Genomic DNA, 71,047 nt, shown 5'->3' with positions numbered 1-71,047 from the left:
TTGTATATCGGTCTGTCCATCTCTCTTTATGTATGTACGTAGGTACACACACACACACACACACACACAAATGTATTTCTTCATAAGGGCATAAATCCAAACAAAACACTTCCTGGTATGCTTTACGTGTGTGTGTGTGTGTGTGTGTGTGTGTATCTTATTCCATCTTTGGGTTATTCCACAGATCTGGGAAGGAAGGTATTTAGTTTTCCCTGCAATTTGTTCACACACAAATATATTTCCTCATATATTGCGGGTCTGTCATCTTTTCAGCTCCAATATTTGTTTTTTGGACTGCCTTAAAGGTTTGCAGGGATCTTTGGAAACCTTCCCTATTTAGACTAAAACCCGGCTAGTCCTCAACCTACGACCGTAACGGAGCCCGATATTTCAGTTGCCAAGTGAAACATCGCTGGAGTGAATTTGGCCCCTTTATTGCCACTGTTGTTAGGCAATTCACTGCAATTGTTAAGTGAATCTCGTCATCAGAAGGGGATCACGTGACACCCCCCCCCTCCCCAGGATGAGGTGACCGTTGTAAAGATGAGACTGTTCCCAAGCATTTGAATTTTGATCCCGGGAGCCTGGAGATGCTGCAACGGTCGTTAAGGGTGAACAACTGTCCTAAGTCAAGTGCCATTGTAACTTGGAACCTTCACTAAATGAATGTTGTAAATAAAGGACTAGCAATATCCCTCAAGTTCCAGAAATAAAGCCACATTAGTTTTAGATGTGATTTCGTAGAAATTGTCCCACCTTTGATCCTTTTCGCCAAATTCCCACTGACTAAATTTGCACTCAGCTCAGGCTTCAACTTTGCCATCTACACCAGAAGCCAAATTCGTAAATAATCTATCATGGCTGGCTGAGGAATTTGGGTTGTTGAAGTTTCTGCTTGAGCAGGAGGCTGGACTAGAAGACCTCCAATGCTCTGTTCTGTTCCGTTCTATTCTATTTCCAATTCTTATTCTATTCTTCCATATCCTATTTATGTTCTAATCTTTTCAATTATATTCCATATTCCATTCTATTCTATTCAATACAATGCTATACAATAGCAGAGTTGGAAGGGATCTTGGAGGTCTTCTAGTCCAACCCCCTGCCTAGGCAGGAAACCCTATACCGTTTCAGACAAATGGCTATCCAACATCTTCTTAAAGTCTTCCAGTGTTGGGGCATTCACAACGTCTAGAGGCAATTTCTGTTCCACTGATGAATTGTTCTCACTGCCAGGAAGTTTCTCCTCAGTTCTAAGTTGCTTCTCTCCTTGATTAGTTTCCACCCATTGCTTCTTGTTCTACCCTCAGGTGCCTTGGAGAATAGTTTGACTCCCTCTTCTTTGTGGCAACCCCTGAGATATTGGAACAATGCTATCATGTCTCCCCTAGTCCTTCTTTCTCTTAAGCTAAACATACCCAGTTCCTGCAACCGTTCTTCATATGTTTTAGTCTCCAGTCCCCTAATCCTCTTTGTTGCTCTTCTCTGCACCCTTTCTAGAGTCTCTGCATCTTTTCTACATCGTGGTGACCAGAACTGGATGCCGTATTCCAAGTGTGGCCTTACCAAGGCATTATAAAGTGGTATTAACACTTCACATGATCTTGATTCTATCCCTCTGTTGATGCAGCCTAGAACTGTGTTGGCTTTTTTTGCAGCTGCTATTCTATTTTTTGTTCTAGTCTATTCTATTCCACTCCACTCCATTCCATTCCATATTCTGTTCTGTTCTAATCTTTTCAATTCTATTCCATATTCTATTCTTTCTATTCTATATTCTCCACTCCTCTCCTATTCCATAAGTCTTCAAGTTGCCAAGTTTAGAGACCCTGCATTTGGACTAATTTATCTTGGTAGATTGAAGATGGATATGATAGCAGATAGATAGATTGATGAATGGATGGATGGATGGATGTGATAGAAGATAGATAGATAGATAGATGATAGATAGATAGATAGATAGATAGATAGATAGATAGATAGATAGATGATAGATAGAAGATGGGTGTGATAGATAGTAGATAGATAACAAATAGATGATTGATAGATAATTATCTTTTTGTGAACACATTGGCGCACATTATTAAACAATGAAATTCTGATACTCACTCAAAAGTTGATATATTTGTATATGTGTGTGTGTGCGTACATACGCATATCACAGTCTTTCTGAATATATATGAAGGGGGGGGGGAAGAGTGAGTGTTAACCAGGCTAATTGAAGATGCTGAAAATATATTAATAGAGATGATGAATAGATGATTGATACTAGAGAATGATAAAAAACAGTAATAGCTGATAAATATATTGATAGATGGTAAATAGTAGATGGTAAATAATAGATAATGATAGATGATAAATAGATGATTGATAGGGAAATATAGATGATAAATAATAGGTGGGTGGGTGGATAGATGTTATGATAGGTAAATATAGAAAATAAATAATAGACAGATGATTAATAGGTTAATAGATAAGATGGGTAGACAGGCAGATGCAAGGAACAGGTCGCCGTAAAACTAGCCCAAAAACCAACCTCACAACCCCCCACTGCCCCCCGCCCCCGCTCGCGGCGTTTCTTCTCGCAAGGTCTCCGCGGGGCTTCGGCTGGCTCCTCTTTTTCCGTCAGGGGTGGGGGTGGGGAGGGCTTCCTGGAAAGAAGAAGCGAGGCAAGCCCCCCCTTCTCCCCCTTCCTGTCTTCCCCCTCCCCGGCGCCCCAAAACCCGTCGGAGCGCAGCCCTGCAGCAAGCAAGTAAGCATGCATGCAAGCGAAGCAAAGCGCACAGAATTTCACATATGCAACAGCCGGGCGCGCCCCGCCTGGGCGGGCGGAGGGGAGGAGGCGGCGGTTCCTCCTCCTCCTTCCTCCTCCTCCGATCGTCCTCGCTGCTACGGCCGCCTCTCCTCTTCCTCGGCCATGCGAACCCGGCTGTCCCGTCGGGGCTGCGCTCTTTTGGGCTTGCTGAGCGCGGTGGCTTTGCTAGCTCTCCAGCTGCCAAGGCCTCCTTTCGGGTCGCCCCCGGGCGCCCGAGCTGGAAGAGGGACCTCCAGGGGTCTTAACTCCCTATTGCCTGAGCAACTCTCCCAACCCGTCCAGGCCAAGCCCCCTCCGGATCCCTCTGCGCCTGGGGAATGGGGCAAAGCATCCCACCTGAGCTTGGATGCGGAGCAGAAGCGACAGGAGGAACGCTTGCTGGAGCGCTATGCCATCAACGTCTACGTTAGCGACCGCATCTCGCTGCACCGTCACATCCAGGACGGTCGGATGTCCGAGTGCAAAGCCAAGATGTACGAGTACCGCCAGCTGCCCACCACCTCAGTGGTCATCGCCTTCTATAATGAGGCCTGGTCCACCCTCCTGAGGACGGTGCACAGTGTCTTGGAAACCAGCCCGGCTGTTGTACTTAAGGAGATCATTCTGGTGGACGATCTCAGCGACCGAGCATATCTGAAGGGTGAGCTGGAGGCCTACCTCAGCCACCTGCCCCGGGTGCGCCTGATCCGCACCCAGAAGCGGGAAGGGTTAGTGCGCGCCCGGCTGATTGGAGCCACCTTCGCAACCGGCGAAGTCCTCACCTTCCTGGATTGCCACTGCGAGTGCATCCCTGGATGGCTGGAGCCCTTGCTGGAACGCATCGCCCAGAACGATTCCGTCGTTGTCTGTCCGGTGATCGACACCATCGATTGGAATACGTTCGAGTTTTACATGCAATCTGGCGAGCCCATGATTGGCGGCTTCGACTGGCGGCTAACCTTTCAGTGGCAGGTAGTTCCTCCCTATGAGAGGCAACGCCGGAAGTCCAAAGTAGATCCCATCCGATCGCCCACCATGGCCGGCGGCCTCTTTGCCGTCAGCAGGAAATACTTTGAGTACCTTGGCACGTACGACACTGGTATGGACGTCTGGGGCGGTGAAAACTTGGAACTCTCTTTCCGTGTCTGGCAGTGCGGTGGTGTCTTGGAAATCCACCCGTGTTCCCACGTTGGACACGTCTTTCCGAAACGGGCCCCGTATGCCAGGCCTAACTTTCTACAGAACACCGCCCGGGCTGCCGAAGTCTGGATGGACCACTACAAAGAACATTTCTACAACCGGAATCCTCCGGCGCGTAAGGAGAACTTTGGCGACCTCGCTGAACGGAAACTCTTACGGCAGCGTCTGCAGTGTCAGAATTTCGACTGGTATTTGAAAACCGTCTTCCCCAATTTACACGTCCCGGAGGATCGGCCCGGCTGGCATGGCGCCATCCACAACCTGGGCATCTCTTCTGAATGTTTGGATTACAACTCGCCAGAACACAATCCCACCGGGGCTCACCTGAGCCTTTTCGGATGCCACGGCCAAGGCGGCAACCAATTCTTTGAATACACGTCGAACCTGGAAATCCGTTTCAACTCGGTGACCGAACTGTGCGCTGAAGTGCCAGAGCAGAAGGATTTTGTCGGCATGAGAAATTGTCCGAAGGATAAGTCCCCCGTGCCGGAAGTCATAATATGGCATTTTAAAGAAGATGGCACAATCTACCACCCACAGTCTGCCAAATGTCTGAGCGCTTACCGTACGCCAGAGGGTCACGCGGACGTAAAGATGAGGACGTGTAATCCATCGGATAAAAACCAGCTCTGGAGGTTCGAAAAATAGACCCGGATCGCGGCCTAAAATATAATTCCTGGCAATCTAAAGTTTGGGCCTCTTGAAATTGTCAAGATTTCTAGATGAAAACGAAGGAGGGGGAAAAAATAAGATTTCTGGATCGGTTGGTGAAAAAGTGCCTTTTTTTCCTAAACTGAGAGATTGGCAGAACGCAACAACACTTCGCACACAAGTTGAAGTGTGTTCGTTCTGCAGGGACTATGATCCACGGGACCGTCCCGGGAACGGGCTAAATTCGAGGGAACTAAGGACAGCACAATAATTGTTCCGTTTTTAAGATTTGCTAAGGGATGAGCAAAGTTGCAAAGTTGAGGAAATGGATTTTCTGAAGCTGGACCAGAAGCATTGCTTTCAAGTAATGTTTTCCAACCTTGGCAACTTTAAAATGTGTGGACTTCAACTCCCAGAAATCCATTTCAACAACTTCCCATGATTCCACTTCAATTTGTCTGGCTGGGGAATTCTGGGAGTCGAACTCCACGCATCTCAAAAGTTTGGGAAAAACTATAAAGAATTATGCTTTAACAAATGTGCCGAAATGAAACTTACGGAATTAGGAAATTCCTTATTTTAGGATGGAGTTTTAATTCCTCTCTTTTGCTCCACGCACCTCTCTCCTCATTAGATTTAGTGTTTAAACAAGTATTTAACTAGTGTTTAGTTAAATGGGTTAAAGAAGAATCTCACTAGTGTTTGGTTAAACTGGGTAGATTGGTTAAATTGGTTAACCAATTGTTTAGCTAGCATTTGTGTCGTGATTAAATTGGTTAAAGGAGAGTTTAGTGTTTGTGTAAATTGGTTACACGAGTGTTTGGTGGAAGACTGAAATATTCTAAACGCTCATTTTTAATAGGAGCACAGCTAGGGCTTTCTGTGGGGGGGAGGGGAAATTTAAAAGCAATAAAAGATTGGTTAATATTTCTAATCAATCCCAATGTGAAATTGATTTGGGAAAGCAGGCAGAAATAAAACCAGTTTTAAATGAGATAAAAGCCAGAAAACATTAATGCTAAATATCAAAAGCCCCAGTTTGCAAGTTATTATTATTGTATGTGGGGAAAAATGGGATTAACCATCTCTGCCTGTTTAGACAATCAATCCCTTTTTAAGGCAGAGGGGGGGAAAATTGTGGCCAGGTTCATCATGCATCACGCCTTATGATAAACATTTTGCTTTTCTTGAGGCCTAGAAACTTTCCTTTGAAAGTTTCCTTTATTTATCTTGAGTGGGGTTTTAAGGCGGCGTTCTACGTCCTCCTTCGCTACGTGGCAGATCCGTGAGTAAGGAGTGGTAGTAACCGGTGAGGATTTGTTTGTTCCCAAGGTTGAAATCTCATAACCTGTACCGATACTCTAAAAAAAAGAAGAACATTGGATGGTTAATTCCATTTGCCAAATATCCAAATGCCCTTGCCAGCCAAATCCGGGTGGTGGCCAAATTTTTTAATTTTTATATATTAAACTAAAGGGAATTTCACAGCTCGATCTTGGTGGGGCTAAAAGAGAAACAGGAAAATTAAAAACATCACCATAAAAGCATAGATGAGTCATCAGCCTTCAATGTCAGAGGTTCAGGAAAGTTTTTATAGACTGTCAATAGACAGAAGAACAGTCCCAGAGTTGTAAGGGACCTTGGAGGTCTTCTAGTCTAGTAATCTAGTAAATAGATTTTTAAAGATTATTTTTCAGTACGTAGGTGATGGAGATGGAAGGAAGCTTTCGAACCAAGTGCTGATTAAAAATAGATTTTTGTAGATTATTTGTTAATGTGTAGGTGATGGAGAGGAAAGAATATCTTCAATCCGTTTTCACTTGCAGGGTTGGGAGTACAGTAAAGAATTTTGCAATTATTCACCAGAAATAAGACATAACAATAGAATTAAGTTGCTCGAATTTCTCCTAAGGGGGTGAAATTTTAGGAACTTCGTTCAGGAGAACTTTTGGTGATAGGGCAAAACGGTCCTCCTTTCCTTCTCTGAATCTTTTTTTACAAAAACCTTCTGGGTTTTTTCTTTGGGGATTTGATAGCCCGAGACAATCGCAATCTAATTGATTTATTAGGGAAGAAAATACCTTGGTTTACCTAGATTGTCCTATGCACTTCTGTCTATGGTATGCCAATAAAATTCTTTGATGCTTTAGCACTGAGTTGGGGATTAAAACTTGCAAAATTTGTGTCTTGAAAACTCACAAGTGGCCTTGGCTTCTGGCGCGGAAGGTGTCGTGTGAATTACGGCCGTTTTAGCTATGCAATTATTCCTTTCGCCTGTTTGCCTTATCGCAGGTTTTTTTTAAAAAAATTCCATATTTTTTAAATGCAAAACTTGTATATGTGCCTAGTTTAAAATTTATTTTGGGAGAAATTCTGCTAGCTGAGCAGAAAGCCCAGAGGGACCAATATATATATATATATATCTATATAGAATATTTTAACTATGCATAGTTCTAAACCCATTTAGTGTATAGAAGATGTTCCCAGCTTTATAAAGTTGATTGCAAGGAAAATATGCAATAAAAAGGTGTTGTTTCACTGTGCTCAAAAGCACAAACTCCAGCAGCAAATTTGCAATAATTGTTCGGAATAGCAGGAATGCGTGTCTGTTAAAAGTTTGTAAATATTTTTTTGTGCAGAGAATTTGCACTGGCAATCTTTTTCATTTTAGCTCCGGCATTGTTTGTAAGTAAAAGTTCAGAAAGCAATAATGGTTGATGAGTTTTTAAATTGTTTTATAGCTCGCAAAAAAACAAGGTAGAAGTACTTGTGTTCTTTTAACAATGATAAAATTAGATTTGACTGTAAGGCCTTGATACTACTGATCTTTTTCCCCAGATCTGTCTTTAGGGACTTGAATGATTTGACAAGTACATGTTTTGCGATAAGTGGTTTGAAATGGCAAAAATAAAAATAAAAATTCCAATTAAACCTGTGATTGTAAGCTGATCTTTTGTCTGTTGTGGTGGTTTTTACAATATATTTCTGGACCTACATCTCTGTTTCATTAATACAATGTGGGTAAATTGTCTTAGACTTACGGCCACAACCAAACCCACAATTTACATTGCTAAACAAGGCCATTAAGTGATTTGCATCTCGTTTTACAACCTCTCTTGCCATGGATGTTAAGCAAAGCACTGCAGTTGTTAAGTGAATTAAGCAAATCTGGTTTCCTACAGTGCATTTCCATGAGGGTTCCATGAGGGGAACTAGAATACAGAATGCAGAATACAGAATAAATACAGAATACATAAGGCAGAGAATAGAATAGAGAATGCAGAATACAGAATGCCGAATAAATACAATACAGAGTAGGTAACACCGAATGCAGAACTCAGAACACAGAATAGAGAACCCAGGAATACAGAATAAATGCAGAATGTAGAATATGGAATAGAGTGCATAATACAGAATGCAGAACCCAGAGTGCAAACTATAGAACACAACATAAATACAGAATGCAGAATAAAGAACCCAGAATACAGAATGCAGAATAAATACAGATTGTACAATACAGAATAGAATGCATAATACAGAATGCAGAACCCAGTATGCAGAATAGAGAACACAGAATTGAAAATCCAGAATGCAGAATAAATCCAGAATGTAGAATACAGAGTGCCTAATACAGAATGCAGAATCCTGAAAACAGAATGCTGAAGAGTGTATAATACAGAATGAGACCCTCCAAATTGCCTCCCAAAATTGTGGGTGCTTCATCACTGGAATTTTTTAAGAAGAGACTGGATCATCATCTCTATATGAAATAGTATAGGGTATTCTGCTTGAGCTGGGGGCTTGACTAGAGGACCTCCAAGGTCCCTTCTAGCTCTATTCTGATTGATTAATTAAAGTGATAGCAGCACTTGGAATACTGTATTCAGTTTTGGTTGCCACAATGTAGAAAAGATGTTGAGACTCTGGAAAGAGTGCAGAGAAGAGCAACAAAGATGATTAGTGGACTGGAGGCTAAAACATATGAAGAACGGTTGCAGGAACTGGGTATGTTTAGCTTAAGAGAAAGAAGGACTAGGGGAGACATGATAGCAGTGTTCCAATATCTCAGGGGTTGCCCCAAAGAAGGGGGGGCAACCTATTCTCCAAGGCACCTGAAGGCAGGACCACAAGTATTACAGCTAACCAGCAAAGGCCCAATAACTCTGGCTACAGGCAATTTCCATCTTACAAAAGCTGCTTGTTCCTTCTTAATATGCCAGTCGGCAACCAGATGTTGACATTGGAGGGAGGGCGCAGCTATAAGTCGACACTAATCAAATGTCCACTCGTCCAACAGGTTTGGAGAGATCCTGAATGGCCAGCCTTAATCGTTCTGGCAAACCGGTTTAGCCCGCTGGGTTTGATGGAGAGAGGGAGACAGGGGAAAGGGAACCTTAAAGGAACTGGCTTTGGTGCTTCAAACCCGTTCTGCATCTGAGCTTCAGTGCCCCAATGCTTGGGCATCTTGAATTCAACTCTTGGCTGCTGCTCCTGAATGCCAGGTTGGCATATATCCAGGCTACATACCTGGCAGTCGCTATTAATGGATGGGAGCCTGGCATAGATCAGATCTGGTGGTCCGCCAAGGTGCCTTCCAACACCGTTATCCTCCATTCTGCGTTCTGCATGTGCTATTCTCCCCTGTGTATTCTGCGTTCTACTTATTCTAGGTTCTGCCTTCTGGGATCTGTGTTCATCATTCTGTATTTATTCTGCATTGTGTATTCTGCATTCTGGGTTCTCATTCTGTATTAGGCACTCTGTATTATCTGTAACTACATCCATATCCATATATTTTATATCTAATCTATATCTACATCGATATCTCTAATTCTGTATCCATAGCTATCTCTATGTCTGTCTCTCTCTCTCTCTCTCTCTGTACATACACACACATACATATACACATATAAATATACATATAAAAAATTACATGTATACATAAGATAAAGGTAAAGGTTTCCCTCGCACATATGTGCTAGTCATTCCCGACTCTAGGGAGTGGGGTTCATCTCCATTTCAAAGCCAAAGAGCCAGTGCTGTACGAAGATGTCTCTGGGGTCATGTTTGGGCATACCAGGGGTTGTAACACAAATACATACCTATTTCCCTGGCTCAGCTGATAAGGAGGAGAGCCTGTGGCTTAGTGGCTAACAAATCTGCCTAATATGTAATACAGCCCAGGTTCAAATACCAGTAAGGGTATGGCTAGCTGATGAGAGCTAAATAGCTTGAAATAGATCTATACTAGTCTCCCTTTATTTATTTATCAGCACAAATACAACACAAATATATATCTGTGTATATATACTTGTCATGTGTATTCATGTATGTATATGCTTATGTGTGTGTGTATCCAAGTACTCAACATGACAATTGAGCCCAAAATTTATGTGGCTAAGTGAGAAATTTGTTCAGTGAGTTTCCCCCGATTTTACGACTTTTCCTGCCCCAGTTGTTTAGTGACTCATTGCAATTCTTAAGTTAGTCAGCTGGTTGTTAAGTGAATCTGGCTTTTCCATTGACAGCGCTGGTCAGTAGATTGCAAAAGGATCATCTGACCTTGGGACACCACAACCCATCATAAATATGAACCAGTTGTCAAGCATCCGAATGCAAAAATCAGGAGACCAGGAGGACGCTGCAACAGTCTTAAATGTGAAAAATGGTCAGAAGTCACCTTCTTTCGATGTTGTTGTAAGTTCAGATGGTCATTAAATGAACTGTTGTAAGTCAAGAATTAACCTGTATATAGGGCCACTAACATTTCTCATCAGAGTTGGGATTCAGCAGGTTTGGACCAGTTCTGGAGAAGCGGTAGTGGAAAATTTGAGTAGTTCGGAGAACCGGCAAATACCACCTCTGGCTGGCCTCGCCCCCATCTATTTTCCGCCTCCCAGCTGATCAGTAGGAAATGGGGATTTTGCAGTATCCTTCCCCTGCCACATCCACCAAGCCATGTCCACAGAATCAGTTGTAAAAAATGTTGAAGCCCACCACTGCTTCTCATGACACATACACACACAGATATTAATAGAGAGAAGGGGGGGGTTAGATAGGTGGGTGGGTAGGTATAGGTAGGTAGGTAGGTAGATGTAGGTAGGTTGGTAAGATGATAGATGTAGGGGGAGAGAGGGAGAGAGAGAGAGAGAGAGAGTCAGACAGATAGATATGGATGGTGAGTAGGATGAATGGATATGAAGAGAGAGGGAGAGAGAGAGAGATACCGGTAGATAGATGGAGGGATGGATATGGAGACAGTGTTTGTGTGAGAGAGAGAAGACAGGGAGGGAGGGAGGGATATGGAAACAGACAGATCGATGCATAGATACAGTACATAGATATATACACATTTATGCATATACATATATGTATACATATGGATGTATGACAACCGACTGGATGGATGACAACCGACTCAGGCTCAACCTTTCCAAGACGGAGTGGCTGTGGGTTCCGGCTCCCCGGTTCAACCAGATAATTCCATCTCTGGCCATTGGGGGCATTCAACTCGCCCCCGTGGAGCGGGCTCGCAATTTGGGCGTCCTCCTGGATGCCAGGCTGTCCATGGATGAACATGTGACAGCCGTGGCCAGGGGGGCGTTCCACCAGGTTCGCCTGGTGCGCCAATTGCACCCCCTATTGGACCGGGACGCCCTACGCACAGTCACCCATCCGCTGGTGACGTCTCGCCTGGACTACTGTAACGCTCTCTACATGGGGCTTCCCTTGAAATGCACTCGGAGACTGCAGTTGGTCCAGAATGCGGCCACGCGGGTGATTATGGGGAGTACTAAGTACTCCCATGTGACACCTCTCCTGCGCGAGCTGCACTGGCTTCCTGTGGTCTATTGAGTGCGTTTCAAGGTCTTGATTACGATCTTTAAAGCGCTCCATGGCTCAGGACCTAGTTACCTGCGGGATCGTATTCTGCCCCATACATCCCTACGACCCATCCGCTCGCACAGAGAGGGTCTCCTCCAGGTGCCGTCCACCAGACAGTGTCATGGGGCGGCGCCTAGGAGCAGAGCCTTCTCTGTGGCGGGCCCAGCCCTGTGGAATGACCTCCCCCCGGATATTAGGACTACTACTGACCTCCGCTCCTTCCGTGTCAAGCTCAAGACCCACCTTTTCCAAATAGCTGGCCTGGCTCAACCATAACTTCGTAACGCTCCTGATGGGTTTTTTAATTTGGTAATTTTATTTAAGGGGATTTTAAATTGTGTTTTTAATTGTCTTTCACTTATAAGTCAACTCTCCTCCATGCACATATGTATATGTCTCTGTTCTTTTTGTATATATGTTTGTCTTATGTGTATTTTTATCCGTTTTGATTGTACGCCGTCCCGAGTCCTTCGGGAGAGGGTTGCGGCTAATCAAATAAAATTATTATTATTATTATTATTATTATTATTATTATTATTATTATTATTATTATTATTATATATGCTCTAATATATATATATATATATATATATATATATATATATATATATATATATATATATATATATATATATATATATATATATATTCATTTCATTTCATTTCATTTCATTTATTAGCACTTATATACCGCCCCCTCTCCCGAAAGGGACTCGGGGCGGTGTACAGTCCATATTAAAAAACACCAAATAAAATACATGTATGCATAGGAGGAGGATAAAATAGGCCAAAACTGTACAGCTAATAAATAAACAATATAAGAATTTAAAATATCATACAATTTATGCACTATCCCTCTAAAAACCCGTAAAAAGTATATGCCAGGGGGGCAGACGTTGTAAATTATGCCAAACCAGCCAGTCGGAACAGGTGTGTCTTCAGTTTCTGTCGGAAGGAGCGGAGGTCAGTAGTGGTTCTAATGTCGGGGGGGAGGTCATTCCAGAGGGTTGGGCCCATCACAGAGAAGGCCCTACTCCTCGGTGTCGCCCGTTGGCATTGCCTCGTGGACGGCACCAGGAGAAGGCCCTCCCTGTGAGAGCGGATTGGCCGCAGGGATGTGTGCGGGAGGATGCGATCCCGCAGGTAACTAGGCCCTATGCCATGGAGCGCTTTAAAGATGGTAATCAGAACCTTGAACCGCACCCGAAAGACCACAGGTAGCCAGTGCAGCTCGCGCAGGAGAGGTGTTACGTGGGAGTACCTAGTACTCCCCATGACTACCCGCGCGGCTGCGTTCTGGACTAGCTGCAGTCTTCGGGCGCGACCCAAGGGAAGCCCCATGTAGAGAGCGTTACAGTAGTCCAGGCGAGACGTCACCAGCGCATGAGTGACTGTGCGTAGGGCATCGCGGTCCAGAAGGGGGCGCAATTGGCGCACCAGGCGAACCTGGTGGAACGCCCCCCTTGCCACGGCTGCCACATGGTCATCCATTGACAGCCGGGCATCTAGGAGGACGCCCAAATTGCGCGCCCGTTCCACAGGGGGCAATTGCTCGCCCCCTATGGCCAGTGATGGAATTAACTGGCTGAACCGAGGTGCTGGTAGCCACAGCCACTCAGTCTTGGAGGGGTTGAGTTTGAGTCTGTTGTCCCCCATCCAGACCCCGACGGCTTCCAAACACCGGGACATCACTTCGACAGCCTCGTTGGGGTGGCTTGGGGTTGAAATGTACAGCTGCGTATCATCAGCGTACAGATGGTACTCAACCCCAAAGCCACGGATGATCTCACCCAGCGGCTTCACATATGCGTTGAACAAAAGGGGCGAGAGGACCGACCCCTGCGGCACCCCACAAGAGAGTGGCCTCGGGGTCGACCTCTGCCCCCCAGTCAACACATATTGCATCCGGCCGGAGAGGTAGGAGCCGAACCACCGTAAAACGGTGCCTCCGACTCCCATCCCCTCCAGCCGGCGCAATAGGATACCATGGTCGATGGTATCAAAAGCCGCTGAGAGATCTAATAGGACCAGGATAGAGGAACAACCTCTATCTCTGGCCCTCCAGAGATCATCCACCAACGCGACCAAGGCTGTCTCGGTGCTGTGCCCGGGTCGGAAGCCGGACTGGCGTGGGTCTAGATATACGGATTCGTCGAGGTGCCGTGGAAATTGCTGCGCCACCGCATTCTCAACAACCTTCGCTAAAAAGGGAAGGTTGGAGACTGGACGATAATTAGCTAGCTCCATTGGGTCAAGTGAAGGCCTCTTGAGCAGGGGCTTCACCACCGCCTCTTTCAAGGCAGCCGGTAAGAAGCCCTCACCCAACGAGGCGTTCACCAGGCCCAGAAGCCAGCTTCGCGTCACCTCCCAGGATGCCAGTACCAACCAGGAGGGGCACGGGTCCATTGAACATGTGGTGGGTCGTAGCCGTCCCCGTAACCCGTCTAAATCCTCGGGGGCAACAGAGTCAAACTCCTCCCAGAGTGGACTCACAAGACTCACTGATGTCGGCTCGTCCGGACCACTGGGGGGGGCCCATCCGCTCCGGATCTGAGCGACTTTGTCTTGCAGATATTCTCCAAACTCCTCTGCTCTTCCCTGCAAGGGCGCCTCCCGCGTCTCCTGCAACAGGAGAGAGCGGGTCACCCTAAACAGGGCGGCAGGGCGGTTATCCGCAGACGCAATGAGAGCGGCACAATGCCTACGTTTGGCCGCTTTCAATGCCACAAGGTAAGTCCGTAAAAAGGCTCTTACCTGTGTCCGGTCAGATTCGGAGCGTGAGGACCTCCACCTGCTCTCTAGACGTCTCCTATGGCGCTTCATCACCCTGAGCTCCTCGGTATACCAAGGGGCCCGGGTGGCTCGCTGCCGCAGGAGAGGTCGCAGAGGCGCGACCCGGTCTAAGGCCCCCGCCGTCGCCCTATTCCAGGCGTCGACTAGGTCCTCCGACCGAGCGCGGGTTAGGGCTACAGGTAACGGCCCAAGCTCCGCCTGGAACCTATCCGGTTCCATCAAGTGCTTGGGGCGGTACCAGCTTGAACATACTGGTTCCGCCTCCTCGCGGTGGAGGGTAGCGCCAGGGAAGTCGAGCCGGAGATATGAGTGATCTGACCATGACAGGGGCATAATCTCTAAATCCCCTATTCCCAGATCACTCGTCCACTGTTCAGATACAAAGATAAGGTCCAGTGTGTGGCCGCCTTCATGTGTGGGGCCCTGAATTAGTTGGGTCAGGCCCATGGCTGTCATGGAAGCCATGAACTCCCGAGCCACCTCAGACGCTGCTCCCGTCGACGGCAGGTTGAAATCCCCCATAACCAAGAGTTATGCTATATATATATGCTGGTTTTGTTGTCTTCGGGTCTTTTCCTGTGTAAGATTGAGATTGTCTTGGCAACGTTTCGGCAAGATCTCACTTGCCATCTTCAGGCTTGGGCTTAAAATGCAATCGGAGCTGCCGTCTTTCTGTAAATCTTGGTGGGAGGGGATGGGGTGCTGGCTTTGTTTCAGTAAGTGGAATGATTGGTTGTGTGGTTGTATCATGATTGGTAGATTGGTGCTGATTGGTGCTGTCTGTCTGTGCATTGTCATTTTGTGTTGTAACAGCCTGGGTGGTGGGTGGTGTTAGTTTGTTGACTAGGGCTGGTTTCCAGATGTTTGGTAGGCGGGAGGTATCATCACGTTTATTCATGTTGTGGGGGTGTTTCTCTATTTCGATGGCTTCCATAATTATTCTCTTGTTGAGGTGTTCTGTTTTGGAGATTAACCTGGCTCCTTCAAAATTGATTTCATGTCCTGTGACTTTATTTGTGATTTGGCCACACGGGAAAGAAAAACTGGACAACTTCCTCACACTTCTCAACAGCCTACACCCCAAAATACAATTCACCATGGAAATAGAAGCAAACAACCAACTTCCCTTTCTGGATGTCCTAATCTACAAAAAAACCAACGGCTCCCTAGGACACACCACCTACCAGAAAAAAACACACACCAACCGCTACTTAAATGCACAATCCCATCACCACCCTGCACAGATCAACTCTGTAGCCAAAGACCCTCATCTCAAGAACCAAATGCCTAGCCGAGAAAGACCACCTGAAAATTGAATTACACAAACTCACAAATGTATTAATCTCCAACGGATTCCAAAGAAAAACAATCACCAACCTAATCCTAAAGGAGACTCCCCCAAAAAACCAAGACACAGAACAGGACAATGGCATCGCCCTCCTCCCTTACATCAAAGGCACCACAGATAAAATCAGCAAAATTCTCCACAAGCACAATATCAGGACAGCCTTCACCACTGACCAAAAAATAGCCAACATCTTAAGAAACCCCAAAGACAAAATCCAGCTAGAAAACCAAGGAGTCTACAAAATACCATGCAAAATCTGCCCGGCAACATATATAGGACAAACAAACATGAGAATAAATGCACACATCACAGAATGCAGTAAGAAAAAAAGAAAAAACTTCCTCCCTTTTCCAGCACCTTAAAGCTACGGGACATGAAATCAACTTTGAAGGAGCCAGGCTAATCTCCAAAACTGAACATTTCAACAAGAGAATAATTATGGAAGCCATCGAAATAGAGAAACACCCCCACAACATGAATAAATGTGATGATACCTCCCGCCTACCAAACATCTGGAAACCAGCCCTAGTCAACAAACGAACACCTATATTAAATATATTGTAGCATATTATATATGTGTGTGTATATGTGTATTTGTAATGTGCACATGTTGGAAATAAAATTTGATCCAGTTCTAAGCTGAGAGAAAGACATGTGAGCCAATGAATTTGGAGGCCAGCTGCTGGAAAGGAGGCCACCATTTATTTAGGGATCAGAAGGGGGAGTAGAGTTCTTTTTATACCCTTTGGGTTTGGGTCCTTTGAATTTGTGATGCCTGGTGGGGTTGTTTGATTAGATTAAGATTCTGTATTCTAGCTGCCTCTGTTTGGTTTCCTGGGTGGTGGTGGGGGTCAAGGCTTCTTCGCCTCAGGGAAAGGTGTGGATTGGAAATTGTGTGGCTTTGTGCTTTCTGACTCAACCCTTTATCCCCTCCATTCAGCCTGTCTCAAGTCTTCTAACTGGGGTTACTTCAACCCATTCTGGCAGGGAGGCAAGGATAACTTTATCTCCTACATATACATATATGTGGATGCCTGTGTCTCTGTACATATATGCGTGTTGTCTGTAAATGTCTCTGTGTGTATTCATGTGTGTATGTACATATATATGTATATATTTGTGTGTGTGTGTATATACATAGAGCTGGAAGGGACCTTGTAGGTCATCTACTACCGTGTTTCCCCGAAAATTAGACAAGGTCTTATTTTCTTTTGATCCCTGAAATAAGCGCTTGGCCTTATTTTCGGGGAGGTCTTATTATTTTTGAGGTGCAGGTGGCGGCGAGCGTGGTCACCTCATGGCTGCTGTGTTGCAATATTTTTAGGGAGGGATTATTTTCGGGGGAGGTTTTATTTTTGGGGAAACAGGGTATGTGCATATGTATATGCATTTATGTCTGTCTCTGTGTGTGTGTTGTATGTGTGTGTGTGTGTGTGTGATATATATGTATGTATGTACATACATACATACATACACACACACACACACACACATATATATACACATATACATACATACATACTTATATATATATACGTACATGCACACACAGAGAAACAGACGTGTGTGTTGTGCGCGCGCACACACATTTTTTTCCATGCTTTCCTCGGCCTTGAACTTTTTCAACCGTTTTTAAAAATTTATTCCACCAGTATTTTTTTTTTAAAGGGGCAGAGCACGCGCCGGCCCAGTTGAGGAAGGTGACGGCTAGCCAACGTTTTCCGTTCTTCTTCCCCCGGAAGGGAACCCAAACCTCCTACCGCGGCCGCTCTCTCCCTGCTCCCTCTATCACCCTTCTAACCCTGTGGCGTTCGAATGAAAAGGAACAGGAGCTCCCGAGTGACGTCATTGTCAGGCGGCACCTCTGCGGCTTTGAGAATAAGGGAGGAAGTTGCGTTTTGGCTTGCGTGCGCGCGCCGAAAACGTAGGCTCCGCACCGCGGAGGGAAAAGCTCAGTGGCGTTGGAAAAAGGAGCGGAAGTGACTTGTTGGCGCTGATACGCGCGCCGGAAATGCAGGCCCCGCGCCGCCCCTGAGGCGCCATGGCTCCTCTCTGAGGTACAAAAAAAAGCGGCCATGGCGCCGATGGGCATCAGGCTTTCCCCGCTGGGAGTGACCGTCTTTTGCCTGCTGGGCCTGGCCGTGCTCTACCACCTCTACTCGGGCTTCCTAGCCGGCCGCTTCGCCTCGTTTATCTTCGGAGGGCCTCCCGCTCCGGCCGGCGTCGGCGTTTTGGTGGACTTGCGGGAGTTGCTGGCGGCATCGGTGGCGGCGGCGGTCCGCGGCGGGGTCGAGGTGCGGCGGGTCCGCGAGGGGAACGCGCTCCACGCCCGGGCTAAAGGCAAGACCCGCGAGGGGGCCGAGGAGAAGATGACCAGCGGCGACCTCCTCTCCAACCGCAAGATGTATTTCCTCCTCAAGGCCGCCTTCCCCGACGTGCAGGTGAGGGGAGGACTCCAAAGCCCATCCTCCGCCTCTCCCGTGTGTGCGTGTGTGGTGTCAGGGGTTTGGGCAAAAGAGCGGGGTACGCCGCCCCTGCAGAGCAGGCTTTTCCAAGCAAGGCAAAGGACAATGCTGGGTGGACTGCAATTCCCGAAATTCCCCAACCAGCCATGCATGCAAGGAAAAGCCAGGTGGAGTTCAACTCCCATGATTCCCAGCCAGCCATGCATGCAAGGGGAAGCTTGGGTGGACTACAATTCCCAGTATTCTCCAGCCGATATGCTTTCAGTGGGGTGGGGTTCAGCTTCCATGATTCCCATCCAGCAAGGCGTGTCAGGGGAAGCTGGCTGCCGGATTGGAAACAGGAGGCATGAATTTCAATCAATGTTGAAGCTTGCACATCGACATTCCGGTTTGTGCAACACAAATCGGGATGGGGCAAAAGTGAAAAGCAGAAGTTGCACATCGTTGTAACCCGTCCATTGCTACATATTGCTGTAATGTCAGGTGGCTTTTATTTTGTCCCAAAGTGAAGCAATACCTGGCCAATGAGTTTCCCAAAAGAGACCATTCTGAAAACACAGCTAATCCTCGACTTACAACGGCGATGGTGTGCCCCAATTTCTGTGGCCATGTGAGAAATTACTTTTCTGCTGATAGATGGGTTTTCTTGCCACGTTGGTTCCGGAAATCACTCTACAGGCCGTCATCAACTTACAACTGTGATGGAGCCCCCGGTGAAGTGAGATGTTGGTTAAGTGAGCTCAGCCCCATAGAATGACCTTTCATGGCACCGTTGTTAAGCCAATTGACGCGATTGTTAAAATGAATCTGGCTTCTCCCTTGACGTTGCTTGTCAGAAAGACCTTTGGATGCAGCAACAGTCATAAGTATGGAGCGGTGGCCAAGTGTCTGAATTTCAATGACACTATTAGGGGTGGGCTGCAAAATTGTAACGCTGAACACGAGTCTCTTTTTTCAGGGGCGCTGTCATTTGGAATGGCCACTAAATGAGCTGTCGTAAATCAAGTATCTCCTTTTCTTAAATGAGTCAACTAGTTGTTAAGTGAATCTGGATTTCAAACTAGGTCACAAATAGGGAATGACGTGACCCTGGGATGCTGCAGCTGTCGTAAGTATGAGTCAGCTGTCAAGCATCCAAACGGAAAGGATGGGATCGCGGGGATGCTGCAACAGTCATAAGCATAAACCATGCTCCTGAGTCATGGTTTTTAGCATCGTAATTTGGAATGGTCACTAAACAAAAAGTTGTAAGTCGAGGACTATCACTGCGTTAAATTGTTTGCTAGCTTGAACTGAATAATTACTGATGAGTTACTGCGCAGGTCATAAGGTCTTATCTGACAATGATGTACTGCGCATGCTTATCTTTTTTATTACTTCACACATTCCAGAGACTTCTCTTCCCTTTTGATCTTTGTCCGTCTACCAGGAAACGGAGACAGAATTGCTTTTTCCAAAATGTAACAATTAGTTTTTGTTTTATTTCCATTTATTATTTTTGTATTAAAGTTTTGTTTTTCATTAGAATATGTTTTCTGGGATTTTATTTCTTTTCTTCGCACCTTAAAGATAATGCTGTTTGGAAACGCCGCGGTCTAAGCCTCATCTAGTTCAGGGTGAAATAATATCTTCCCCTGACAAGGACTACTTGTACAGAATTTGGAACTGCCTGTAAAAGGGTTTTAGTTGAGGGCAAAAATAGCATTTCCATGGGAAGCCTTATTCGTTTCATGTTTCAAAGCACTTTCCTTGGTTAACATTATATGACGCTATATTCCTGGACGTCGTTAAGAAGAAAATACATTGTAGCTTGTGGAGTCCTCATTGATCTCAAAGTTTTGTTCGTCAGTTGTTCCTTGCAGATGTTTCGTGACCCAACTGGGGAACTTCATCAGCGCTAGAAGGGAGCGGGGTTAATGGGGAGAAGGAGGAGGACTGTGGGGTCAATGGTGCTCTGTGAGCTTGGATGTTTTGTTTGGCTCAGCTGGGGAATATTGTCAGTACCAGAGGGGGCTATATAAATAGAAAAAAACCCCACTTTTTGTTTTAGCACTGATGACATTATCTAATTGGGTCATGAAACATCTGCAAGAAAACCATCAAGCTCAGAGAGCACCAAGAACTATAGTTCTCCTCCTCCTCCCTTGAAGCACTGATGCCATCCCCTAGTTAGGTAACGGCCAAGGTCAGAGAACAGCAAAAACTCCACAGCCTTCCTCCTCTTCCTCCTCTTCTCTGCAAACTTCACTCCCTTCTACCATTGATGATGTTCTCTGCTTTGGTAATAAAACGTCCACAAGCCCACCTCGAGGCTCAGAGAGCATCATAATAGTTGTGTGTCCTGTGGTACACAGCTATTCTCTTCTAATGGGATAAGTGCATCTCCATTGATTTGACGATGGTACATACGTCCTTTCCCTTCAGATAAACAGCGAAGAACACGTGGACGAAAATGACCCGGAGGTCGTCTCCTGGGACCATACCATTCCCGACGATATCATGAGGCAAGTCCAGCCGAAGTTGGTTCCAGCCGAGAGTGTCACCATGTGGATTGATCCCTTGGATGCAACTCAGGAATACACAGGTAACAATGACTCAAGACAAACTCTGAGATATATTTATCTGTCTATTATTTATCTTCTAAATATTATCATCTAAATATTATCATCTAAATATTATCTATCTTGTCTGTCTGTTTGTCTGTCTATCTGTCTATCTATCTATCTATCATCTATCTATCTATCTATCTATCTATCTATCTATCTATCATCTATCTATCTATCTATCTATCTATCTATCTACATCCAACCATCCATCCATTCATAATATTATTTATTTGTCTATCTCTATAATTTATCTTCTAAATATTAGATACTTATCTATTTACCATATCTATCTACCAGTATCTGTCTATCTATCCTTCTAATTATTAATATTTAATCTTTCTTTCTTTCTTTCTTTCTTTCTTTCTTTCTTTCTTTCTTTCTTTCTTTCTTTCTTTCTTTCTTTCTTTCTTTCTTTAACATTAAAGATTATCAATCATAACAAAGAAAAAAGATGAGATTCAAATTCCAAAGCCCTCTGTTGCCAAACCACATAACGGCCAAATGAGTTTTGCCCTGTTTGACTTCCCTGGCCAGATATTTTTTTAAGTGAATCCCTGCAGTTGTGAAGTGAGTCACATGGTTGTTAAGTGAATGTACACTATGTTGCCAAAAGTATTCGCTCACCTGCCTTTACTCGCATATGAACTTACTGTACCTGACATCCCATTCCTAATCCATAGGGTTCAATCTGACGTCGGTCCACCCTTTACAGCTATAACAGCTTCAACTCTTATGGGAAGGCTGTCCACAAGGTTCAGGAGTGTGTTTATGGGAATTTTTGACCATTCTTCCAGAAGCGCATTTGTGAGGTCACACCCTGATGTTGGACGAGAAGGCCTGGCTCTCGGTCTCCGCTCTAATTCATCCCAAAGGTGGTCTATCGGGTTGAGGTCAGGACTCTGTGCAGGCCAGTCAAGTTCATCCACACCAGACTCTGTCATCCATGTCTTTATGGACCTTGCTTTGTGCACTGGTGCACAGTCATGTTGGAAGAGGAAGGGGCCAGCTCCAAACTGTTCCCACAAAGTTGGGGGCATGGAATTGTCCAAAATGTCTTGGTATGCTGAAGCATTCAGAGTTCCTTTCACTGGAACTAAGGGGACAAGCCCAGCTCCTGAAAAACAACCCCACACCATAATCCCCCTTCCACCAAACTTTACACTTGGCACAATGCAGTCAGACAAGTACTGTTCCCCTGGCAACCACCAAACCCAGACTCGTCCATCAGATTGCCAGATGGAGAAGCCACTGCTCTAGAGTCCAGTGGTGGTGTGCTTTACACCACTGTATCCGACGCTTTATATTGCACTTGGTGATGTATGGCTTGGATGCAGCTGCTCGGCCATGGGAACCCATTCCATGAAGCTATCTGCGCACTGTTCTTGAGCTAATCTGAAGGCCACATGACGTTTGGAGGTCTGTAGCGACTGACTGCAGAAAGTTGGCGACCTCTTCGCACTATGCGCCTCAGCATCTGCTGACCCCGCTCCGTCAGTTTACGTGGCCTACCACTTCATGGCTGAGTTGCTGTCATTCCCAAACACTTCCACGTTCTTATAATACAGCTGACAGTCAACTGTGGAATATTTAGGAACGAGGAAATGTCACGCTGGACTTCACTGAGCTGAGAGCAACCCATTCTTTCACAAATTTTTGTAAAAACAGTCTGCATGCCTAGGTACTTGATTTTATACACCTGTGGCCAGAGAAGTGATTGAAACACCTGATTCTGATTATTTGGATGGGTAAGCGAATACTTTTGGCAATATAGTATATATTAAATTCTGTTTATTACCGTCCTAGACCAGAGACCAGAACAAATAAAAACCCTTGGCGAATCTCCAGTTAAAAATTCTAGAGTAAAATAATACATAATAGATCAAATCTATGATAAAATCCAGTCTGTCAATTCCTCATGGCCTTAACTATACTAAAATAACAATCCTTGGGGACTTTCCTGTAGCTGTTCAGTTAGTCACATGGTTGTTCACTCAATTTACTTGTTAGAAGGTCGCAAAAGGGGATCACGTGACATTCCCCCTCCCCTGGATTAAAGGCGAGTCAGTTGCCGAGCGTCTGAATTTTGATCACGCGACTATGGGGACATCATAAGGGTGAAAAACCGCTTTTTATCAGGGCCATGGCAACTTTGAGCGGTCACTAAGTGAACCACAGTAAATTGAGGACTAGCTGAAATGTTTATGTTCACTTCATTTTCACACGGATGTGATGCGTGGGTGTTTTTTCCATTTTCAAGAGAATCTTTCCCAGTATGTCACCACAATGGTGTGCGCGGCGGTGGATGGGAAACCAGTCATCGGTGTCATTCATAAGCCATTTTCTGGATATACCGGTAAGTGGCTTAAAGTCTGTAGAGATTCTCAGTCATCTGGTCATGGATGCTTTTTTCAGGAGGCAACTGGACTTTCTTGGGATTTTTTTTGAAGACCTTTTGCTTCCCATTTGAGAAGCTTCTTCAGTTCTGAAAGTACAGCTGGTCATTTGCATCCTTTAGAGAAAGGGTGTCAAACTCAATTTTCTGGAGGACCACATCAGGGCTATGGTTGACCTTGGGAGATGAGGATGGTGGGCACGGCCAATTGGATGGGTGTGGCCGACTGCGTGGGCATCGCCAGCTTGACACCACTCACTGGGCGTGGCTGACGGTGGGCGTGGCCAGCTTGATGTCATTCCCCAAACTGCTGGCCCGACGTTTCTTCTTCGCACTGAAGCCATGCAGGCCAGCCCCCTATATTTTCCAGGACAGCCCCACAGGCCAGATCCAGCCCTCAGGCCTTGTGCTTGACAACCTAGAGGGTCACTAAGGCCATCTGGACATTGCTCTTTGTCCTCAGGATCACCTGAGTAATGCAAATGGTTCCTGTAGTCTGCAATTTTTTTCCCTCTGGAAACCCATTCCTACTACCACCCCATTCAAAGGGTCTTCATCCCAAATTGTATAGCTAAAAGTCTGTAGAGATTCTCAGTCTTCCAGGTCATGGTTGTCCCAAAGGTGCTTTATTCAGGAGGCCACTGGACTTTTCTTAAGAGTTTTTTATTTGAGGAAGTTTCACTTTCTCATCCTGTCAGAAGTGAAGAAGCTTCTTGCATGAGAAGCAAAATGTCCTTGAAGAAAAAAATACAAGACAGTCCAGTGGCCTCCTGAAAAAGGATCTTTGGGATGGTAAGTGCTTCTTCGTTTCAACGCAACAAGGTTTTTTTCAATTGTTATATGGGATTATGGGGCACCAAACCAGGGTTTCTCAACCTTGGCAAGATGTCTGGACTCCTACTATCAGTTTAAAGAGTCTTAAAAACCAGTGGGATATAATCCAGAATCTGCCTTATTAAAGACAGTTGGATATTGTGCAGACTATTAGTTAAACAACAAAAGAGAAGATGTGTAGTTTAGGGTTGAACTAGGGGGTCCTTGCTGGTCTTTCTTGGGAGATGTTTCAGGATTATAACATCCTTCGTGCTAGAAGGGAATGGGGTTTGCAGAGCAGAGGAGGAGGAGGAAGACTGTGAGCTGCTTTTTGCTCACTGAGCTGGGTGGTTTTCTTGCAGACGTTTCACGACCCGATTAGGGAATATCATGTGCTAGAAGGGAAGGGGATTCATGGAGATGAGGTTGGAGGAAAAGGAAGAAGAAGACTGTGGTCCTTTGTGATCACTGAGCTTAGTTCTTTTTGTTGCAGAGATTTCATGACCCAACTAGATAACACCATCAGTGTTAGAAGGGAGAGGGATTTGTGAGGTGGAGGAAGGGAAGGAGAGTACGAAGGAGAAGGAGGAGAAAGAGAATGACATTGTGGTCTTTGGTGCTTTCTGAGCTGGGTGGGTTTTGTTGATAGATGATAGATGATAGATAGATAGATAGATAGATAGATAGATAGATAGATAGATGATAGATAGATAGATAGATGATAGATAGATAGATAGATAGATAGATAGATATAGATGATAGATAGATGATAGATAGATAGATAGATGATAGATAGATGATAGATAGATAGATAGATAGATAGATAGATAGATGATAGATAGGTAGGTAGATGAAATGGATTTAGATATAATTTATAGATAGATATAGTTATAGATATTTTGATAATATATTGAGATATAGATATAAGTAAGTATAAGTATAATCTTTATTGTCGTTGTACTTAAATACAACAAAATTGGATATATAGATAAGGTGGATAGATTTGTATACACACACACATACTCACACAAACAAACACACAGACACATATATACACATACACACACACTGTATTTTTCAGAGTACAAGATGCTCCGAAGTATAAGACCCACCTTGTTTCTGCCTCTGTCTCCCAGCAATTTGCCTCCTTGCAGCAAACAGCAAATTTCACTTTCAATTTCAGTTTAAGCATGGGCCTCCTGATGATCAGCTGTTTCAGGCTGCAGGGATTGCCATAGCCCAGGGATGGCAAACCTTTTTCTTACGGTGTGCCAAAATTGCATCTGTGCATGCTATCACGCACGTGTTTACTCAGTTCTTCCCGCCCACCTGCGCCTGTGCACCCCCCCCCACATGCCCACATTACCCCTCCCCAGGCTGAAGAGGTTTTCCTGAAGCCTGGGGATGGTGAAAAGCCAGAAATGGATCATTTCCGAACATCTGTTGAGGCCGTTTTTTGCCCTCCCCAGGCTTCAATAAAGCCTCTGGAGCCTGGGGATGGCAAAGACAGCCTCCCCCAGCCTCCCCCAGCCACCTGGAGGCCACTTGGAAGCTGGAAACAGATCATATCCGAACTTCCAGTTAGGCCTTTGGGGCCTTTTTCCCCACTCCCCAGCCTCCCGAGGCTTTCCTGAAGGCTCCAATGGCCCAACCGGTAGTTCGGGAATGAACTTCCAGTTTGCTTCTTAGGGCTGTTTTTCGCCCTCCTCCCTCAGCCTCCTTGCGCGAAAACTGCTTCCTCTGGCCCTCTGGAAGGGCGAAAAATCAGTTGACTGGCGCGCCACCAAATATGGCCCCGTGTGCCACAGGTTTGCCATCACTGCCATAGCCTATTGTTGCTCCACAAGCCCCATTTTTTCAGTTTGCTGCAAGGAGGTAAATTTCTGGGAGATAGAAGCCAAAGGATGAGGTCTGGTTGTTGGACGGGCTGCATTCTGTGTATAAGATGCACCCAAATTTTCACCCTCTGTTGGGGGGGAAAAGGTGCATCTTATACTCTGAAAAATACAGTATATTGAGATAATAGAGATATAGAGCTATAAATATGGTAGGTAGGTAGGGAGAGAGAGAGAGAGAGAGAGATGATAGATAGATACAGGGATATTGAAATAATATGGATTTAGATAGATATAGATATTTAGATAATATAGATATAGAGATAGTGATATGGTAGTTAGATGAGAGAGAGAGATTTAGATATAGATGCAGATATCTATCTAATATAGATAGATTTATAGATATATAGATTGATTGGTAGATGTAGATAGATATAGATATATATACTTCATTTGAAAGCCACGATAATCAACATCCTCAACTGGTGATTTGCTGTTTTCCAGCTTGGGCAATGGTGAATGGCGGGTCAAACATTCAGCCCCGCTCTTCCTACAATGAGCGGACACCGACCATCATTGTGTCGCGATCTCATGAAGGGCAAGTTAAGCAGGTGGCATGGCAGAGCTTCGGCAACCAAACCACCATCCTTAAAGCCGGTGGAGCTGGTGAGTGAATTCAGATTTTTCTTTTTGTCAGATTTCGGGTGGCAATTCTGTGAGCAGGCAGAAAATTTGTGAGACATTCATAAGGAAAACTCCCAATCTCTCTGGAAATTTTTGCCCGGTAAAGATTATGATTAGTTCCTCAAATTACAACAGTTCGGTTAGTGACCTTTGAAAGTTACAATGTCCCTGGTAAAAGTTACTTTGGACTGTTATTCATACTGATGACCATTGCAGCCTCCCTGCGGTCATGTGATCAAAATTCGTACACATGGCAACCAACCTGTATTTGTGACGGTCGCAGCATCTCTGGGTCACATGGTCCCCTCTTACGATACTCCGACAAGGAGGAAACCAGTGTGACTTAGGGAATAACTGTGGTGATTCATTTACCAACTAGGGCCAGAAAGGCTGTTAAATGGAGCAGAACTCATTCAGGCAATGTCTCACTTAGCAGCGGAAATTTTGGGTGCAATTGTGGTTGTATGTCAAGAACTGTCTGTATGGCTCCTGAAGTTTGAGAGAGAGATTAATTAAGTCCATCAGGCCTTCTGTTTGCCACTAGGGGGTGTCAGGATATCCCAGGATACGGGCACTCCTGAACTTCCAACTGTTTGGTTTAGTGACCGTCAAATGTTACGATGGCCCTGGATAAAAAGTGACATAGGACCCTTTTTCACACTTAAAGACCATCACAGCCTCCCCAGGGGTCACCTGGTTAAGATTCAGAGGGATAAGCAAAGTCAATGGGGAAGCCTAGATTCACTTAGCAACCGGATTACTCACTGAACGACTGCAGGGATTCCCTTAACAACTATGGCCAGAAAGGTGCTAAAATGGGGCACAATTCCCTTAACAAATGTCTCACTTAGCAACATTAATTTAGGACTCAATTTGTAGTTGTAAATTATGGCTGTGCTGACTTAACAACTGTGATGATTCAAATGATGAAGTGAGTTTTACTTTGTTAAGCAAATCACTGCAGTTGTTAAAGTTAGCGGCACGGTCGTTAAGCGAATCTGGCTTTTCCCCAATGATTTTGGCTGTCCAAAGATCATAAAAGGGGATCATGTGACCCTGGGCTACTGCCGCCATCGTAAATATGCATCAGGTGCAAAGTGTCTGAATGTAACTCGAATGACCCTGGGAATACCACGACGGTCACAAGTGTAAGAAATGGTCGAAAGTGTGAAAAAGGGCCGTAAGTCCTTTTTTTCAGTGATGCGGCTGTTTGAACTGTCACTAAGTGAATTGTCGTAAGGGGAGAATTAACTATATATTACTAAAACCAAAAATCTGCCATCCTTCCAATTTTTAATCTTTATTTTTATATCTACCCTCCCAACCCCAAGGATACAAAGTTTTATCTCTCCTCGATGTGTCCGAAGAGAACCAGCAGAAAGCCGACGTCTACATCCACATCACCTACATAAAAAAATGGGACATTTGTGCTGGCAACGCCGTGCTGAAGGCCCTTGGCGGCCGCATGACCACCTTAGCTGGGGAGGAGATCACCTACACGGGTTCCGAGGGTAACGAAGAGGGACTCATTGCCAGCGTCCGGATGAACCACCAAGCCCTGGTTGAAAAACTCCCTGTCCTTGTAAAAACATCACGAAATTGAAAGGTGGGGATAAAACCCTGTGTGAGCTAGTTAAAATGAATCCGGTGAAAGAGGAGGATGGAAAGTGAGGGGGCTTCTTCAGGACTGGAATCTTGCCATGGCGTTCGGAGAAGATGATCGAAGCGCAGGAGGGATGGCTTCGGAGTCCATCCCTTTTCATTTTTAAATTTTGAGACAATTCTCTTGGCCGAACGCTACCGAGAAATCAAGAGATGGCTTGATTTGATCCGAAATGAAATCTCTGGATTTCTTTGTAACGTCTGGAAGCACTTGGATATTATTTCTTCTTTTTTTTCGGGATATGATATGATTTCCTCCCGACGGAGGGTCCTAACTGAAGCAATGACAAGAAGGACCCCTATTTTTAAGTGTACTTGAAAATGCAAACCAGCGTCATGTGACGGAGCGCTACTCTTCCCCCCTCCCTTTCTCTCCCTCTCTCTGGGTTTTAATTATTTTTATTATGAGAACATTGCTTTGTTCCCCCATGTGTCATTGAGAAGAACGGTGTACCCTGTGCGGTTCCCGACTACTGAATATTAATGCCGTGATAAATCCTTGTGTGGCCTAGAAAGGTTTTTTTCCCCAAGCTTCTGATGTAAGGCATGCCTTTGATCGTTCAGCTCTTTATGCAAACGATCCTGTGTGTGTGTGTGAAACAAATCAATCATTTGGTTCAATATACTACAGATAGGTAGATAAATATAAGCAAAGGATCATATATACAAATATATATGATCCTTTGAGATACCGTGTTTCCCCCAAAATACGACCTGTCCTGAAACTAAAGCCTTGCCACATTTTTCGCATGGGCAAAAATATAAGCCCACCCGCCAAAATAAACCCCCTAGCCATCCCTCCCCCCCCCCCCCCCCGGCCAGGCAGACCACCGCTCACCGACATAGCAGTATCCTGAAGGCGCCAAGCCTCAGGAGTTGGGGGGGGGGAGGAAGGCGCTCACATTGCTTGGTGCCTTCTTGGATACCGCTAGGTTGGGACGTGGCATTCTGCCTGGCCGGAGAGAGGAGTTGCCGGGCAGCTGCTCCCTTGCTAACTGGCTCCCGAAGAGCTGGGCACAGCCTCAGGGGTGAAGCAGCCATGAGGTGACCAAGCTCACGAGCAGGCACCCAGCAATCCCCCTCTCCAGCTGGGCAGAGCGCCATTCACCGACCTAGGGGGTATCACTAAGGCGCCAAGCCACATGGCGCTCTGCCCGCTCCCCAGCTCCCGCAGCTTGGCACATTAGGGATACCCGCTAGTTCAGTGCATAGCGCTCTGCCCAGCTGGAGGGGGGGCTGCGCGAGTGCCTGTTCCGCCTCCAGCAGGCATGCCTCCCAGCCTCAACATATCCGGGCCCAGCTCTCCCTGCAGCAGCTGCCACTGCCACACTCTTAAAGTGGCCGCTGTTGGAAGACTTGGCAGCCAGGTTTTCGAGTTTGGAACCGGAGAAGACATTATGCTCGGAGCGTGGCAGCAGCGGCTGCTGCAGAGAGAGCTGGGCCTGGACATGTTGAGGCTAGGAGGCATGCCTGCTGGAGGCAGAACAGGCTCTGGTGCAACCCCCTTCTCCAGCCGGGCGAATGCTATGTGGATTGGCTCCTTGGTGATACCCCCTAAGTCGTTGAATGGCGCTCTGCCCGGCTGGAGAGGGGGGTTGCCGGGGGGGGGGTTGCTCGTGAGCTTGGTCACCTCGTGGCTGCTTCACCCCTGAGGCTGTGCCCAGCTCTTTGGGAGCCAGTTAGCAAGGGAGCAGCCGCTTGGCAACCCCAAAACAATGAGCCCTCCCCCTATAATAAGCCCAAGGCCATATTTTGTAAGTAAAATGAAAATAAGACCCTGTCGTATTTTCCGGGAAACACGGTATATATGTACCATATTTTTCAGCGTATAAGACACACCGGAATATAAAATACACCTTAGTTTTTGGGGAGGAAAATAGGGGGGGGGGGGGAATTTATGCCTGTTCCCATAACACCAGAAAAGCAAAGAAACACAATAGTATAATAAAATGACAATTTTTGCCACTCCCCCCCCCTTAAATTAAGCTTAACTAGATGTCTGGGCATTCAGTCAAAAGCACTTCACATTTAGTAAAATGTAACAAAGCTGAATTAACAGACCAGCCCAGTTCTTGCCTAAACGAAACCATTGAGAAAACTCAGCCATAAAGGGATTATCCTTAAAGGGATTATCCCCAAAAGAATAGAAATCACTTAGCCACAGGCACTCTCAGTCTTCAAATCTTCCTTATCTTTGTTAGCTTCTCCCAGCTGGAATGAACTAGGAAATGAAGCTTTTTTTCAATGAGCACCTCAGGGCTGAAAAAGAGCTTCCAAAAAGCTACATTCCCAGTACAAGACTGGGCCAAATTTCCACCCTTTTTTAGGGGAGGAAAAGTGCATCATATTCCGAAAAATAGGGTATATGTGTATACATGTATATATAGCAGGTATACATAATTATATATAAATACACACACAAAATATTTATAGAAGCAAAGATACACACACACACACACATATGATCCCTTGCATATTTATATGTGTACACACACACAAATCTACCTATACCTATCCACATACATATTTTAAAATATATAAACAAAAGACCATATGAATGTTACAGTATAGTATTGGCGTAAGATATGCCATAAATCTTGATTAGCACCTATAAAAATATCTTCGATTTCACCGTTGGGCTGAGCAAAGTTCAGAAATCATAAAATTCGATGGGATTAAGCATTCATTGGATGGGCGGGCACACACAACTGCACTTTTTGCTGCTTGACACAAAATACTAACCGGATTTTCTTCAAGTGAAATTATTCCAGCAAGTAGCTGCTGCTGGAAAAACACGGGCGTTGAGTTGGTGGATCAGGAGTTGAGGGTAGATGAATGAAAGGACTGTTGGAGATGTTTCTAAACCTTAATGACTTCAAGAGGGGTGGACATCCACTCCCAGAATCCCCCAGCCAGCATGCTTCAAGATGGGATAGCATAGTTTAGAATAGAATAGAATCTGTTGATGTTGCTCGTCAGAATGTCCCAGGACACTGTGACCGCCATAAATAGGAGTCAGTTGCCAAGCATCTGAATTCTTATCACATAACCACAGGGGGATGCTGCAACGGTTGTGGGGAAAACGGTCATATGTCATTTTTTCCAGTGTCGTCATAACTTTGAATGGTCACTAAATGAACTTTCGTAAGTCAAGGACAAGCTGTAGCAATTTTTTTGTCGACTTCACCACCACAGTTCAACCTAACATTTCTGTCGCTAACCAAGACATTTGGTGACTGCCTCATATTAATGACAGCTTGTGGTGTTTCCCTGATTCCTTTCGCCATCTTCTGACCCACAATGACGGTCAATGAGGAAGCCAGATCCTCTCAACAGCCATGTGTCTTCAACGACTGGTGGGATTCACTTAAGAACCATTGCAAGCAAGGTCGTGAAATGGGGGCAAAAGTCAGTTTACAACTGTAACAATGGCAGTTCTGGGTTCAATTGTGGTTGTAAGATGAGGATTTCCGTACTCCACGGTTGGACCGCTCCACTTCAGTTCTTATGGACTTAAACAGCCTTGAGCTGAAATCGGGGGTCTCCCAAGTGGGCGATGGTTATGATTTGTGGACTTCAACTCCCAGAATTCCTCAACTCATCGCAAGGAATTCTGGGAGTAGAAGTCCACAAGTCTTAAACTTTTGCCAAGTTTGGAGATCCCTGTTTTAAGCCCTCTGCCTATCAATCTTTCACTGAAACTTTGAATCAGATCAGAAGACTATCTCCCCCATCCCCTCACTTCTGCTAGATCTAATTCTCAACTTAGGACCATTCACTTAGTGACTGAAGTTAGGACGGCCCTGAAAAAAGGGACTTAGAATAGTTTTCCACAGTTACGACCGTTGTAGATATCCTGATGGTGATCAAAATTCAGATGCTCGCCATTGGACTCGTAGTTATGATGGTTGCCGTATCCCCCAGGGGTCGTGTGAGTCTCTCTTTGCGACCTGACAAGCAAAAGTCAACAGGGGAAGCTGGATTCACTTAACGACTGCGTGACTTAACGGCAGTATGGCAAGAAAGATCAAAAAATGTCACTCAACAAATGTCTCAATCAGCCACAGAAAATTTGGGCTCCCTTGTGGTCATAAGTCGAGGACCCCTTGTATTCTTTATTGGTGATTGGCCAAGTGTGATTAGGCACACAAGGAATTTAAGCACCCAAGAAATGTAAATACATCGATGAAAGTCCAGGTTAAATACTAGAGTTTAAAACAATTTAAAATGTATCAATTAAAACTTACCAATTAATTTTTTTTAAAAAAATGTAATTTTACTTTTTTAAAAAAATATATGAAATATTGTAATTAAGAATTTAATTTTTCAATTATTTCAATTTTACAAAAAAGTTAAGAAATGTAGAAGGTTAAAAGTGAAGCCACCCACCATCTTCCAGGATTGCATCCAGCTCCAAGACTCTTGTGCTGATTGGCCTGGCCAGGTTGTTGAATTACAACAACCCACTTAGTGACCATTCCAAGTTACAACTTCACTGAAAAAAATGGACTTTTCACACTTAATGACCGTCACAGCAATCCTGTGGTCACGTGATCAAAATTCAGACACTCGGCAATGGGGTCACATGATGAGAGTTTTGGGCCTTCCAGTGAGCAAAGTCAATCAGCAAGCCAGATTCATTTAACGACCATTTGATTAACAACGACAGCAAATCATTTAACAATGGTTGTAAAACGGAACAAACTCCCTTAAATAATCTTTCACTCAGCATCAGAAATTGGGGGCTTATTTGCGGTCATAAGTCGAGGACTATATATATCTGTGTTTGCTTATATGAATAATAAACAACTAAAACTACCTGCACATTTCAGGCTTACATAGATGCTTCCCCTTAAAAAGTCCTACTCGGAAGAGCGCGCCTTTCTACTTTTTCCTATCTCTATAGTCTCTGGTGGGGGGGAAGCATGCATCTCCCATTGCCTGTCGCAACTTTATCTCCTCCCTGTAGTCGGGTTAACAGGATGACCCTCTCTAATTTGCCTATCTCTATAGCCTCGGGGGAGGCGTGGTTTCAATTCTCCCAATTGCTCCCCGCAACAGCTCTTCTCTCTTCCCTAGCTTCTCTCTCTCTCTCGTCTTGTACACCCCCTTCTCAATTTGCATATCTCTATAGCCTCTCCTCTCCTATTGGCTGGCCGGAACGGTTCGTCCCCTTTCCAACCAAGGTCCTCCCTGGAGTCTCTGGTTGGTTCCCCCTCCTGAAGATCCTCCAACTGATTGGCTCGCATCCTCGCCTAGCGTAATGGGCGGGCCGCTTTCCCATTGGCGGGCGCCACTTTTGGCGGGAGGAGGATGGGCTCGGTTGGTGGGCGGGGCCCGGCGCGAAGCGGTAAGAAGGGGGCTCCGCGCGGGGGGTGTCTTCACCTCATTCGGGTTTCTCGCGACACGGTTCGTTTTGTCGACGGTGGCCGGAAAGGGACAATTACCTCATGGAGCCCGCCGCCCGTCGCCAACACTCTCATCGCCGCCGCCTGCTCCTCGGGGACGCCGAGGGTCCTCTCACCCGCCGGAGAAGCCTCAACACTGCAGGGTAAGCCGACTGAGCGGAGCCCGGCGCGATTCTTGGCCTGAGGAAACCGGTGGGAGCCTTGAACCGTCTTCCGTTGTGTGTGTGTATGTGTGTTTGTGTGTGTAGGAGGGAGGGGAATTCGCATTCCCCTCATCCTTAGCCGCCGCCGGGACTTGGATATGTAGTGCTACGAGGCCCCAAACCAACATTTTCTCCCTCAACTCACTCCCCATGGCCCTATCATGGAATGGCGGATGAACGTCGAGGGCATCTAGCCGAGACCCACGCTGGACTGTTTTGGCCGGCCTCCGAAATGGCCGATGCGTGTAGGCCAGGTTTGGTTGGGTCGGATGAAAGGCAGATCCCCCCCCCCTCAGCCCAGCCCACCTCACAGGATTGCTGTTGTGGAGGAAAGAAGACGAAGGGAAGGGCGTTTCGTATTTATACGTTTGTGTATATGTGCATAATATGTGTGTATGTTTGACATGTCCATATGTGTGTGTATATGTATATGTGCATGTATACATATATATTTGTGACGATGAATGTGTATATGTGGATAAGTGTGTGCATAGATTGTGTATATGTGGATTTGTGTATATAAGTGTGTATGTAGATTGTGGACATGAGTATGTATGCATATATACATGGGTATATGGATATGTTGGAGTATATACATATTTTTGTGGTGTACACACACACACACACCCTCTTGCTTTGCAGCCTGCTGCCTCAATTCCTAAACCAAAATGGCTTATTTTCAATCCTTTGCAAACCAATATTGCAAATCCACCATAAAACAGTCCAAACTGTTCTTGTCAGTGTTTAGACCGCTGTGGGTTTTTTTGGGGGGATGGTTCTCTGATTGTGTAGGAGCATCCCCCCCCCCCAGTTCTATTTAATTTTATTTTTTACAAGGCAAGAGATCACAGCTCCATCTTTGCATTTTTGCAGCTCAACTGAATCCTGTGTGCAGATGTTGGAAGTCAACAATGCCAATATGAAGAGGACATCGTCTTCCGATTCTACTGATTCAGGTTTGCGGCTGTGTGCTGAGGGCACAAGGCAGAGTGTTTTCCAGGCTGTTCCTGCTTCAAAAGAATGGGCTGTGGATGATGGTGCTTGAAATCCCTGAGCCTAGTCTTAACCTGATCGGATAGATTCCCCAGTACCTTTCTCAATAAATGGAGCCAAGGATCATTTCTATTTAGGAGTTTTAACTGGTCTGACACTAGAATTATGAATGGAGCTCAAACCTCATCATCAAATTTGATCTTAGAAGGAAGCCATGTTGTGTTCCTCAGCTAAAATGTAGTGGAGGAAGGTATCTTCTTCCCTAGCACCATATACTCAAACTGTAGCCCAGGGGTGTCCAAACTTGGCAACTTTAAGTTAGTTTAGTTTAGTTTAGTTTATTTAATTTATAGACCGCCCCCTCTCCCCGTAGGGACTCGGGGCGGTGTACAGACCATTCGTAATCAAAACAATAAAATGACATAAGACATAAGACATGCAACATAAACAACTCACACACACGGTCTGTTATAAAATCCCAAAACCAATTAAATATTAAGAACAATTTTAAAAACCCATTAAAACCCCAATATAAAATTTAAAAAGCCATCCAGGAAGGTTTGAATAGATGTTAAATGCAGTTACGATTATGGTTGTAATTAAGCCAGACCTGCTACTCGAAACAGGTGGGTCTTGAGTTTCTTGCGGAAGGAGCGGAGATCAGAGGTGGTTCTAATATCGGGGGGGAGGTCGTTCCAGAGGGTTGGGCCCATCACAGAGAAGGCCCTACTCCTAGGCACCGCCCGCCCGCACTGTTTAGCGGATGGTACCCGGAGGAGGCCCTCTCTGTGAGAGTGGATTGGTCGCAGGGATGTATGGGGTAGAATGCGATCCCGCAAATAACTAGGTCCCGAGCCATGGAGCGCTTTGAAGATGACAATCAACACCTTGAAACGCACCCGAAAGGCCACAGGCAGCCAGTGCAGCTCGCGCAGGAGAGGTGTTACATGGGAGTACTTAGTACTCCCCATAATAACCCGCGCGGCTGCATTCTGGACCAGCTGGAGCCTTCGGGTGCATCTCAAGGGGAGCCCCATGTAGAGAGCGTTACAGTAATCAAGGCGAGAAGTCACTAGGGCATGAGTGACTGTGCAAAGAGCGTCCCGCTCCAGTAAGGGACGCAATTGGTGCATCAGGCGAACCTGATGGAACGCCCCCCTAGCCACGGCCGTCACATGATCATCTAGCGACAGCCGGGAATCTAGGAGGACGCCCAAATTGCGTACCCTATCCACCGGGGACAGTTGTACCCCCCCAATGGCCAGAGATGGAACACATTGGCTAAAGTGGGGCGCCGGTAGCCACAGCCACTCCGTCTTGGAAGGGTTGAGTCTGAGTCTGTTGTCGCCCATCCAGACCCGCACGGCTTCCAGACACCGGGACATCACCTCGACGGCTTCGTTGGGGTGGTTCGGGGTAGAAATGTATAACTGAGTGTCATCTGCATACAGATGGCACTCAACCCCGAATCCTCGAATGATCTCACCCAGCGGTTTCATGTATGTGTTGAACAGGAGAGGGGAGAGGACCGACCCCTGTGGCACTCCACACGTGAGCGGCCTCAGGGTCGATCTCTGCTCTCCCGCCAACACACATTGCGTCCGACCGGAGAGGAAGGAGGAGAACCACCGCAAAACGGTGCCCCTCACCCCCATCCCCTCCAGCCGACGCAACAGGATACCATGGTCGATGGTATCGAAAGCCGCTGAGAGGTCTAACAGGACTAAGATGGAGGAACAACCCCCATCTTTCGCCCTCCAGAGATCATCCACCAACGCGACCAAAGCCGTCTCTGTGCTGTGGCCCGGCCGGAAACCGGACTGGCACGGATCTAGATAAGTAATTTCTTCCAGGTGTCAAGGGAACTGCTGCGCCACCACACTCTCAACAACCTTCGCTAAAAAGGGAAGGTTGGAGACAGGACGATAATTGGCTAACTCAACTGGGTCTAGGGAAGGCCTCTTAAGTAGGGGCCTCACCACCGCCTCCTTCAAGGAGGCTGGCAGGAACCCCTCCTCAGCGAGGCGCTCACCAGACCCAGGAGCCAGTCACGTGTAACCTCCCAGGTTACCAGTACAAGCCAGGAGGGACACGGGTCCAATAAACATGTGGTGGCCCGCAGTCGCCCGCGTAGCCTGTCCATATTCTCGGCGGCAACAGAGTCAAACTCCTCCCAGATAGGTACCTCAAGACTCGCCTCCGGTGTCTCCTCACGATCACTGAAGGGGACCCATTCGCTCCGGATCTGAGCGATTTTGTCCTGCAGATATTCCCCAAATTCCTCTGCCCTCCCCTGTAAAGGGGCTTCCCGCGACCTCTGTGATAGGAGGGAGCGGGTCACCCGAAACAGGGCGGCAGGGCGGTTTTCTGCAGACGCAATAAGGGTGGCATAATATCGACGTTTAGCCACCCTTAGTGCCACAAGGTAGGTCCGTAAATGGGCTCTTACCTGTGTTCGGTCAGATTCGGCCCGAGAGGATCTCCATCTGCTCTCTAGGCGTCTCTTGTGGCGCTTCATCACCCTCAGCTCCTCGGAAAACCAAGGGGCCAGGACTTGTGGACTTTAAGACTTGTGGACTTCAACTCCCAGCTCTGCTGGCTGGGGAATTCTGGGAGTTGAAGTCCACAAGTCTTAAAGTTGCCAAGTTTGGACACCCCTGCAGTAGCCTTTTAAGCTAAAAGAAAGGATGGAGTTTTTTTTAGGATTTTCTAATCCTGCATACCTAACTGGTTCTGTTAATGTATTCTGCTTTCCTCAAATAATTTTAAAATGCAAGGAAGATATAAACTCTGCTGTTAATTTATTCTGCTTTCCTCAATATGTAATACACAAGCAAGATGTGCAATAGCTGTAATATGCAAGCAAGAGAAAAACAATTGTCTCTCCTGCAGGTTGCTGCATGGATTCTCCTGCCCTGCTTGGCATGAACGACCTTGAAGAAAGGTAGGTGATAAAGATGCTAATGTGCTGTATTAGCTTAAAACTACCTGGGGTCAACAGGAAAGAGGCTGGGGGGGGCTTTGTTAAGTAGAAAATCTGCTTTGAATACAATGCTGTGAGTTAGTCACTCGGGATATTTCAGAGATCCAATTCTTCAGAATTCTGGCTTTTAAAAGGAATTCTGCTATTACTGATAACCCCCAGGCCCTGCTATGCTTTCCTCCTCCTGCTCTTTCCACATAACAAAGGGGATCACTTAACAGAGTATCAGAGATGAAAGGGACTTTGGAGGTCTTCTAGTCCAAACCCCTGCTCAGGCAAGAAACACTTCTCTCCCCCTCCTCCTCCTCCTCAACCTCCAGGGATGGAACACTGCACAAGCCGTTCTATAGGTCTTGATTGCCCTTGCTCTCAAAAACACTCCTCCCTATTTCTAGCTTGATTGACCCCTAAAGGGTCAATTTTGAGTTTTATTGCTGGACATTCCCTTGGATATGAAGGCAGGAATTTTGCCATTAAAGGGAAAAATAATTGTGGCCTTAAAAACCTGCCTCCTTCACATTTGCTAAAAGGGTTTATTATACACAAGGAAGCCTTCAGCAGAATTGGGTGGGTTGTGGAAATAGGAGTTAGGATGGTCAGATCAAGGTGTGATATAACACCTTTCTGATTTAGGAAAGCTTCAGGCTTGTTTTGCTGATTGGATTAGGCAGTGAAAGATTAGAATTGTTAACCCATTTTTTGTCAATGCAGTTTGGCTTTGATGTTGGCAATTTAGCTTTATTTCAAAGTCACGTCTTTTGCATTCTCTTTTGCAGCTTTTGCCTGCCCATGAGAAGAATGTACTCCCTCCCGGTAAGTTCAGCTGAGGAACCATGGTCTCCTATCTCAGTACTACTACTCTCTTTTTTAAATGTCATTTTGAATTACTCAGACTTCTGTGAGATTATAGGTATTGTAGATAAGGCTTAGAAAAATCCCTTTATCTGCCTCTCAGAGTCTAGAATGATTGAAATTTGGGCACAAAAGGGGGGTTTGCATAATAGGGGGCAAGGAGAGTTCCAGAAAAATATTGAGTTGGTTCAGAATAACAAAGTTGAAAGGGACTTCCAAAGTTGGAAGTCATGTAGTCCAACCCCCTGCTCAGGCTGGAGACCCCACACCATTTCAGACATGTAATATACTGCTTTTTTGTTTTTAATTTCAAACATTCTCTGATTGGTTTTAAATAGCAATAGCACTTAGACTTACATACCTCTTCATAGTGCTTTTACAGCCCTCTCTAAGGGGTTTACAGAGTCAGCCTCTTGTCCCCCAACAATCTGGGTCCTCATTTTACCCACTTTGGAAAGAGAAAAGGCTGAATCAACCTTGAGCCTGGTGGGATTTGAACTGCTGAACTACAGCTAGAAATCAGTTGAAGCAGCCTGCAGTACTGCACTCTTAAGTACTGTGCCACTTCTCTTAAATCCCACCTCCATTGCTTCAAGTCAAGGTTACATGCGCTCGTCTACGAATCTCTGCATCTCCGCATCATATACAGTGCATTCAATTTAGTTTGTCTTTTGTGTGTGTGTGTGTGATAAAAACTATGCTTCCCCTGCATGACGCTTGTTTTTCTTTTAAAAACTTTTTTGTATTTTTAGCACGGCCTTCTGGGTTGCAGCCCTGCGCTGAAGAGGAACCACTCGGTTCAGCTGGATTGCAACGACTTCCAACCTCTCCCTCCCGAAGAGAACAAAGAGAATGTGAGTTTGGTTTTTCAGAGATTCTGACAAGAGAAAGAACCCACAACTTCAGCACCAGATATAAGACTGCCCCCCAAGGCTTTTAATTTCGGATTTTTGTCTGGGTGACAAAAAAGCAGAACTCTTTCCTCGCAGTGAAAAGCACTGCTGAGAACTGACCAGTTTTGCTGTTAAAATTTGGCAGGTTGGACTTAATAGTTCAGAACCGTTTTGAGGATAGAATAAAAGAGTAGGGACCTTGGAGATCTTCTAGTCCAACCCCCTGCTCAGGCAGGAAACCCTACACCACTTCAGACTGGACAAATGGTTGTCCAGTCTCTTTTTAAAAGCATCCAATGATAAAGCACCCACAACTTCTGGAAGCAAGTTGTTCCAATGATGAATTATTCTCACTGTCAGGAAATTTTCTCTTCATTTCTAAGTTGCTTCTCTACTTGATGAGTTTCTATCCATTGCTTCTTCTCCTGCCTTCAGGTGCTTTGGAGAATAGGTTGTCCCCCCCTTCTTTGGGGCAGCTCCTCAAATATTGAAACATTGCTAATCATGTCACTCCTAGCCCTTCTTTTCAATAAACTAGACAAACCCAATTCCAGCAACCGTTCTTCATATGTTTCAGCCTCCAGCCACCCGATCCTCTTTGTTGCTCTTCTCTGCACTCTTTCTAGAGCCTCCAAGTCTTTTTTATTTCATGGTGACCAAACTAGATGTAATATTCAAAGTGTGGCCTTGCCAAGGCATTATAAAGTGGTATTGACCCTTCACGTGATCTTGATTCTATCCCTCTGTTAATGCAGCCTAGAACTGTGTTGGTTGTTTCATTGGCTGCAGCACACAGCTGGCTCCTATTTAAGTGATTGGTCCACTAGGACTCCAAAATCCCTCTCCCAGTTCCTCCTTTTGAGTCAGGTACCACTTATCCCATCCCTGCGCATTTGGTTTTTCTTTCCTAAATGTAGAACCTTGTACATCCTAACTGTTTCTCTGTGTCATATAATATGTGTAGGTATAGACATAATTTTGTATTTATTTATTTTATCTTGTCATGTTTATGTAATGTAAGATTGGAGGTGGTGACCCTTTAAGAGCTGTATGCAACTAAATTTCATTTTTAATGTTTGCCAATTAGTGTACATTCAAAGTGACAATAAAGCTATTCTATTCTATATTCCAATAGCCTGTCCTATGCTATTCCATTCCATTCTCTCTATTCCATTCCTTACTTTTTTTCCCACCCTTGAATTTCATTTTGTTAGGTAGGGCCCTGTGTTCAAGTCTGTCGAGTGTCTTTCGTGGCACTCACGAAACCGTTTATCACACCTAACTTGAACTGTATTTTATTTTGCCATCCAGATCAAAGGAGATGAATAAGAAAAATTCCTTGTCTGTTGCACACAAGTGGATCATTAAAAAAACAATTGGTGCTTTGTCTCCTTTTTTCTCTCACAAGGAGCACTTTGAGTTCAAGAAACCAACCCTCCCTGCCTCTCGTGGCTCTCTGCACCTTTCTTCTCCAGACTATGAAAAAGACCCTTGCGAAGCAAGGGAGGACTCGAACACAGTACTTAAGGTATGTCCCAGAAAGAATGGACGCTTCAGCCATTAGTGTTGTGATAGAGATATGTAACTACAGGTTGCTCTCGACTTACAACCGTTCGTTTAGTGGCCATTCAAAGTTACAGTGGGACTGAAAAAAAGGAGACTCGGGATCAATGTCTCACCATCTGTAATGGCCTTTATTTCTGGAATCTTAGTCTCAGTTAAATGTGTATCAACAATAAAAATGTGGCTTCTTAAAAAGAAAATATCCTTTGTTTTAGGTCTCCAGCAGTCAAAATATTGAAAATGATACCGGAATGGCGATCCCATTATTCCCACGCCTGCTATCCCAAGAAATCACGGAAACGGAAAACGACGATGGCTTTTTAGAGATGATGGATGGGCCGGACAGCACCGTAAGTGCCGTGCTAGTTTAATTCTTGGTAATTGCAGTATGGCTAGCTAAGGGAGAGTTCAGAATAATTGGCTTCCCCTGCAGTTTCGCAAAGGTAATGATTATTTTTAAAAATAACAAGAGCCAAACATTTTAACGTAGCAGGAATTCCAGAGCAAAATTTTGGAGACTAAAAAAAAAAAAACCCTTTGTCATAGCTGTGAGGTCGTTTTTGACAAAAAGCTTCCATCGCCAGAGTTTCCCTCTGGAATTCTTGCAACGGGAAAATGGTTTGGCTCTTTCTGTAAACGCTATCTTGCAATGGTGGGACTTACCCCCCCCCCCAAAAAAGAGAGAAATATTTCTTATTGATATATTGTTTCCAAAAATGTAAGTTTTTCACAACCTGAATGTCTTTGCCATCTTTAATTCGTTCCATCCTCTCCTCCTCCCGTTCCTCCTTGACTCAATTGACTCCCAACCTGTCCTGACTTCATTACCTAGTTTGATGATGAGACATCTAAGCAACCATACTCTGCGGAGCATCGAGGAATCCTGGGTTTTTTGTTAATTTTCATGTTGATTTCTCCTTGTTTTTATGCCATTTGTTAATTGTGAGATGAGTGCGTTATACATTTAATAAATACAGGCAGTCCTCGACTTACAACAGTCTGTTTACTGACCGAACCCTCTTCCTCCTCCTCCTCTTCTTCCTCTGATCTTCCTTCCTCTTCCTCTACATGTAATAAATACAGTTCTTTTAGTGACCGTTCGTTACAATGGCATTGAAAAAAAGGAACGGATGACTCATTTTTCACACTTAACAACCGTCACATGGACGTGTGACCCAAATCCAGACCTTTGGGAACTGTCTCATATTTACGATGGTCACTATGTCCTCTGGAGTCAGGCAATCCACTTTGGCGACCTTCTAACCAGTATAAGTCAAATGGGGAAGCCGTATTCACTTAACAAGCTAACAACTGCATCAATTCATTTAACGATGATGGCAAGGAAGGTCATAAAAGGGGGCAAAACTCACTTGACAAATATTTTACTTAGCCACAGAAAAGTTGGGCTCAATTGTGGTTGGAAGTCGAGGGCTGCTTGTCTTGTTAATTGACATCGTTTCCAAAAATTAGTTTGCCACAACTTGAACGTCTTCGCCAGCAGATAAAAATGGATCCCTTTTGCAAATAGGAACTCTTCAAATTACAACGGTTCATTTAGTGACCGTTCAAAATTAACAAAGGCAGTGAAAAAAAAGGGACATAGAACCCTTTTTCACACTTACAATGGCATCATCAGATCACATCTGTTCAGGTGCCTGGAAGCTGACTTTTGTGACCATCCGTCATCAAACAGGTAAACCAGTTTCATTGAACCACCATGTTTCCAACCACGGATTCACTTAATGACAGTGCAAGAAAGCTGGTGAAATGGGGCAAAACCCAACAACCATCTCCCTTAGCAACCTAAATTTTGGATTCAATGGTCATCGTAAGTTGAGGACTACCTGCATAGAACTGCTTTTCTAAAGCCATTTCTGGGATGTTTTTTTAAACCAACCTGGAAATCTTCAGAATTCCCAGCAAGAAAAAAACAACCAAGGAGCTTCATAATATACAACTGCCCCCCCTTTTTCTCTCTCTCCAGAGTGACAACAAGATGGCTTCCGACATGTCGTGCCTTTGGACCGCTCCTCTGGTGGTCGCTAAGAACGAGGACCTGCATGTAAGTTTGGGATTTTGGAGCTTGAAAGTTGGATTTTGAAGCTTGCTTGTTTGTTTGTTTATTTGGATTTATATGCCGCCCTTCTCCAAAAGGACTCAGGGCGGCGTACAACATTAAAAAACACACATCCCAAAAGTTTAAAAAAATTAAATCCATATCCAAAAAAACAAACCAAATTTAAAAGACAATACATTTAAAATAAGTTAAAATTAACAGGCCAGGCCGGCTTGCTGGAAAAGCCAACTTTTTAGGGCGCGTCGGAAGGACCGGAGGTCAGGGATTATGGGAAGCTCCGGGGGCAGCTCATTCCAGAGGGAAGGCGCTCCCACAGAGAAGGCTCTCCCCCTGGGGGTCACCAGCCGACACTGCCTGGCCGAGGGCACCCTGAGGAGGCCAACTCTGTGGGATCGCACTGGACGGTGGGAGGCTACTGGTGGCAGTAGGTGGTCTCGCAGGGACCCTGGGCCTGAGCCATGGAGCGCTTTAAAGGTCATAATTAATACCTTGAATCGCACCCGGAAAACAACCGGCAACCAGTGCAGGCCACCTAAAAGGGGTGTAACATGGGAGCACCTAGGTACCCCCATGACAACCCGTGTGGCCTCATTCTGGACCAGCTGAAGCCTCCGGGTGCTCTTCAAGGGCAGCCCCATGTAGAGAGCATTGCAGTAGTCCAGGCGAGCTTGCTTTAAAGCAACCCCCTCCTTTCTCCCTTCCTCCAGATTTTAGGGTATTTCTGTTAAGGCTGTGCTGGTTGAGCAGAGGGTTGGACTAGATGATCTCCAAGGCCCCTTCTGATTCTGTGATTCTGTAATGGTCTGCTCGAGCAGGGGATTGGACTGGATGGCCTCCAAGGTCCCTTTTGACTGATTCTGTAATGTTCTCCTGGAGCAGAGGGTTGGACTACATGACCTCTAAGGTCCCATCCTACTCTGTTATTCTGTCATTCCATAATGATCTCTTCAAGCAGGGGCTTGGACTACATGGCTTCCCAGGTCCCTTCCAGCTCTTTTATTCTGCTTGCTTTTGCTCTGCCTGGGGCAGTTAAGAGGACACCTTAATGCCAATAGGAGAGACATTGCTACTCAGATGATGGGCAGAGGTTTGAAGGGAAGCCCCTAGTTTTCTGTTGGGTGCAATGTGTGGGGTGTCCTGCTTGTGTTCCTTTGCAGGGTCAAACTTTGTCAGCCCCTGTTTAAATCTCCCCCTTTGTGTGTGTGTATCTGTGTGTGTTGATATCCGTAATCAAATCTTCCCTTTTTGTGTTGTGTGTTTATGTATCCACAATTAAGTCTTCCCCTTTGACTTTTTGGGTGTGTATGTGTTTTGATAGCCACAACTGTCTCATCTTGGGGACTGAGATCCTGAGTACTTGCAAAAGGTGAGCTCTGCTCTCCATTCTCTCCCCCGTCCGCCAGCCCTCACTTTTGAATTTTGGGGTCATTATTTGTCTTGGGACAGTGTCCATCATCCCTTATAGGGCATAAAAGGCCAACAGGATCCCTTCTGCTCACCTGTAATACCTCCCCTCCTTCCCTCGCTCCCCCCCCCCCCCGCCCCGCTTTGGCTTCCACCCAGAGCCAGCAGCACAAACTGAGCAACACAATTCGCAATCTGGCTAAGATGGCCGCAGTGAAAAGAACGGAGAAGGCCATCGAAGAGAGTGTCCCGCCTTTCGGCAAACGGAGAAGAAGCACACACATGGAAGATGCTAAAGAAGCCACGGTTGGTAGCCGACGGAAAAACGGCCGCGATTAACCGGAGGGCTGGATGAAGGGACGGTCGCTCTTGCAAAAGTGCCGCTTTGTCATATCTTAGAAGCCTTTGTAGGAAGGTCTATTTGGGGGGGGGGGGCATCAGCCAGAGAAGAGCAACAAAGATGACTAGGGGGCTTTGGGGTGTGTGTGTGAGAGAGAGAAAGAGAGAGAACATAAAAAGATCAGTTGCAGAATTGGGGGTGTCTGGTTTTATGAAGAGAAGGACTAGGGGAGACAAGGTAACCTCTTCCAATATTTGCGGGGCTGCCCCAAGGAAGAAGGAGTCAAGCTATTCTCCAAAGGAAGGCAGGAGAAGAAGCAACAGATGGAAATTAATTGAAGAGAGAAGCAACCTAAAACTGAGAGTGAGAACAATCAATTGGTTCAAGTTTAAAAGTTTAAAAACCTTTTAGAAGGTTTTTAAGAAGAAATTGGGCAACCATTTGTCGGAAATGCTGTGGGCCAGTGATGGTGAACCTTTTCAGCAATGAGTGTCAGCTGGGGTTCTGGTGACTGGTGCGCATGCACGCACAACGATCAGCAGGCCAGTGCGCATGCTCACGCAGGAAAAGGGAAGACCGGCTCTTCCAGTTTCCAGCAGTGCCGCACGCACGAAGGCCATGTGATTGCCATGCGTGCTGCAAACCCAGAAGGGGAATGCGCGACGCCACACATGCCAGGCAACGTGGCTCTGCGTGTCCCTTTGGGCACACGTGCCATAGGTTCACCATCATGGCTATAGGCCATAGGGTCTCCTGCTCGAGGAGGAGGTTGGACTAGATGACCTCTAAGGTGCCTTCTAACTCTTATTCTATGATTCTATAAGGGTCTATTGTCTGACCAGGAGGATGGACTAGAAGGCCCCCAAGGCCCCTAGATAGGTAGGAAGATAGAGAGAAAAAGACAGATAGACCGATGGATGGATGGATAGGTAGAGATAGATGGTAGAGATAGGTAGGTATAGACAGATGTAAATGGATAGACAGACAGGCAGCCTCACCCAAGGTCCCTCCTGTGCTTCATTCCTTGCTCAAGGCAGACTTGAAACCTCTTTCCTTCCGGCCTTTTCCTTATCCTTCCTTCCTGGCTCATTTTAACATCCTTTATCCCGAGCAGATTTTTCTTTTATTCTTCTGGCTGTAGAAAGGGGGGATATAATCTGTAAAGACATTTTGGAGATCCCAAATGGCCAAGATAGCCCTCTAAGAGATGCTTGATGGAGTTGCCAGTTAGCTTCTTCCAGAGTCCAAACTAGTTTGAGTTTATTTTTTATTTTTTCCCCCTGCCAGTCTCTTGTTTTTTTTTCAAGGTGAATGGATAACACTCCAAAGCAGTTACATTTCATAATATAAAAATGCAATTAAAAATTATCTTTGCTTTCAGCCTTATTATTATTAATCACACAGCCAGATGTTCAGTCTGGGTTTGGCAGTTTTGTCTACCCATCGAGTCTTTACCAAGGACCTGGGAGAGGCAAATCTGAACGTTTGACGGTGTTACAGATATCGTCGCATATTAGAGGCAGTTCCAAATGAAGTTGCCTTCTGCAATTGACTGATGACAAATTTGTCAATGCCACTCATGGTGTTCAGCTGGTGCTCCAGGTGTTTTGGGACTGCACCCAAGGCTCCTATGACTATTAGTACTACCTTTGCTTGCTTTTGACATGGTCGTCCTATTTTTATTTGTAGGTCTTTGTATTTCGTTATCTTCTCCAGTTCTTCCTCTTTTATTCTTCTGTCTCCAGGCACCGCCACATCCACTATCCGGACTTCATTGTTATTTATATTATTAATATTGTTGTTATAATATTTTTATATTATATTTTCTTATTTATTCTTATTTTTCCCTCTGTGGTAGAGTCCCTCCTCTTCCTCTTTGGAGATAGGGAATGTGCTGGATCGGGACCAGAGGGACCTCATTGGAGACTTTTCAAAGGTAATTCCTCCTCCTCTTCCTCTCTAATCCCTCGACTTCTCCGAGTTAATCACTGGCTTCTCTTCGCAGCCTGCGCCAGGTGATGTGTCTGTCTGTCTCCCTCTAAGCAACATTTTTTGTCATGTCTCTGCAGAGTTACCTCTTCCACACCGTTGATGGCAAACATCAGGACTTGAAGTACATCAATCCAGAAATGGTGGGTGACCTCCCTTGGGAGTCCAGGAATCTGTTTTTCTGATGGGAACGGAAAGCTTTCTGGGATGTAAAAAGAAGTGGAAATTTCCCAGATCCATCTGCATTCATTTTCCCTAATTACTTGAATTTCTTAAATTAATTGCATGATAGCAGCGTTCTGATATTTGAGGGGCTGTCACTCAAAGAAGAGGGGGGCAACCCATTTTCCAAAGCATCCAAAGGCCAGACAAATAAATTGATCAAGGAGAGATTCAACCTAGAAATAAGGAGAATTTTCTGGACAGTGAGAACAACAAACCCGTGGAACAGCTTGCCACCAGAAGGTCTGGGTGCTCCATCACTGGAGGCTTTCAAGGAGAGACTGGACAGCACACCTGTCTGGAATGGCCTAGGGCAGGGTTGGACTAGGTGACCTCCAAGGTCCCTTCCAGCTCTTTCGTTCTAAGTTTGATTCGTTTGTCAAAGGGCTCAAACTTAATTCTCATCCTTTTTATTTATTTATTTAGTCTTTTTTCTTTCAGATTGTCGCCATCCTGAACGGCAACTTCTCCGTCTTCATCACGCAGTGCGTGATCATCGATTGCAGGTTTCCCTATGAGTACGACGGGGGTCACATCAAGGTACGGAGGGGGGAAGGACCCTCATCAAGGATCAGCCTCTGTTAACAATAGTGGCCGGGGGGAGGGGGGGTGTCTCCCGTGATCCAGCGGTCGCTGTGACGAAACAGGTGCCGGGTCCTTAAAAGAGCAGAAATGGAAATGTTCTGCTCTGCCCATCAAGTCCCAAAAAGACGGACGTGAATCTCCAGCTTGGTTACTTTGCTCCAAACGAAGTCATTGGCCATAGTAATCCAGGCAAGTCCTCAACTTATGTGCCCTAAATTTAGGTTGCTGAGCAAGACGGTTCAGGGAAGACTGTTGGAAGGGCTTGCGGATGCTCCATCACTGGAGATTCTTTGGGAAAAGACTGGAGGGCCATCTGCCTGCAATGGTAGAAGGCCTCCTGCTTGAGCATGGGGTTGGACTGGATGACCTCTGAGGTCCCTTCCAGCTCTGATTGTATGATTCTGCAAGGGTCTCTTACTTGAACAGGGAGTTGAACTAGATGACCTTCAAAGTCCCTTCCAACTGTGTCCTTCTATGATTGTGTAAGGATCTCCTGCTGGTGCAAGGGGTTGAACGGGGGTTGGACTAGAGGATCTCCGCAGTCCTTTCCATGTATCCTGGTGTCCCACTTAATGACCGTTACAACGTCCCCACAGTCAGGCGATCCCAATTTGAACAAATGGAAGCTTGACTCGTGTTTATGATGATCTTGCAAGTATCCCAGTGTCCCACGATCCCCTTTTGCGACCTTCTGACAAGCAAATTCAATATGGAAGCCAGATTCACTTAACAACCATGCTAACTGAACAACTGCAGGGATTCAGTAGTTGAAGGGTTGTAAAATGGGGCCAAACTCACTCCGCTGTCTCACTCAGCAACAGAAACATTGGCTTCCGTTGCCGCCGTAAGTTGAGGACCACCCGCGAGCCTATTTTCAGCTGTGTAATTTTTAATATTTGAAACTTGTTTGATAAATTGTGGGAGAGGTGGATGGCATCACAATTGAATGCACAACCAATGTTGTAGGGATCTCTTGCATCGAGGGTTGTGTGGTGGTGAAGCAAAACCAGGAGACTTGTCTGCTTGAGGCAACTGTCTACTTGAGGTTTATTCAAGGTTTACTTGAGGTTTACTCATTGTCCACTCCAGGGCGCCATCAACCTTCCAATGGAGCAAGATGTGGAAGACTTTCTGCTGAAAAAACCCCTGGTGTCCTCCGGCAACAAGCGCGTCATTGTTGTGTTCCATTGCGAGTTCTCCTCCGAGCGGGCCCCCCGAATGTAAGTATCCCAAAGACCATGCTCCCCAGCCTTGTGGACTTGCTGGTTTGGGACTTTAGATGAGCCAAGGGAGAGGGTGGGTCTGTCTGTCTTCATTTGGCTCCTGCGTCTTTAATTTGGTCCATTCTCTCCCGCTCCCATTCCTCCTCGACTCAATTTCCCAATCTGACCTGATGCCGTTACCTAGTATGGCGATGAGATGTCTGCAAGGAAGTGACCAAGCTCTATGGAGCACCGAAGAACCTCCCATTTGGGGGGGGGGTGTTAATTTTCACATTTTTTAGTTTTTTCCCCCCTAGTTTTTATGCCGGTGGCTAATTGGGAGTTGAGTACCGTATACATTTAGTAAATACAGCAGTTCATTTAATGGCCAAATCCTCTTCTTCCTGGGACCAAATCCTCATCTTCCTCATCCCCCCTCTTTCTTGTCTTCCTCCAAATTCTTCCTCTTCTTCCTTCTCTTTTTCTCTGTCTCCTCTACTCCCTTCCTCCTTGTTTTCCTCTTCTTCCTCCTGTGCCTCCTTCCTCTTGTTCCTCCTTTTCCTCCTTCTATTCCTCCTATCCTTCCTCCAACTTCCATCATTTCCTCCTTCTCTTCCTTTTTGTAATCTTCTTCCTTCTCATCTCTTCCTCCTCTACTACTTCTTTTACCCCCTCTCTTCCTCCTCCTCCTCCTCCTCCCAGGTGCCGATTTGTCAGAGAAAGGGACCGACTGGACAACCAGTATCCCGCCCTGCACTACCCAGAGCTCTACATCCTCAAAGGTGGCTACAAGGACTTCTTCCTCAAATGCAAGGTAAATGTCACACACACACAGACACACACACACACACTCTCTCTTGAGGGCCTTCGAACCATTCCTGAGGTTGGGCAAAACCAGTGGAAGGTGAGAGGCGGCACTGGTTGGACATGGGTGAGTGGGAGTGCTAGGTGAGCCAACACCAATTCAGAAGGGAATCACAGACTTTGAAGGGACACAGGAGGTCTTCTAGTCCAGCCCCCTGCTCACGCAGGAGACCCTCTTCTCCACAAACCCTATTCCCTGCCAGCACTGATGAAGTTCCCTAGACAGGTCACGCGACGTCTGCAAGAAAATCCCCCCAGCTCAGAAAGCATCCAGGACCCCCACGGTCCTCCCCACAAACCCCTCCGAGCACTGATGCCGTTCCCTAGCTGGGTCACGAGACGTCTGCAAGAAAATCCCCACAGCTCAGAGAGCACCAAGGATCCACTAGCTCAACCCCAATCACATATTTCTCTTCTATCGGCTTTAACTTTACACCGCCCCACCTCAGCGTCAGGGGAGGGGAACCCATGATGGTTTGTTTGTGCTTGTTTGCTTTGGCATAGTTGCGAAATCCCTCTCTCTCTCTCTCCTTCCCATCCAGAGCTACTGTGAGCCCCAGAGCTACCGCCCCATGCACCACAAGGACTTCAAGGAGGACCTGCGCACCTTTCGCACCCGGAGCCGGACCTGGGCGGGCGAGAAGAGCAAACGCGAACACTACAGCCGCTTGAAGAAGCTTTGAAGGGGGGCCGGCAGGGTCTGAAATGGACACATTTTTGAGGGGGGGGGGGTTGGATCCGTCCTGCGCGGCCTGACGGAGACCACAAGACTGTTGTCGCAGGTGTGACAGGGTATCATTCTAGCCACGAATCCTGGATGTTTTTTTCCGTGTTTCAATAGCACAGGTGGGAAAATAGAAAGAGCCTACACACACACACCAATATATAAATATATATATATATATATAAGATGAAACTATATTAATATATATGAATGTTGTCAGATGAAGCAATATATGTATGAATATATGTATGTATGTGTGAGATTATGTCTCTCTCTATATATACATCTGACACTATAGTATATTAATATACTCCAATCTCGGTTCAGAATCCTAATTCAGGATCCTAAAAAGCAATTTGGGAAGAAGAGGAAAAAAAACCTCCAGTGGTAATTGAACGATTTTGAAAGAAGCCTTGGCATAAACCGACATCGGAAGCATAAGCCGGCATGCTAGCTTGGAAATCTTGCTCTTGGGGGTGGGTGGTGGTGGTGGTATTTGTCCATGTTTAATGTAATGCTAAACCGGAGGTTGCTTCTCTTAGCCACAATTCAGATAAGCCCCAACTATCATTAAGCTAATTTGGAAGCAATGTGAATATAACATACAAGCTAAGTTTAGTTTGTCACAAACTGGTTAAACCAAGCAGGATGCTAGCCTAGAAATCTGGCATCTGTTTTGTGTAACAGAGGTCCCTAACCACAATTCGGACAGATTGAGGTTAAGATAATCCAGGATCCCTGTGCAAGTTAACCCTAGTTTGTCACAAACTCTGTTTAATTAAGGAAAGCAGAACACCAGTTTGGAAATCTTGCTTTTGGGTGTGTCCATCTTTTGTGTAATGCTAAACCAGAGATTGCTACTCTAATCACAATTCAGACAGCCCCCAAGTTAACTTTAATTTGTCACAAACTCTGGTTAAGCGAACTTGGCTTGAGATGGCCGCACACATCCCAAATTTACCTTAAACCAAGATTATTCTTTTTCAATGAATGAGAAACTGACCTCGACCTCTGATTTCAGAGAAACCACATCCAGGTCTTTGTCTCCTGCCCGCTTTTGGGAGTTTTAAATAATGGCTTAGCGTTACGCAAACTGGACATCCATGTCAGTATTAAAAATCCTTTTTAGCTGGTGCGGGTGAAGGACGTTTTTCAGGAAGTGTAACATTGGGTAAGCTTCCATTTTTCTGCTTTTGGCATTTGATGTCTGCATCAGACCCAGGAAAAAAAACACGTTACCTCGGTTTATTTAAGCCAGCAATGCTGGTTTCTTTTGTGGATAATGGAGAGGCAGCAGCTGAGTCTACTGATGATTTTTGGATCTCAAGGTAGCCTCGCTCCTCGTTTCCTGTGTAAAAAAACATTCCCTGGCATGGCCCAAACCCTGGGCTGGAGGGGTTGCGTATGGTTTATGTAGTCCTTCGCCATTTGTCAGACCTATTTTGCACAGCCCTACCTGCTGACTGAGGGAAAATAATGAATTTTTAAGGTCTTGTAAATAAGCCTTCATAAGGGAGGGGGAGGAAGGTTGGGAAGGACGAAAAGGGTACGGAAAAAATGATCTCTCTTGTGCAAATAAATTGCCCACGATTTTTGATGTGCGTGTCTTAATTTTTTTCTATTTTATTTTATTATTGTATTCCATTTTGTTTTGTTTTATTCCACCGTGTTCCATTATTTTATTCTATTACTTTTTTTTCATTTTAGTGTTATATTAAATTTTATGTCATTTTATTGTAAATTTTGTTTCATTTTATTTTACTCCTTTTATTCTGTTCTATTTTGTTTTAAATTTTGTCATTATTTTATTTTAGATTTTGTTTCATTTTATTTCATCCCATTCCATTTTAATCTGTTCATTTTATTACATTCTTTTACTTCATTTTAATTTTTCTAATTCTATTTTTTATTTTATTTTTTATCATTCCATTCCTTTATTTTATTTTAAATTTTATATATTTTATTACATAACCTTTTTTATTCTATTTCTTTTCAATTTTATTTCATTTTATTCCATTCCATTATTTTATTTTATTCCATTCCTTTTATTTTAAATTTTATGTAATTATTTAATTACATAAATTTTATTCCATTCCATTATTTTTTTATTTTATTTTAAATTTTTTATTTAATTTCATTTATATTATTTCAAATTTTAAGTAATAATTTTATTAAAAAACTGTTTATACCATTCTATTTGTTTATTTCATTTTATTTTTAAATTTATTTCATTTCATGTGATTTATTTTTATTTATACTTTGAATTTTCTAAACACCCCTCTCGCTTTCCTTCGCTTTTCCTGCAAATCCCCTTGTCCCAGAATTGATCACATTTTCAAAACTTTCCATCCACAACTTTATACTCCCAGGATGTTCAAATGCACAATATTTTACAGGCAGTCCTCATTTAGTGACCGTTCAACATTACATTGTCAGTGAAAAAAGTGACTTAGAACCACATGACTGCTGGGGCCTCTCCCCGTGGTCAAATGATCAACATTCAGATCCTTGGCTACTGACTCTTATTTATGACCATCGTCCAACCCCTATTAGCAACTTTTCTGACCGGCCAAATTAACAGGGAGGTCCGATTTGTTAACGACTGTTGCTAGGTTAACTGCCAGGGATTCACATAACAACTATGGCAAGAAAGGTCATGAAAAGGAAGAAAATTCACTTAGCGATTGACTCCCTTAACCACGAAAGTGTTTGGCTCCATTGTGGTTGTAATTCGAGGACTTCCTGTACTAGAATTAACTATTGTAAATCTTATTTCAAAGTGGGATTGAAACGGACTTTTAATCCAAGTAACCCTTGAGTTACAACAGATTCTTTAGTGACCATTGAAGGTTATGACAAATGCTAGGAACATGACTCACACTTAACAACCGTCGCAGCATCCAAGTGCTGACAGGATCAAAATTCAGATCCTTGGCAACTCACTCGTATTTATGACGGTTGCGGTGTCCCTGCAGGCCACATGCGGTTTTGTGACTTCATCCAGCAGAGTGGATAAAGATTTACTTAACCATGTGACTCGACCACAAAATTTAGGTATTTAAGTGAGTTTGCTCACAAGTTTTACAATTTTTCTCACCTTTTAAGTGAAGTGCAGTACTTTAAGTCACCTGGACGTTAAGTGAATCAGGCTTGACTTGCTCATTGGAAGGTCGCAAAAGGAGATCACATGGCCCCAAGGTGGTGCAACCGTCATAAATGTGAGTCCGTCACAAAGGCTCTTATTGTGAAAAATTCAAAATACAGATTCCTTAAACAGGAGGCCTCCTTTCCATCTTAAATATTTCTATTCCATATTATTAAAATAAAATAGAATAAATTAATAAACTAGAATAAAAAAATAGAATAAAATGTAAAGAAAAATATAAAATAAAATAATAAAAAGAACAAAATAGTATAAAGTTAAATTATAACAAAATAGAGTATAACTAATGAGATAACATAAAAGACAGGTGCAAATACTGACACACAAGCACACAAACACACACACAGCCTGCACAATCTTGAGGGTTGTGTTGGAAGGCAGCCCTGGAAAGAGCCGTTGACCTGCCAGAGCTGCTCTGCAATTCCAGCTGGGAGGCGTGGAGGAGGGCCGGGGACCGAAGGCGCCAGCTGGGCCTCCTTTCCTGCTTCCCTCTGAATTATGCCAAGGATTATTGCCGGGGCCTTGCCCAAGCGACTGGCGCACAGCCCATGCGTCTCCCTATGCTGTTCTCCCGAGACAAACCTCTCGCCCTTACAGTAATTTTATTCTGCTGGCGGGGAGGGTGGGGGGTGGGTGGGGTTGGACTAGATGACCTCCAATTCCAGTTTCCACCTTTACTGGGTGGTGGTGGTGTTGGATTCATGACCTCCAAGGTCCCTTCCTGTCATTCCTGAAGAGTCTCCTCTCGAGCAATGGATTGGACTAGATGACCTTCAAGTTCCCTTCCACGTCTATTTCGGAAGGGTCTCTTGCTTGAGGCGGGGGTTGGACTAGACGACCTCCAAGGCCCCTTCCAACTCTGTTATTTGGTAAGAGTCTCCTCAAGCAAGGGGTTGGGGTAGATGACCTCCAAGGTCCCTTGCGCCTCTATTGTGATTTATGGATTAATAGGCTGTGCTAAGCCCGCTGTCCCTTTTTATGTTTCGCTCATTATTTCAATAGGCATAGTTGGAATTTTTCTACTATGAATCGTTCCTCTTTCGGTTTCTCTTCTTGGCAAGGGATCCCTGGGCGTGTGGACTTCCCAGAAGGACCGGAAAACAGGAAAAAGAAATGATAGCAAAGCTATTTATAAAAACATTTAAGCAGGCCTGTTGTTAATTAACAGCCTCTGGGGTTCGAAAAATGAAGTTGAAAATAAATTGGATTTCTGATGAGAAAAAATCGGCTTCTTCCCTCTTTAAATTTTTCCTCTTGTAATTATCCAAAGCTGGAATTATTTTTCTTTTAAAAAGGAATTATTGTACAATATTTTTTTCTCCAGAAAAACGGTCCAAGGGATCACCAGAAGAAAAACCCTTGAAGAGGATTATTGTTTTTATAAAGTGCGGGGAGTCCTCGATTTACAACAGTTCGAAGCTACAAGGGAGTTAGGAGCGTTTTTCACAATTACGACCACTGTAGCATCCCCGTGTCATGGGATCAAAATTCAGAGAATTGGCCATTGATTCATATTTACGACCATCGCCGTATCCTGTGGTCACATGACCCCTTTTTGCGACCTTATGACAGTACTGAAAAATGGGACTTACGACCATTTTTAACTGCTGAATCATTCAGGTGATCATGGGATCAACATTTAGGTGCTTCTCCGTTGACTCATACTTATGACAGTCACAGTGTTCCGGGGTCACATGATCCCATTTTGCAACTTTCTGACAGTGCTGATAAAAGGGACTTTCTACCACTTTTCACACTTATGACTGCTGCAGCATATCCATGGTCACGTGATCTAAACTCAGATGTTTGGCAACTTCCGTATGAAGCTGAAGACCTACCTGTTTTGTCAAGCCGGCCTGGCATAACGTTACAATCTTGCCACCCCAGGTCATTTTATAATGGGAAATATTGTTTTTAGTATTTTTGGGTTTTAAACTTTGTAAGTATGCTTATTTATGGACTTAATTTTACCTCCTCTGCACGATATATGGTGCTATCTTGATTATTGCTCTGTACGTCGCCCCGAGTCCCTGTGGGGAGAGGGGGCGACTAATAAGTTCAATAAAATAAATAAATAATAATAAATAACTGTTTATGGGGCGCATGTGCAAAGCCTCCTGCACCAACCTGGAAGCAAAAAGTGGCCGAGGTGGAGGGGGGAGCACGGGTGAGCATGGAGGGATTGCACAGGCATGTGTGTGGGGTCGTGTGTGCATGCGTGGGAGGTGGGGCATGGGGTGTTTGTGTGTGTGTGTGTGTCACCCATGCATGCCTGGGGTCAGAGCCAGAGGTGGGTTATCAGTTTATTTACTACCGGTTCGGATGCGCTCCTGCATGCTCTCTCTCTCTCTCTCTCTCTCTCTCTCTCTCTCTCTCTCTCTCTCTCTCTCTCTCTCCCTCCCTCCCTCCCTCCCTCCCTCTCTCTCTCTCTCTCTCTCCCCCCTCTCTCTCGCACACACACACACACACACACACACACACACACACCACTTCTGCACATGTGCAGAAGCATCCGTGCAGGTGGGCAGAGCCTCCTGCCACTGCTACTACCGGTTCGCCTGATCCGGGCCAAACCATGAGCAACCCACCTCTGGTCAGGGTGCGCGGGGGTGTGTGTCCGTGTCACGCGCGCATTGCATTATGAACGCGGGCACGTGGGCTTTTGCGCACTCGGGCTTTTGGCACACGATGACAAAAAGGTTAGTCAGCACTGGAATAGGGAACAGAACAGAATACAATGATAATAGATAAGAGAAAAAAATAAAATAGAATATAAAGCAGAATGGAAAAGTGAATAGAATAGAACAGAATTGAGAATGGAATGGAACGGAACAGAGAATAAAGAAAAATAGAATACAGAACAGAACAGAAAAGTTAATAGAATAAAACAGAACAGAATTGAACTAAAAATAGGAGAACAGAAAATAGAAAAGAACAGAAAGAATAGAAAAGATAGAATAGAAAATAGAATAGAACAGAATAGTAGAGAATTGAATAATATGGAACAGAATGTAGAGTAGAAAAGAAAAAGAACATAAATTAAACTAGAATAGAAAACAGAGCAAAATAGAAAACAGAACTCCATAAAATAGAAAATAGAATAGGGAATAGAACCGAACAGAAAAGGGAACAGAAGATAAACGAGAATAGAACAGAATACAATAGAAGCATAGAGCTGAAAGGGACCTCAGAGGGCATCCAGTCCAACCCCCTGCTCATATTACCAACAACAATCTGCTGGATTTAGGAGCATCCTAAGAAGATGCTTGGATCCTTCTAATCTAGGATAAATTCCTAGTTGATATCCTGCGACAGTTGCCAGGATTTCTCTCCAAGGAATCTCAACAACAGTTTCTTAACAATCTTAACAGTTTCCCAAAATTGAGGGGACAATTACTCTGCGCTCACAATTAACTCACTAAGATGGCTTCATTCTAAATCCTGGAGACCTTTTAAGCCCTTCTTAACCTTTTACAAGGGCTAGCAGGTCGCATGATTATGGCAGCAAAAATAGCAAAGGGCTTTGTAGAACTTTGCAATGGACAGCTATGTGAGGAAGCTAAATTAATCCCATCTATATTAACCAGGTAATTCATGGGGTTGAAATTTTCTACACCAGGATTTATCCAACTTGGTGAATTTAAGAGGAGAGGACTTCCACTCCCAGACTCCCCCAGTCATCATGCTTTAAGAGGGGAGGACTCTGACTGGGAGTGGAAGTCCTCCCCTCTTAAAGTTGCCAACACTCTCAAGGGACCATATTTCCTCACCAACCTGTTTGTCTAATAACGTTCCACTGCGTAGGAAGATGGGTGGACGATATAACCTGTTTTTCCAGCCCTATTATTTCTCCTTTTGCCCAGCTTCATTCAGACTGAAACCTGGGTTCAAAAAAACCAACAACCCTCAATTCCTCCTCCTGCTTTACCCCAAATCTCCACCCAAGATCCCTTAGAACTCCGGATTTGCTCCAAGTTTTTCCCCTTCTTTGCAAATTGTGATGATCCTTACCTCTTTTGGAGAGAGGGAGAAATTTGGATTTCTCCCAATTTTCACCCTACATTGGTCTGGCTTCCCAAATGGGACAGGAGGGAGGTCGGGTCAGGTCTGCCACGGGATCTTGGCACGGCCTTTGCCTGCTCAGCCATGGAAGCTAGGGAGAGCTGAGTCACGGTATCGAGTTCGGGAAGGGACAGCTGCTAAAGGGAGCCGGATTCTGGCAGAAGATAGGAAGCTGCTGGACTAGAGGGATGAAAAGACTTTTGCTATCTATCTATCCCCACCTCTTAAAGCATAGCTGGATGGGGGATTCTGGGAGTGGAAGTCCTCCCCTCTTATAGCATTGCTGAGTAGGGGATTCTGGGAGTGGAAGTCCACCCCTCTTAAAGCATAGCTGACTGGGGGATTCTGGGAGTGGAAGTCCTCCCCTCTTAAAGCATTGCTGAGTAGGGGATTCTGGGAGTGGAAGTCCACCCCTCTTAAAGCATAGCTGACTGGGGGATTCTGGGAGTGGAAGTCCTCCCCTCTTAAAGCATTGCTGAGTAGGGGATTCTGGGAGTGGAAGTCCTCCCCTCTTATAGCATTGCTGAGTAGGGGATTCTGGGAGTGGAAGTCCTCCCCTCTTAAAGCATTGCTGACTGTGGGATTCTGGGAGTTGGAGTCCCCCTCCTCGTAAAGCATGCTGGATGGAGGATTCTGGGATTTGAAGTTCACCTGCCTTGAAGCTGCTGAGGTTGTGATACAACACCCAGCAAACCCTTGTGGTTTTGAATACAATACGGCAATACCGACACATTTCTGCTACTTTTACTTGGTGTACAAAGCGGAACAGCATTTAAAACAGAATAAATCCTTATAATCCACAGCTAGAAGTCAGCCAATGACCCACCCAGTTTGGCTGTGGCGTGCCTGATTTTTCTTTATTTTCTTTATTTATTAACAAAAGCCCCAAGGACAACAGACTCCAGCTGGGTGTCTCTGGATGGCACATCAAAAACAAACAACAAATTGCGCGACAGCGAACACACCCTGTAACATGAAACACAACAATATGGAAACATGGAATGACAGAGTTGGAGGGGTCCTCGGAGGTCATGTAGTCCAACCCTCAACTCAAGGAGGAGTCTCTTACAGAATCAGAGAAGAATATAGTTGGAAGGGATCCTGGAGGTCATCCAGCCCACCCCCCTGCTCAATGCCCTATGCTCTTCAGCAAATACCTCTTCTACTTGTGGGAATGGCAGTTGGCCCTTGTCAGGGTAATGATTATTTAATAGCTGAACTTTTAATAGCTGTAATGTTGTAACACTGTAAGGATGAAGCAATGGTAGCAATGAGTGAGCAGGGTTATTTGACTGCTACCGCTTTAAGAGGCTGTAATATAAGAAAGGCCCTGTGAGGCCCTGTGCATGGTTCCATGCTGTAGTTGATGATTGATTGCCTGACTTTGCCTAGTATGTGTATGTATATATTCCTTGTAGATAAAGCATTATTTGAAAGACAAACCTCTGTTTACTGTATTTTGCTCCTGGGTTGTCTCAAAATAGTCACACTGTACACACTCTGACAGCCCTCCACCCAGTATTGTCTTGATGCTCCCTACACACAAACTTTGCATAGACAGGTAATCCTTGACTTAACGACCTGAATTGAGCCCAACATTCATGTTGCCAAGTGAGACGGTTGGTAAGTGCAAGAAAATAAAGGAAAATAGAAAGAAAGAAGAAATAAAGAAGAGACAGGGAAAGAAACAGAAAGGAAAAGACACAGAACGGGAAAGAAAGGATAGAAAGAGAAAAAGGGAAAAGAAAAAAAGAAAGAAAAGAAAGAAAGAAAAAGAGAAACAGAGAGAAATAACGAGAAAGCAAAATAGAAAAAAGGTAGGAAATACTGTGTTTCCCTGAAAATAAGATATGGTCTTATTTTCTTTTGAGCCTCTAAATAAGCGCTTGGCCTTATTTTCGGGAGGCTGCAAGCTTGGTCACCTCATAGCTGCTGCTGTGTTGCAATATTTTCAGGGGAGGTTTTATTTTCAGAGAAACAGGAATGACAGGAAGAGAAAAAGAAAGAGAAAGAGAAAGACTCTAGAAAGAGTGCAGAGAAGAGCAACAAAGAGGACTAGGGGACTGGAGACTAAAACATATGAAGAACGGTTGCAGGAAATGGGGATGTTTAGCTTAAGAGAAAGAAGGACTAGGGGAGACATGATAGCAGTCTTCCAATATCTCAGGGGTTGCCACAAAGAAGAGGGAGTCAAACTGTTCTCCAAGGCACCTGAGGGTAGAAAAAGAAGCAATGGGTGGAAACTAATCAAGGAGAGAAGCAACTTAGAACTGAGGAGAAACTTCCTGACAGTTAGAACAATTATTCAGTGGAACAGCTTGCCTCCAGAAGTTGTGAATGCCCCAACACTGGAAGTCTTTAAGAAGATGTTGGATAGCCATTTGTCTACCTAGGCAGGGGGTTGGACTAGAAGACCTCCAAGGTCCCTTCCAACTCTACTATTGTATTGTATTGTATTATAAACAAAGGAAGAAAAGGAGACAGAAAGAGAGAGAGAGAGAGAGAGAGAGAGAGAGAGAGAGAGAGAGAGAGAGAGAGAAGGGGCGTGCCATCTCCGAAGCTGGGCTCAGCCCATTTCCCCCCCTCCATATCCCGTGCCTCTAGCCCCGCCTTCCCACCGCGCGCGCGCGCGAGTTCCCCTGATCCCGCTCGTTGCCCAATTTGGCGCCGCGCGTCCTTCCCCCCGCCCCCGCGCGCCGCCATTGGCCCGCAAGACTCCCCCTCGGCGGCTATTGGCCGGCGCGGGAGGCTGCGCAGCCAGCATGTTGGGCTGCGCCTGGACGGCCTGGGCGGGGCGGCCACTCCCGGCGGGCGCGCTTCCGACCTTTGGAGTGATAAGCGAGGCTGCAGCTGGGCTGGATGCTCCACGCCGCCGCCGCCGCCTGCTGCCTCGCCCGCTCCGATCGCCAGCTTCGGTAAGCGGGGGCCTTGGCTCCGAAGGCCCGCCAAGCCCCCCTCCCCAGCAGTGCCCCTCTCGTGTGCCCGGGGGCGCCGCCTTGACGCCCTGGAGGCGCCCCTGCAGTGTCTATGCGGGGAAGCGGGATTTAAGGGGGGGCCGCTGGGCGTGGTCCCGGGGGGGATTTCCAAACTAGGGGGGGAATGTTTCTAGAAGTGTTTTTACAATGCAGTGCAATTGGGGAGGGGTCATTGCGGTGGGGTGGGGTGGGGGCTCTCCCTCTCCTACTTGGGGTGAGTCCCTCCCCTCTCTGTTCCCCCTCCCTCTCTGCAATTTGCAAAAATTGCAAAAAAAAAAAGGAAACTCGTTGCAAAAGACTTACATTTATATCTTTTGCATATACACAAACATTATGACAATGTTTTTTTTCCTTGTCTCTGCTTTTTTGGAAAGTTGGTTGCAAACTTTTTTCCAGTCGGTAAGTGGGGGCCTTTTTAGGGGGTTGCAAAACAAAAAAAAAAAGGGGGGGGAGGCTTAGCTAAGAGAAAATTTGAGGGCGTTGGGGAGCGGGTTTTTTTTTCCCCTGGATGCTTGGAAGAGCCTTTTTTTTGCAAGCAAGGAAGGGGCTGATGCCATCCCGGGTGGGGGGGAGGAGCAGAGTGAGAGTATTGGAGGAGTAGGAAAGTTGCAACATCATGGGGAGGGGGGGAGGAACACCCATCATCCTGATCCGCAGGGTTTATGGGCCTTGGCATGAGGTGGCGGCGGCGGCCTGGCAGCAGACAAATGTAATAGGCTGAATAAATATATTATTCATATATATATGTGTGTGTGTGTGTGTGTATGTATGTATATAGATGTATGTATGTATATAGATATAGAATAGAAATAACAATAGAATAGAGAAATTGAAATGAAGTAACTTTATTGTCACTTTAAATTTACATTAGTTGGCATACATTAAAATGAAATTATGTTGCATACTGCTCTCAAAGGGTATTCTCTGTGTGAGTGAGTGTGTGTTTGTGTGTGTGTATATATATATATATATATGAAAAATGTATACAATTAGGGTTTGGTTTTAATGGTGGAAGCTGCCCAGATTCATTCTGTAAGGGAGATGGGCGGTACAGACGTTGAACAATGTTCAATGAATAAATTGAAAATATATTATTTCTAGCTACGTATTTATACACACACATACACACACACAAGTTTTGGTTTCAATGTGGAAGCTGCCCCTAGTCATAAGGGAGATGGGTGGTATGTCTATATATTTTAATGGTGCAAGCCATCCAGTGTCCTCTGGTAAGGGAGATGGGCGGTCTGGATATTTAGCAAATGAATAAATTGAATAAATATAGTATTAATAGCTACTATATATTTAAAAATAAATATGCTTAGGGATTCGTTTTAATGGTGGAAGCTGCCAAAGGGAGTAAGGGAGTATGGGCGGTACAGACATTGAACAAATGAATAATTTGAATGAGTACATTATTTCTGTCCATGTATTGAAAAATGTACATATGTAGGGTTTCATTTTAATAGTGGAAGCCGCCCCAGAGTCACGTTTAAGGGAGATGGGTGGTATAGACATTGAATATATGAATACATTGAATAAATATTTATACCTGTATATACATACACACACTTTCCTTTTAATGGTGGGACCTACCCAGGATCACATTGTAGGAGAAATGGGTGGTATGGATGTTTAATCAATCGATCAATTGAATATGTGTCGATAGATAGATAGACAGACAGATAGACAGATAGATATGGATGGGTAGGTAGGTATATGATTTAGATATATACAGAGAGAAATAGACAATTAGATATAGATATGAATGATTGAGAGATGATAGATAGATACATGGATGGAGAAATAGATGGCTAGAGAGAGAGGTGGATAGTTAGAGATATAGATGGACAAATAGATAAATGGATAGATTAGAGATAGGTAAGTAGGTAGAGATATAGGATGGATATCTGTATCTATATATATATAGATATAGCTAGACAATAAGATAAAGATATGGATGGAGAAATAGAGATGGATGGAGAGAGAAAGATGGAGAGAGATATGGACAGATGGATATGGATAGAGAGTGATGATATTAATAGAGATAGATATGGATAGAGAAATATATAGATATGAATATATATATATATAGAGAGAGAGAGAGCGATGGAAAGATTATATGTGTGTGTGTGTGTGTGTGTATACACACATACTAGTTTACGTATTCAGGATTTCATTTTAATGGTGTCAGCTGCCCCGAGTCACCTCGTGGCCGGATGGACCTGCAGGAAATTTAATAACTAATTTTTTAAAAAATAAATGAACACGAACATCTGTCTGGCGCAGCTGCGGGCCCTCCCCAAGGACCCCCATCACTCTGCCCTAAAGCCAGTCCTAGTTTACACCCCTCCCCCTCCAAAGACTTCCTTTCTGCATCCAAAACGATGCTGCCTTTTCGCACAACTTGTGTGAGGATATCTGGCTTTGATTTGGGGTGGGGGCTTGGTTGGAAACCCACCCTCACCCTCCTTTCCTCTTCCTTCCTTCCTTCCTTCCTTCCTTCCTTCCTTCCTTCCTTCCCAGTGACGTGGTGAATTTAAATCACTGACTTATTTATATCGCCGGGACAGATCCGGATTTAGCAACAACAGTTGTCATGGCCGAAGAATTAAAATGGGACAGGGGGTGGTGCCTGAAGTTTCCTGAGGTACATTTGAACCCCAGAGCTGAGGAAGGGGCTTCTAGCCCACCTACTCAGATATTTTTATAATTTCTCTTCGTTTTTACTCTACTGAAAAAAAAAAAGGTTTGGCTTTCTTGAAAAGTTTGCAAAAGATTGCACATTTTTCACACAAGTTTTGTGGGAACGGCAGCTGGGCCTTGGCTTAAGGACCACGATGGAGCCCTGGGAAGGCCTGTTCTTTAAGCGAGACATTTCTTCAGTGAGTTTTGACTCATTGGCTGCCGTTGTTAAGTGAATTGTGTCCATTATTAAGTTAGTAACCTGGTTGTGAAGTGAATGCAGGTAGTCATCCTCTTACAACCTCAGGCGAGGCCTAAATTTGCGTTGTTAAGCGAGACATTGGTTCATTCAGTTTTGCCCCATTTGGCCACCATTCCGGCTGCTGGCATTCAGTGAATCCCTGTGGTCGTTAAAAGAGTTCCACAGTCATTAAACGAATCTGATTTCCTGCTTTTGTCAGACGGTCTCCAAAGAGGATGATCACGTGACCTCAAAATGATAGGACCGTCGTAAATGTAAACCAATTGCCAAGCATCTGAATTCGGATCACTGACCAAGGTCGTAAGTGTGAAAAAACGCCATGTCACATTTTTTCAGTTGGAATGGTCACTATGCAAAACGGTCACTAAACAAGTCAAGGACTACTTGTGTAATTACGTTCCGTTTTGTACTTTTGCACTCGCTCTGGATTGAGCTAATCGCCCCCCTTACTCCCGATCGCGACTTTTAAGATTTGTGGCCTTCAACTCCCAGAATTCCCCAGCCAGCCATGGTTGGCAAAGGAATTCTGGGAGTTGAAGCCCACAAGTCTTAAAATTGCGAAGGTTGGAGACCCTAGCCTTAAAACATTCTTCGGAGGGCTAACAAGGTTTGAGTAAACCAAGAATGTCGGTTTAAAATTGGCTTGTCATTTATACTTGGCAGAGAAAGTTAACTAATCATGTGACAATAGTTTCCAAATATATTTTTGATTTGTAAATCGTTCATTGGTCCTTTGCAGATGCCTAGAGGGACCCTCGGGCTGCTTTTGATTGTCCAAACGTTATCCAGCTTTTTGACAAGCCACGATCCTGAAAGGAACCCAGCTAGTCCTCAACTTACGACCTCAATAGAGTCCAAAATTCCTGTCGCTAAGGGAGACATTGATTTAGTCAGTTTAGTACTTTTTGACACTGAGTTTAGCATCCATCTATCTGCAATCCAGTTAGTAACCTCATTGGGACGTGAATATAGGCAGTTCCTCGACTTATGACATAGAGTCCAAAATTTATGTTGTTAAGCAAGACGTTCGTTTTGCCTCTTTTTACGACCTTTGTTGCTGCTGTTGCTAAGTGAATCGCTGCAGTTGTTAAGTTAGTCACCCGGTTGTTAAGTGAATCTAGCTCTCTCCATTGACTTTGCTTGTCAGAAGGTCGCAAAAGAGGATCCCGGGACGCTTCAACCATCATAAATCCAAGTCCGTTGCCCACCGTCTGAATTTCAATCTTGGGACCCTGGAGCTGCTACGACGGTCAGTCGTAATTGTGAAAAACAGCCTTTTAAGTCGCTTTGCTTGTTGTAACTTGGAATGGTCGCTAAACGAATCATAAGTCGAGTGCTCCCTGGAGGGAGGCCTGGATTTTTTGTTCCTCTTCCTTCCCCATCCCTCTTTCACCCCCCTCTGTCCTTCAAGTTTCACCAAGTTTCTAGATTATCTGAATTGTCTTTCTTTGTTATAATTAGTGCTAATTAAAGGCCCAGAGTCCCATTTTTTAATCAAAGGCGAAAGAAAAAGAGAACAATTAGCAATTTGAATAATAATAATAATAATAATAATAATAATAATAATAATAATAATAATAATAATAATAATAATAATAATAAAATATTTATTTCTTAGCCTCACCCTCTCCCGAAGGACTCGGGGCGGCGTACAATGAAACATATGAAATAAATATGTGGACAAAACAAACATATAACAGAGACATATACCGAGACATACATGCTCAATAATGAGCAATTAACCCTGCAAAACCCTAGCAATGAATAAAATGAACAATTAAAGCAGGGGTGTCCAAACTTGGGAACTTTAAGACTTGTGGACTTCAACTCCCAGAATTCCCCAGCCAGCCATTCATTTACCGACCACTGGAAACCCTGAAAAACGGGATTTAGGACCGGTTTTCACGCTTAGCGACAGTTGCGATGTCCCCGGAATCCGGATGGTTGGCGTCTGGCTGATGTTTGTGACGGTTCCAGCATCCCAGGATCACCGGCCTCCTTTTGCGACCTTATGACGCGCAAAGTCCGTGGGGAGTCCGGATGCACTGAACGACCAGGGACCCTTGACAACATTTACGGGGATTCATTTAAATGACTCCGGCTTCGAAAAGTTGTAAAAGGGGAAAAAAGTCACTTAAGAAATGTCTCACTTAGCAACAGAAATATTGTTGTAAGGTGAGGACTGACTTTTGACATGCACATCCATCTCTCTCTCTCCCCTTTCCTTTCTCTCCTTTCTCTATTCACCCACCCAACACATCCCTCCCTCCCTCCCTCCATCTCTCTCTCTCTCTTATCTATCCATCCCTCTATTCTATCTATCTCTCTGACTTTCTCTTCTATCATCTATCTATCTATCTATCTATCTATCTATCTATCTATCTATCTATCATCTATCTATCTATCTATCTATCTATCTATCTATCTATCTACTTACCTACTTACCTACCTACCTATCTACATCTATCTATCTATCTATCTATCTATCTATCTATCTATCTATCTATCTATCTATCATCTATCATTTATCCGTCCATCCATCTGTCTGTTTATCTATCTCTACTTCTCTCTATCTTTCTCTTTCTCTCTACCTCTATCTGTCTAACTATCCATCGCTGTCCCTTTTCCAATTCTCCCTTCCCCCTCACTTTCTTTCTTTCTTTCTTTCTTTCTTTCTTTCTTTCTTTCTTTCTTTCTTTCTTTCTTTCTTTCTTTCCTTCCTTCCTTCCTTCCTTCCTTCCTTCCTTCCTTCCTTCCTTCCTTCCTTTCTTTCTTTCTTTCTTTCTTTCTTTCTTTCTTTCTTTCTCCCCCCACTCCCCCCGTTCTACCAACAACTGGAAGGGTTCCCTTAACAATAGCGTTACTCCCTTTTTAACCACTGTCTGGCTTAATTAACCAGGCACATTTTTTTTGGCTCCATTGTGGCCTGTAAATCTTGGATTGACCTGTATCCCTTCCCCAGGATTGCAGAAAAGACCTATTTGGGGGTCTCATGCGGCCCCCCCCCAAAGAGGCTCCAGGCCCCTTCATTGGCCCTTGGCCACATCTGGAGCAATCTCTCTCTCTCTCTCTCTCTCTCTCTGACTACTGACAATGAACTGGGACGCATTGATATTTTCACTCTGGATAAAACTTTGAGTCTTTTGTCTTCTGCCTGCTAAGCAACGGTTGCCAAATTCGGAGTCCAAGAATTTCGTAATGAGAATTGCCTAAATGGCCCATTTATTCCTTTTTTTAAAAAAAAATTATTTCGTTTTATTTTCTCCTCATATTTTGGCGCATTAACCCTCTTGGCTTCTCTCCTTATTTTAATGGGGCAAAATCGGTTGATCTCCCTGACTTGGCAAGATTCAAATCTGATTTAATTGTGGCTTACCGCTTTTCTGAACAATAATCTCATTGTTTCCACCCCAGAATTAATGTGCGATTTCTTTTCCTACCTAACTCCTTAAGAATTACAATGACCTGCCCAAATTTAGATGGATTAGCTCAATAATATGAAATAAAGAAGCGAAGGGATGGTTGTACGTTCAAAAGATGTTGCTCTTGACTTACAACTATTTGTTTAGTGATGGTTCGAACCTACCACAGGGAGGAAAAAGGTGACATGACCATTTTTCACACTTATGACAGTTGCAGCATCCCCATGATAAATATACAATGTACACTAGCTGAGTTGGAAGGGACCTTGGAGGTCTTCTAGTCCAACCCCTGCCTAGGCAGGAAACCCTATACCGTTTCAGACAAATGGCTATCCAACATCTTCTTAAAGACTTCCAGTGTTGGAGCATTCACAACTTCTGGAGGCAACTTCTGTTCCACTGATTAATTGTTCTGTCAGGAAGCTTCTCCTCAGTTCTAAGTTGCTTCTCTCCTTGATTAGTTTCCACCCATTGCTTCTTGTTCTGTCTTCTGGTGCCTTGGATAATAGTTTGACTCCCTCTTCTTTGGAGTAGCCCCTGAGATATTGGAAGATGCTACCATGTCTCCCCTAGTCCTTCTTTCTCTTAAGCTAAACATACCCAGTTCCTGCAACCGTTCTTCATATGTTTTAGCCTCCAGTCCCCTAATCCTCTTTGTTGCTCTTCTCTGCACTCTTTCCAGAGTCTCCACATCTTTTTTACATCGTGGCGACCAGAACTGAATGCAGTATTCCAAGTGTGGCCTTACCAAGGCCTTATAAAGTGGTATCAACACTTCACATGATCTTGATTCTATCCCTCTGTTGATGCAGCCTAGAACTGTGTTGGCTTTTTTGGCAGCTGCTGCACACGGCTGGCTCCTATTTAAATGGTTGCCCACTAGGACTCCAAGATCCCTTTCACAGTTATTACTGTTGAGCAACGTACCGCCTATACTGTAACTGTGCATTTCAAATGACATGGAGGACCAGAATTCCCCAGCCAGCATGCTTGTAGAGTGAAGGACTTCAACTCCCAGAATTCCCCAGCCAGCATGAATTCCGGGAGTTGAAATCCACACATCTGAAAACCTCTGAGATGGAGAAACAGTGCCCTAGAAGCGGTAGGTACTCCACCTCTGGATAATTTTATTAACAAGATGTTGGCCAACCACACTGAATGTCTTTTCCTACAGCTTGCAAGGGGGTTGAGCTAGATGACCTTTGAGGTTCCTCCCAGTTTGTGATTCAAGCCCATGATTCTGGGAGGGAGGAAAAAGTACCACAGGCCTTCTAAAATATGAGAGTTTAGTGGCATTTTGTAGGCTTGATAAATTTGCTCTTTTTTCCAGTTTTTTTTGTTGTTGTTCGGGGCAGAGAATGTGGCTGTAGGCAGAAAAAAAAGGTCAATTATTATCAATGGAAATTTTGAATGTATGAGAGGCATTCATTCCTGCGAATGCCTCTTTTGGAAGAGAAAAAGCAATCATTTAAAAACTTGGAATTTTCTCCCATTTTTTGAAACTTGGGGGGGGGTTGTGGAGAGGAGGAGGAGGAAGGACTGTGGGGTCCTTGGTGCTCTCTGAGCTGGGTGGTTTTCTTGCAGATGTTTCATGACCCAAATAGGTTACATCATCAGTGCTAGAAGGGAGAGTCGAAAGGAGGAGGAGGAGGAGGAAGAAGAGGAGGACTTCATGGTCCTTAGTGCTCTCAATGCTTGGTAATCTTCTTGCAGATGTTTCGTCAGTGGTAGCCCTCCCCCCCTCTTTTCCCCCCCTCCCTGCAAATCCTCCTGCCCTTCTAATGCTGATGACGTACCCTAGATGGGTCACGAAATGTCTGCAAGAAAACCCACCCAGCTCAGAGAGCACCAAGGACCCCACAGTCGTCCTCTTCCCCACACCCTTCCTACAAAGACTCCCTTCTGTTCAAACCTAAGATTGCTTAGACGCTCTCAGTGGTTTGTTTAATTATGGCTTAGCCTGCTATGTGAACCTAGTCATTGTGGTTACGTCAGTCACTGTGGGGAAGCCAACCATGGTTTGGCTTGATGTGTCAGTCCCTCGGGCTGTCCTGCGGCATCAAAAACATTTATAAAGACTTTTTTGAATTCTTGGGGACTAGCATCATTCCTTTTTTTAAAATTTCTGATCCCCGGGGTGACAGCCGACATAGCTGGTTTTGCAATATAGGTAGCCCTAGACTTACAACCATTCATTTAGTGACCATTTGAAGTTACAATGGCACAGAGAAAAGGCATTTAGGAGCCTGTTTCACACTTATGACCGTTGCAGCATTCCCCATGGTCCCCTGATCAAAATTGGGATGCTTGGCAGCTGATTTGTATTCGTGACGGTTGCCGTGTCCTGGGGGTGCCACGTGATCCCCTTTTGCGACCTTCCACTGAGCAAAGTCAACGGGGAAGCCAGATTCAGTGATTCACTGAAGAGCTGCAGCGATTCACTTAACGACAGTGGCCAGAAAGGTGGTGGAACGGGGCCAAACTCACTGAATAACTAAACTAGCAAATGTCAAAAATGAAGGGATTCACTTAATGATGGGCCAGAAAGGTTGCACAATGTGGCCAAACTCACGAAACAACCATCCACCTCCACAATGTCAGCAATTCACTTAACGACAGTGACCATAAAGGTTGTAAAATGGAGCAAAGCTCACTTAACAACCAGCAATCTTTTTTAAAATGCAGTGGTTCACTTAGGAACGGGGGGGGGGGCAAACAGGTTGTACAATGGAGCCAAACTCAGTTAACAACCAACAGCCTTCACAGTGCCAGTGATTCACTTAACAACGGGAGCAAGAAAGGTCGTACAGTAGGGCCAAACTCACTCAACAACCAGCAACCTTCACAACTCCTGAGATTCACTTAACCTCGGTGTCCAGAAAGGACGTAAAACGGGCTACAGCTCCGTTCAGAGTGGAAAGTTCGGGGTCCCTTGCGGTCGTAAGTTGAGGACTACCCAAACTCACTCCCTTTTGGCCACAAACAATTGTGTCAGTTGCGAAACCAGCTGCGATTCCAGGCTGATCGGAAAGTTGGTCCCAAGTGCTTAACTCCCCCCCCCACTCCCCTCCTCTAACTCCTTTGGCCCCGGGTTCAGCTGAAATCTGGCACCCCGTTGCCTTTCGAACTCGAGGCCTGCCTTTGGAAAGAGCGCGTGGGCTTGGGCACGCTGCGGATTGTGGTTGGTTAACCTTCTTTTCCCAAGCCTGACAATGATGGTTTGTTTCTGCTGGCCCGACGCCTAGGTCCCCCCCGAAGGCGAAAGGAGGAGGGTGGGGTGGGAGCCACCCAGATTAACCTGTGCTAAACCGGGATGAAAACGTTGGCTTATGCGTGGAATCCAAGGATACCTGTTTGGGAAGATAGTTTCAGCTAGTCCTCGAGTTACAGCCCCAAATCTAAGTTGCTAAACAGGATTTCTGAGCAGAACATTTATTTCGTTTACGTACGACCACAATTGAGCCCAAGAGTTCTGTCGCTAAGCGAGACGCTTGTTCAGTGAGAGTGGCCCCAAGTGGCAAGTCCTTTCTTGCCGCCATCACTAAATTAATCCCCGTTCACTAAGTCACACGGTTGTTAAGTGAAACCTAACTTCCTGCTTGTTCAAAGGGTGCCAAAAAGAGGATTGTGTGAGCCCAGGATGCGGTGACCGTCATAACTATGAATCAGTTGCCAACTGCCTGAATTTTGATCCCGTGAGAGTGGAGATGTTGCGACGGTCGTAAGTGTAAAACAGAATCCTAAGTCCTGTTGTGAGTTCCAACGGTCGCTAAGTGAACTGGTGTAAGTCATGAATTATTTATTCATGACTTACATGAATATTATTATTAACCTTTTTTTTTTGTTGTGTGCTGAAAGTGTGCGCGACACCACATGTGCCCACACCCATAATACAATACGGTGCAACCCCCCCATGCTTCCCTGCCCACCTACACATGTATGTGTGACACCCCCCATGCTTCCCTGCCCCCCCACAGGTGCGTGAGACACCCCCCCGTCCGCTCCCCATTTTGGTCTAGTACCTCCCCACACTCCCTCCGAGCCCCGCGCA

General features: G+C 45.0%; 4 protein-coding genes across 10 annotated transcripts in view; all 4 read left to right on the top strand.

The window, feature by feature from the left end:
- The first annotated feature begins 2,885 nt into the window (after positions 1-2,885).
- On the top strand, positions 2,886-7,577 carry LOC309382065 (polypeptide N-acetylgalactosaminyltransferase 4-like). Its single transcript, XM_081933528.1, has one exon. It carries the CDS (start codon positions 2,915-2,917, stop codon positions 4,637-4,639), a length of 1,725 nt encoding a protein of 574 aa, XP_081789654.1. The 5' UTR covers positions 2,886-2,914; the 3' UTR covers positions 4,640-7,577.
- A 10,045-nt stretch (positions 7,578-17,622) lies between these two features.
- BPNT2 (3'(2'), 5'-bisphosphate nucleotidase 2) lies at positions 17,623-28,640 on the top strand. Its single transcript, XM_081933568.1, has 5 exons — positions 17,623-18,109; positions 20,558-20,717; positions 22,997-23,092; positions 26,284-26,445; positions 27,795-28,640. The coding sequence occupies exons 1-5, from the start codon at positions 17,744-17,746 to the stop codon at positions 28,064-28,066; spliced, it is 1,056 nt and encodes a 351-aa protein (XP_081789694.1). The 5' UTR covers positions 17,623-17,743; the 3' UTR covers positions 28,067-28,640.
- Positions 28,641-33,477: 4,837 nt separating this feature from the next.
- Positions 33,478-50,395, top strand: CDC25A (cell division cycle 25A). The gene is made up of 15 exons (XM_081932684.1): positions 33,478-33,676; positions 34,610-34,692; positions 37,622-37,673; positions 38,489-38,525; positions 39,317-39,418; positions 40,866-40,985; positions 41,236-41,370; positions 43,005-43,082; positions 44,661-44,807; positions 46,700-46,777; positions 46,911-46,973; positions 47,494-47,592; positions 48,727-48,857; positions 49,542-49,653; positions 50,246-50,395. Exons 1-15 carry the CDS (start codon positions 33,576-33,578, stop codon positions 50,384-50,386), a joined length of 1,479 nt encoding a protein of 492 aa, XP_081788810.1. The 5' UTR covers positions 33,478-33,575; the 3' UTR covers positions 50,387-50,395.
- A 10,032-nt stretch (positions 50,396-60,427) lies between these two features.
- The window catches only part of LOC309381542 (uncharacterized protein), a 137,487-nt gene continuing 126,867 nt past the window's right edge, over positions 60,428-71,047 (top strand). For 6 of the 7 annotated variants that reach the window (XM_081932672.1, XM_081932673.1, XM_081932674.1 and 3 more), the window contains exon 1: positions 60,428-60,567. The gene's annotated coding sequence lies outside the window, so the exon portion shown is untranslated. The remainder of the gene's footprint in view (positions 60,568-71,047) is intronic. The other variant, XM_081932671.1, reaches the window with a different exon arrangement.

Source organism: Natrix helvetica (genome assembly GCF_964273705.1).
Source record: "Natrix helvetica genome assembly, chromosome: Z".
Taxonomy (NCBI): Eukaryota; Metazoa; Chordata; class Lepidosauria; order Squamata; family Natricidae; genus Natrix; species Natrix helvetica.
Note: the sequence above shows the minus strand (reverse complement) of the source record. Positions and strands in the feature narration are given on the sequence as shown.

What these genes read in the sequence shown, in the direction of transcription:
- BPNT2 (XM_081933568.1), top strand. Translation starts at nt 17,744, where the DNA reads ATGGCGCCGATGGGCATCAGGCTTTCCCCGCTGGGAGTGACCGTCTTT. An exon ending in TGCAACTCAGGAATACACAG is followed by an intron (nt 20,718 to 22,996) that starts GTAACAATGACT and finishes TCCATTTTCAAG; the next exon opens with AGAATCTTTCCCAGTATGTC. An exon ending in GCCATTTTCTGGATATACCG is followed by an intron (nt 23,093 to 26,283) that starts GTAAGTGGCTTA and finishes GCTGTTTTCCAG; the next exon opens with CTTGGGCAATGGTGAATGGC.
- LOC309382065 (XM_081933528.1), top strand. Translation starts at nt 2,915, where the DNA reads ATGCGAACCCGGCTGTCCCGTCGGGGCTGCGCTCTTTTGGGCTTGCTG.
- CDC25A (XM_081932684.1), top strand. Translation starts at nt 33,576, where the DNA reads ATGGAGCCCGCCGCCCGTCGCCAACACTCTCATCGCCGCCGCCTGCTC. An exon ending in CTAAGAACGAGGACCTGCAT is followed by an intron (nt 43,083 to 44,660) that starts GTAAGTTTGGGA and finishes GCTTCCACCCAG; the next exon opens with AGCCAGCAGCACAAACTGAG. An exon ending in AAGATGCTAAAGAAGCCACG is followed by an intron (nt 44,808 to 46,699) that starts GTTGGTAGCCGA and finishes CCTCTGTGGTAG; the next exon opens with AGTCCCTCCTCTTCCTCTTT.